The sequence below is a fragment of the Pinus tabuliformis genome, chromosome 9 (assembly GCF_031772625.1).
Source record: "Pinus tabuliformis cultivar Carrire ecotype Pingquan chromosome 9, CPIR1, whole genome shotgun sequence".
In the NCBI taxonomy this organism is placed as follows: domain Eukaryota; kingdom Viridiplantae; phylum Streptophyta; class Pinopsida; order Pinales; family Pinaceae; genus Pinus; species Pinus tabuliformis.
Genome location: NC_142307.1, coordinates 1841696045 through 1841768133, shown reverse-complemented (window position 1 = coordinate 1841768133; position 72089 = coordinate 1841696045). Strand labels below are relative to the sequence as shown.

At 38.3% G+C, this 72089-nt stretch overlaps 4 protein-coding genes and 1 pseudogene across 4 annotated transcripts; 3 read left to right on the top strand and 2 right to left on the bottom strand.

Annotated features, from left to right (window-relative positions):
• Window positions 1-9591: 9591 nt before the first annotated feature.
• Window positions 9592-11518, bottom strand: LOC149156181 (methyl jasmonate esterase 1-like). Its single transcript, XM_089442072.1, has 3 exons — window positions 10883-11518; window positions 10230-10364; window positions 9592-10103 (listed from the first exon to the last, which is right to left on the bottom strand). The coding sequence occupies exons 1-3, from the start codon at window positions 11282-11284 to the stop codon at window positions 9834-9836; spliced, it is 807 nt and encodes a 268-aa protein (XP_089298198.1). The 5' UTR covers window positions 11285-11518; the 3' UTR covers window positions 9592-9833.
• A 5423-nt stretch (window positions 11519-16941) lies between these two features.
• LOC149156180 (secreted RxLR effector protein 78-like) lies at window positions 16942-17652 on the top strand. The gene is made up of 2 exons (XM_089444668.1): window positions 16942-17168; window positions 17394-17652. The coding sequence occupies exons 1-2, from the start codon at window positions 16942-16944 to the stop codon at window positions 17650-17652; spliced, it is 486 nt and encodes a 161-aa protein (XP_089300794.1).
• Window positions 17653-38236: 20584 nt separating this feature from the next.
• LOC149156179 (uncharacterized) lies at window positions 38237-39934 on the bottom strand. The gene is made up of 2 exons (XM_089444667.1): window positions 39419-39934; window positions 38237-38983 (listed from the first exon to the last, which is right to left on the bottom strand). The coding sequence occupies exons 1-2, from the start codon at window positions 39932-39934 to the stop codon at window positions 38237-38239; spliced, it is 1263 nt and encodes a 420-aa protein (XP_089300793.1).
• Window positions 39935-51602: 11668 nt separating this feature from the next.
• Window positions 51603-60398, top strand: LOC149156178 (GTP-binding nuclear protein Ran1B-like; annotated as a pseudogene).
• A 784-nt stretch (window positions 60399-61182) lies between these two features.
• LOC149156177 (protein DMR6-LIKE OXYGENASE 1-like) lies at window positions 61183-70761 on the top strand. The gene is made up of 7 exons (XM_089444666.1): window positions 61183-61419; window positions 61682-61929; window positions 62013-62317; window positions 69598-69698; window positions 69810-69919; window positions 70034-70135; window positions 70740-70761. Exons 1-7 carry the CDS (start codon window positions 61183-61185, stop codon window positions 70759-70761), a joined length of 1125 nt encoding a protein of 374 aa, XP_089300792.1.
• The last annotated feature ends 1328 nt before the right edge of the window (window positions 70762-72089 follow it).

Here is a 72089-nt window from a genome sequence, read left to right as displayed (position 1 = left end):
CCCCCTGCCTGGAAGCCCCTGCTGCTGGGCTCTCAATCCTTCCCGGCATCCCCGCAATCGGGCTCTGCCTCCCTCCTCCGGCGAGTGTTGCTACTGGCACAGCGTCCGCGTTTGGGTTTTGCGATTGCAGAGGAGCGTAGCCATCGCCATAAGTGCGCCTGGGGGTGGGGAGCCTTCTCCCACCCCACCAATCTCTTCAGAAGAAGTATTCAGAAGATTTCTATCACAGAAAGGGAAGAAATAGCTGATTCCAAAAGTTCCGAAATTCATCAAAAAACTGGAGGAAATTCCTGAGATCACCCTGCCAGAATACCAACCGATAAAAATCGCCCTAGCCCTGGCTGACAGAGGGTTGGTAGGACAATTTATGGGATGTTGGCCCTCTACAAAAACAATAGATGACGTGATCCAACACAACTGGAGGCCCTAGCTGGAAAACAATGTGATTTGCTATGCTGTCGGAAGAGGGTATTTCATTTTCCAGTTCACCTCCAAAGAAGATCGAGATTTGGATTTCAGAAACGGTCCGTATTTTATGGGAAATCAGGGTCTGTATCTTAATAAGTGGACCCCCGACTTCGATCCCTCAATCGATACCCCTAGAGAGGTCCTAGTCTGGGTCTGGCTTCCCAATCTTCCGATCCATTGCTGGAGCTATCACACCTTGTAGAAGATTGGAAATGGCCTAGGTCGTTTCATTGACAAAGAAGATAACAAGGGCCAATATACCTGTGCAAGAATCTGTGTGGAAGTCGATCTGGAAGCTAGACTGCCCGAAGCGGTAAAACTTACAGTCGGAGAATGGCATCACTATCAAAAATTGGATTACAAGCAACTGCCTTTCAAATACAGAACCTGTCACAAACATGGACACTTCCAACGAAATTGCCCAAAAGCTCCAATCGGGGACAAAGTGGATGAAGAAGGATGGAAAGAAATAAAAAAGGGCAAGGCAGTCCCAAAACCAACTGAGAAGAAAAATTCAGGGCCATTGGTGAAGCCCCAGCCTAAACCAAAAGCCAAAGAAGTTCCAAAAGAGGGTTCTTCCTCTGGGGTAAAGACAGATGCCATTGGAACCGAAGAGGAACTAGAAGACTCGTCGAAGAAAGTGAAAGAAGTAGAGGCAAAGTCAACTCTTCCTCCATCAGAGGATGAACAAGGGGAGAAAGAAGAAAATGAGCAGCGCATCATTCTAGGCTCCGATTCTGAGGGAGATTCAAAATCTGGAGTCCCAGATTCAGACAGCTCGCAAATCACTCCTATCAAGTCGGTCAGGGGTCGAAAGTCCAAGAAGAAACAAAGAGAGGAACAAACTTATCTGGATGTTCTCCAAGGCTCTCAGAAAACTCTCAAAGGAATGATTAATACCAGATCTAGGCGCAAGCATGGTCAGGCTCCAAAAGGAGCCACAACCTTCCAAGCTAGTAAATAATGAAATACGTCTCCTGGAATTGCAGAGGGTTAGGCAGCAGGTTGAAAGAAGAAGCTCTGAAAGAGATTGTAAGGATGTACTCGCCTGAAATCATTCTCATCCAGGAGACAAAACTGGAGGAACTTCTACTCCTCCAAGCAAGCAAAGCATTCTGGCATAAAGGCCAAGGGGGAGCAGTCAGTGCCAGAGGCACCTCTGGAGGGATTGCCTCCTTTTGGGACAGCTCCAAATATGATCTGATTCACAAAGAATGTTGCCCCCATTGGCTACTCACTAAGCTCCTCCATAAAGAATCTAGCCACCAAGTAAGTATATTCAATCTTTACACTCCGATCTTACCATTTGAGAAAAAAATTTGTTGGGACTCGCTCCAGTCCTATCTTTTCTTGTACAACCCAGAAAATATTATTATTGCAGGTGATCTGAATGTTACGCTAGTTGTAGAAGAGAAAAAGGGGGGCTCGCTGGTCAGGGACCCAGTTAGAGAATTGGTTGAAGACCTCATTTTAGATTGGGAATTGGAGGATATCAAGCCCACATCTGGGAAATTCACCTGGTCAAACAAAAGGATAGGCCCTGGCCACATTGCTTCTCGTCTGGACAGATTTCTAGTCCAATCCTCCTTCTTGACTTGTGGTCTAATGGCCACCTCTAAAATTATGCCGAACTACACCTCTGACCATAAACCCATTCTGCTTGAGCTCTCCTTGGATGGAAATCTTGGCCCCATTCCCTTTAGATTCAGTTCTCTATGGATTCATCAAGAAGGATTCCAGGAGGTGGTCTCTGAGGCCTGGAACCGGCAAGTTCAAGGATCCCCTTTCTTTGTGTGGGAAGAAAAGATGAGGAGACTTAAAAGGGAGCTCAAGGAGTGGGCTAAAAGGTTGAAAACGCCCACTGCCAAAAGAAAGAGATGCATGACAGTTTAGCAAGCTATCAATTAACAATGGAGAATTCCGATGTAACTCAAATCCTTCTTCAAAAAGAAGTAGAGCTGCAAAAAGATCTCCATAGAGCAAGTAGGGATGAAGAAGAGTTCTGGAGACAGAAGTCCAGAAATCTTTGGTTATAGGCCGGAGACAAAAATACAAGCTACTTCCATAAGCAAGCTGAAGCACACAAGCACTTCAAAAAAGTAAATGAAATTCACTATCAAACCACTGTGGTTAAAGATTATGAAGGGATAAAGCGAGCATCCCACTCCTTCTTCAAAGATCTTTACTTTGCCTTGGAAGACCCTCCTATCGATTCTCAAGCCTATCCGATTGATATTATTCCTCACTGTGTTCAAGATTCTGACAATATTATGCTGACTGCTCCGATCAGTATGAATGAGATTAAAGAAGCTTTGGATTGCATGGATCTGGATAAAGCCTCGGGTCCTGATGGGTTCACTGCAAGGTTCTACCTGACTTGCTGGCCTACAATTAAAAAAGACCTTCTGAGAATGATCCGTAAATCTCAGACCTGCACCAAGATTGGAGGCAGTACCAACTCGGCCTTCCTTGCCTTGATTTTGAAAGACAAAGGCGCCACCGATTTCAGCATATTCAGGCCCATCTCTTTGTATAATACAAGTTATAAGCTGATTACAAAAATAATAGCCAACCGTATTAAGAAAATTCTGCCGGTCATCATACCTGGAAACCAAGGAGGATTCATAAAAGGGAGAAATATTCTTGACAATATTGTGCTAGTGCAAGAAGAAATTCATTCAAGCTGTCATCGAAAAGAGAAAGGCATGGTGATTAAGCTAGATTTGACAAATGCCTTTGACAGGGTGAGACATGATTTCCTGTTTTCTGTGATAAAGAAATTTGGCTTCTCAAAAGTTCTCATAACTTGGGTGAAGGCTTCCATTGCCTCCCCTTGGATAGTGTCTTTCGTTAATGGTCGTTCAACGAAATTTTTCCAGGCCTTGATGGGGCTAAGATAAGGATGCCCTTTGTCCCCGCTTCTTTACGCCATTCAAGCTTCAGTGCTCAGCTTCCAGCTAGATTACTGTCAGCAGATCCAAACTCTGCTAGGCTTAAGAATGGATCACAATGTTAAAGACATAAATCATGCCTAGTTTGCTGATGATACATTATTGCTTGGAGGAGCTAGCATAAATTCTGCTAGAACCTTCAAGAAGGAGTTGGACATTTATAGGGAGGTTTCGGGCATCAAGATTAACTATCTAAAAAGCATGATCTATGGCTGGAATTGCTCGATCAAAGATTTGACAGACATAGCAAGGCTATTAGAAATGGAAATAACCTTGACCTGGGAGTCATTTAAGTATCTTGGGATCCCAATCTTCAAATCAAATCCTAAGGTAGCTCACTGGATGCCCCTGCTAGACAAGCTAAAACTCAGAATACAAGCTTGGGGAGCCTCATGGTTGAATAATGCTGGGAAGGTAATCCTTATGAAATATGTTCTCATAAGTCTCCAAGTTTATCAGAACTCCATTCTACTAGCCCCTAAAATCTTTATTAGTAAAGTGGATGGTCTCCTGAGAAGATTTCTGTGGGAGGGAGGGAAAAATAATGAAAGAAGGCTCCATTTGGTTAATTGGGACACTATTAAGAAGCCATTCTTGGAAGGAGGTCTCCAAATGTGGGATTTGGCAACCCAAAATCTTGCTGTGGGCTCCAAGCTCCTTTGGAACATTGTTTCTGGGAATCCTAGTTGGAGCAAGATAGTTCTGTGGAAAAAATATTTTCATGGGCAGCGTTTGAGGGGCTTGGACCAGCCTCCTAGAATTTCCAAAGGATCACCAGTTTACAAACTCTGTCTCATAGCTTTGAAACTTTTCAGTCATTAGCTTTATTGGATCCCAGCTAATGGGAAAAAAATAAAAAATTAGGAAGATTCGATTCTTGGAGATCAGCCCTTGAATTAGATGGCAGAACTAGAAAATATCAGAGCTTGGCTTCAGGCCAGCAATCTGAAAACCCTTTGGGACATCTCCAATTAGACAAATGATGCAGAAAGTCTATGGGATGGTTGGAATTTGGAGGTGAGCATGTCCATACCTCTGTTATATACATTAAAATTGTAGATTTTTTTTACAAGCAGAAGTGCAATTTCTTACAGCGTATTGGCAGGAGAAGTATATTTAAAAAATAAAAATGCACTCATTAATATCTATTGTGGGAGTGGTCCTCAATGGGAAGGAAAATTATCCTGAGTGGTCTCAAAAAATCAAACACACTGTCATTTTTAATGAGCTACAGAAATGAGTGTGTTTTGGAAGCGGAGATAAAGAGCCATAACGGCCTACTTCAGAGAGGGAATTCGTCATTTGGAAGAATAAGAACAACAAGGCTTATGCATTGATTGCAGCATTAATAAATGAAGAGGTGAGTTGCCATATTTTTCCATTTTAAAATTCTTTCTAAGCCTTACAAAAACTGAAGGAACTCTATGACTCACACTATGAAATTGAAGTTGTTTAGCTCATGATTAAATTGTTCACCCTTTAATTACAAATGATGATCCTTTTGCTGTTGCATCAGAAGTAGAATCTATTATGCATGATATCAAAGTCACTAATGTCTAATTGGACATTCCTCTGATGGCTTTTCTCAAGGAACTTTATCCCACTTACTCAAATCATCTTGAGTCATTGCAAGCAAATGGAAACCTCAAAGATATTACCTTGGACTCCCTTGTCAAAAAAGTTGTTGAAAGAGATAAAGCTTTTGGAAAGAAAACAATTCCTCAGTCTTTTGATGAGGCTGTGTGTCTTTCACATAGAGAGAAGAATCTTGTTCAAGATTCTTCCAAAGGAAGAGGTGGTCGAAGAGGAAGAGGAAGAAATTTCGAAGGGAGGGGGGAAAGACACTCTCAAGGAGAAAATTCAAATTTGCATTGCATACGCTACAAAAGGGATGGATCACATGATGCATCCACATGCAATTTTCCTTGGGCAGAATTGAGTAGGAAAGAAACCAACCCAAAGGTAAAACTAATGAAAAAGAGAAAGGTAAAGCACATGAATCCACTCACTATGTTGTGGCACACTATAATATTGGAGTAAATGAAGACTTATTTAATGCTTCACTTGCTTCTTGGAAAAATGATTGGTTGCTTGATTCAGGAGCAACTTGCCACATGACTTTCAGAAGAGATTTTTTTGAAGAATTCACTGACAATGTTGATGGAGCAATATACTTTGCAGACAAATCAAAACTCAAGCCATCAGGGCTTGGTACAATCAAGCTTCAATTGCCTAGTCTTCCAAACTTTCTTCTGCATCATGTTTTATATCTCCCACAACTAAGAAGAAACTGGTTGTCCTTGGTCCACATCCGCCAGCAAGAACACTCCATTCATATGTTTGATGGCAAGATTGAGGTGAGAAAAGCATCGGACCACTCACTTGTCATGACGGGGATAGAAGAAGAAAGGCTTCTGAAGCTGCAGGGTACCTCTGCTCGTGCACAAAATTTCTCATACAATTCTCATTATGAAGAAGGTACATTTCCATCAAATTTATTAAGGCATGCTAGATTTGGAAACTTAAACTATGATAGCCTCCACTTGTTGAAGAAAAATGGTTTTACTGGTTTTCCTACAACTCCTAGGAAACTTAAGCAATGTGATGCTTGAATTCTAGGAAAACATATCAAACAATCTTTTCATGATTCACATTCCAGAGCACATAGAAAAATTGAACGCATTCATTCAGATTTATGTGGTCCAATACCTGTTCCTTCTGCAAATGGAAATAAATATATGATGACATTTATTGATGACTACACTAGAATGTGTTGGGTTTATTTATTGAAGAACAAATTTGATGCTTTTCAAACATTCGAAAAATTTCATACATGGATTGAAAATGATGCACAATCTCATATTGGCTATATTCACACTGATAATAGAAAATAATACACTTCAAATGAATTTGAAAACTATCTTCGCCAACATGGGATCAAACATCAAACAATTGTGCCTTATAGTCCCCAACAGAATGAAGTCGCTGAAAGAATGAATAGGACAATCTTAAATATGGTGTGCTCCATGATGCTTTTCAAAAATGTAAAATTTATGTTTTGGGCCGATGTAGTTCTATTTGTTGTATATGTAAAGAATAGATGTCCATCTAGTGCTATTAGAAAGAAGACTCCTTTTGATATGTGGTATGGGCACATTCCTTCGGTAAAGCATCTTAGGGTTTTTGGTTCCACATGTTATGCCTTGATACCAAAGGTACATAAAAACAAATTTGGTGCAAGAAGTTGTAAGTGTATCTTCGTGCGGTATTAAAACACCTCCAAAGCATACCGTCTCTACGATGAAGTCAATAAAAATTTTGTTGTATCTAGAGATGTAATCTTTCTTGAACCATCCAAAACTGACAATGTTGTTGAGTGAAAACTTGATCACTTGGATAGATCCGCAAATGCAAAATCATTTAAAGAATTTGATAATTAGATTCCACATCTTGAAATGGGGATTCCTATACTAGATTAACCTGTGAAATCTTCTTCTGAAGCACTCTCTCCCTTGCATAAAACTCCAACAATAGATGATACTTTGAGTGATGTGATTGATAGAATTGGGAGACTCAATCTTGATTTAGTCCCAACACAATCAACAGAGCAGCCTGGACCATCTCAGAAAGGTCCCCCAAAGTAGCTAACAAAGACACTTGAAAGTGTTCATCTTGATGAGGTTGGAAAGACAGGAACTAGAAATTCAACCCGGCAAAATGGCGCTGATGTAGATGACTCTGATTCACCTATTGATATGGATGCTTCTTATGATTGTGAATTGAATTAGTCTACAGATTTTGAACGAACTTCCTTCAAAGAATTTGCTTCTCATGATGAATGGAAAGAAGCAATGCAAAAGGAGTATGATGCCTTGATAAAGAATGGCACTTGAAAGCTGGTTGATCCTCCATTGGGAACCAAACCAATTCGCTGCAAGTGGGTCTACAAGAACAAGTATAAATTTGATGGCTCACTTGACAAGCACAAAGCCAGGCTTGTGGAAAAAAGGTTTTGCATAGAAGGAAGGGGTCCATTATGAGGAGACCTTTTCCCCAACAGAAAAATGGGCTACCATCCAGACACTCTTTGCCATGGCAGCTTAGAATGGTTGGAAAATCCATCGAATGGATGTAAAAACTGCTTTCTTGAATGAATATCTAAAAGAGAATGTTTTTATATCCCAGCTTGAAGGATTTGCTGTCAAAGGACATGAACATAAAGTATGAAAACTTGTGAAATCCTTGTATGGCCTCAAACAAGCACTGTGTGTCTGGTATGAAAAACTAATTGAGCATCTTCTCAAACTAAATTTCAAACATTATGATCTTAATGATGCAACTTTGTTTGTCAAGAAGGTTGGCAAAACAATTGTATATCATGTGGTATATGTAGATGATCTTTTGATGAAAGGGAACAATGAGAGCTACATTGCATCCATAAAAAAGGAATTAAGGAAAAGTTGTGAAATCACTGATTTGGGTATGTTCATTACTATCTTAGTATTGAAGTAACTCAACATCCGAAGTCCATATTCCTTTCTCAAAAGAAGCACATTGGAGATCTATTGAACAGGTTTGGTATAACTAAATGCAAACCTCTGACTACTCCAATGAAACAAAACTTAAAGCTCACATCCATTGAAGGAAAATAATTTGAAGATGCAATAAAGTATAGATAGCTTGTAGGAAGTCTCAACTACCTAACTATTATCAGACCAGACATTTTGTTTGTTGTTGGAATCCTCTCCAGGTTTATACAAAAGCCTTGTGAAAGACATTGATCTGCTGCAAAAAGAGTTCTAAAGTACTTGAAGCGAACTGAAGACTTCGGAATCAAGTATACACAGGTGGGAGACTTTAGCTTGATTGAATACTTTGATTCAGACTTCGATGGAGACAAAGAAACTAGGGTATCTACTTCGGGTTATGCTATGAGCCTTGGATCAGGAGTTGTCTCCCAGAGATCACACAAACAATCAATTCCAGCAGACTCCACAACAAAGGGAGAATATGTGGCAACAGCTAAAGCAACAAAAGAAATTGTGTGGCTCAGAAAATTTCCAGAAGATTTGCAGGTAAAACAAGTACAATCAACTTCACTCATGATTGACAATATCTTGACAATAAAGTTGGCCAAGAACCCAAAGTTCCATGATCAAACGAAGCACATAAATACAAAATATCATTTGATTCGACATCATGTTGAGGCCAAAACAATCCATCTTCTCCATTGTTCCACTAATGAGCAGATTGCAGACATCTTCACCAAAGCGCTTGGAAGAGAAAAGCTTGAAAGATTCAGAACGATACTTGGACTCACCAACATCCCTTTAGATTAGGGGGGAAATGTTGACACCGAATCTTAGGGATTAGGTGAACCATTGTAATTAGTGAAAATAAATAATAAAGGAAATGTAGAGTCATCACGAGATGAACTGAATAGTCTTTCTCTCATGTATATAATAATGAACAACCTGAATGAATAATACAATTACATTTGAAGAGTTTCCTCATGATCTCACATATTGTGAAAATGAAAATTTAATATTACAACTATTTATTTTAATTTTATTCATACTTTTACTAATTTTTTATTTTATTTTTAATATGAAAAAAATTAAAAAACGTTAGACAACCATATAAGAATTAATAACATGTCAAAGTTAAAGTAACTTTGATGGAAGTGGAATTAAAATTTTTTTAATCATTAATCACAGCTGTTCTGCAGAATAAACAGTCAATAATATCCTTGTCCCTTCTATTTTTAGTATTGTCTAACTGCATCCATCCAGGGAAATTTAAGTTTCAACGGTTCAATATTCTACAATTGCAGGTCGAAACTAATGCACAAAAAATGGAGGACGAGTTGTTGAAAAACATAAATCATTTTTTTTTTCTTAAATTAAATTTGGGAGATTGCGATGTGTCCGAATTTGAATCGCCGAATTTTCGAATTCTTCAGCCTGATTCGGCCGAATTTGGTAACTATGTGCCAATGTAAGTGCACAAAGGAGATAACATCGAGGGTTCAAATCTAAACACGAGCAAAAAATAAATTCCAACAACAGTATTGTAGCGGCCATCATTTTCCTAGGTCACTATTATCCATTATCACATTTCTCCATGCGGGTCTTGATTTCATTGAAGAGTAGCCAAAACACTCTGTACTCGCTTTTCCACTGAACAATACTTTATTAAATATATACTCTTACAAATACGGTTGCCAATCTGGCAGGCTCCTGGACTGTAGGACTTGAAAGGCGCAGCTGCCATGTAATACCATATTACTCTAAATTCCAAACAACTTCGCAATTATGACAGAAATCACGCTAATGCTATTTATGTCCACGGAAATATTAATGTCAATATGATCATTAATCGAAAGCATAGGAAATTTCTTGTAGAATATGATCATTAATCGAAAGCATAGGAAATTTCTTGTAGAATTTGGGCAAGCCGAACAGGGCAAGAGAAGAAAGGACTGTGGTCCGATTCTTCCAATTCATAGACTCCGACAGGTGGATTATCGGCTATCATTTTCCGCTGCAGTTCCTCTATTATTGCCTTATCCTGCTTGGCCACTATGTACACTCGAGGGACTCTGCCATAATTCTCACTACTGGATATTACCTCTTCGTCCAACGCGGGCATACTTCTTATAAGACAGTCCGCTAGCTTGATATCCTGCCATGGATCATTTTCAGTTCCTTGAATTAGCTCAAAATCATCAGTAGAAGAAGAGGAAAATACATTAGAAATGGCCCCAATACATAATTAGTTAACAGGACACCATTATTATCCGTTAATCACCTCAGAGGGGCTGTTTTGATAGAGATACTCTCGCGCGAAGTTCCTCCCGAATCTGAAAGACGTAGGCTTCTTCTGTTGTTCGCCAAGTCCATACTTGAATTCCGTGTCTCCCCACGTTTGAATTCTCTGATAAACCTGAAAACAGAAAAGCAGCACCAACATCAAGGCAATAATTATCCAGCTTGTTGGCCAGACAGTTAATGCTCGATGGTTATATACCCTGAGGTTAAGAGGATTGCGAATATTCGGCAATAGTCAATTTTTTTGACGGGAATCAGCAATCCACAAAAGGATGGCTGGTTATATATGTCTACCATTAGATTTAATCAACAGATTGGGCTCAGCAATTAATGCTCACTATATGTCTACCATAAATTATTTGAAAAATAAATATATACAATTTGTGAATTAATTACCACATAGCAAATTTTATAAATCTATAAATTAACTGCCACACAGCAAACTAAATAACTCTGGCCTAACATCACTACATGAATGTAACCTAACCCATATTAAATTTAGTAATGAAACCTTGACTATTTGAACAGTTCATGAATTAAAATGAAATTCAATGGTATATAGAATATAATAGTGATGCCGGATCTATAAGCTGAAGACTGGTTGTATCGTGTAACGGTATATAAATATAGTACCTCTTCAATAAGCTGAAGAGGGGTTGTACCGGGAACCGGCATAAAAGCAGTGACAAATACAGCCACCGCAACTCTGTGTGGAAATTGCTCCATCATACAAGTCAAATTCACGCCTCCCATACTGTGACCAACTAATATTACTTTCTCATCCTTCTCTGTTCCATCTTCCTTGGGAAGATCTTTCATGAATTTGGCGAGTGGTTCGTTGTACTCAGCCAAGCTACGAATTGCGTTGCCGTCCTTTGGGTTGATTCCACCACCCCCCAAATCGATGGCTGTGACGACATGGCCGGCCTTTTCCAGCAGGTCTGAGAGCTTGTACCAACACCAAGCGCCATGACATGCCCCGTGAACCAGAACAAAGTGGGACCTGTTTCCTTTTTCTCTCGATTTCACCTCCATTGGCTTAGATCCTAATTTGAGGATGCCGCAACTTCCCGGTCCTCAAATCGGGGCTAATAAACACTGGAATGAGAAAACCCTAAATTCCGATCCTTTGCTTTTGCAGACTCTGCAAAATACTAATTCTAGACCTTCCGTAGGGGCGTAACGATTATTTAGTCTTCCCAGACGAAATGGGAATCAGTAATTTGAGCATGTGCCAAAAATGGACAAGACAGGTGGAAATCATTTTACGTTAGTGTCAGAAAAGCATAATAGAGGTGGGCAAGTGCTATTTCGTAGACTATTGATACATTAATGTGGCCTGACATGGGGAGGTGAAGATCACGTCAGCTTAGTGTCAGAAAATTCTAGGTTCAAGGGCGCAATTTGCAAAATAACCCTGGTCGACACAATTTCACTTTTTATCGAGGTGACAAAATTTTCAGAAAATGTGATTGCTGGATTTTTAGATATATAGATTTAGCATTATTAAGAATTTGTGAGGTACTTAAAATCCTGAAACTTGATGGGTGTAATCTAGATTTCCAAAAACTTTAATTAGATTTTGTGAAAATATGGCCAGAATTTCCATAATTTTTGTGGCAAAATTGTGGCATTGTAAATTACCCAAATACACTTGGAACATTCACTAAGGGATTTGTCTAACTATTGCATTTTTTTTTTATAGAGAACTAGACAAACATTTTTTAATTAAACCATGATTTGATTTTTTGTTATTTAAAATGTGTTTTTGATAGTAATATGTATGATTCAATACCCTCTGAAATATGCAAAGCATTTAATTGATGGAGAGTGTATAATTCAAATTTGTGATTTTAACCATAATTAATTCTAAACATATTTGCCAATAAAATATAAGGAAAAAAATCCAAAACAAATAAACTAATACTATAAAACATACATAACTTTTTTTTATAAAATAAAATTTTACATGATGTTACCTGGACATTGAAGTGATAGGTGTGTGGTTCAAAATCGTTTGAATGGTAAAGTTCTTAATAAAAAAACATATAAATTAAAATATGAAGACTTTTTTCTGTAATTTATTATTTTACTAAATTTTGTATTTATTTATAAAATGTAAATTAATTAGTTTATAATAAATTTAGTAAATTACTTATCCAAATTTCATATTAAGAATTAAATATAGTTATAAAATGGAAACTAATTAATTAAATATTTTTTATTTATAAAATGTAAATTAATTTGTTTATATGAAATTTAATAAAATTAAATATCCAAATTTCATGGAAGGAAATAAAAATGAGATGGGTTAAAACTTTCTCACAAGATATCCATACTTCACCGTGTACAACTCTCATGATAACGTCTCTCACATGGCAAAATTATCTCTGCATCCAACATTAAATCTAAACCAACCTAAACTCGTCTTACGAGGATAAATAAATAGATATTTTCTTTAAGCACTTAATTTGAATGGATAACGATATTTTCACTGAATAATCAATTTCAAAGGCGACAATAATATTTCACTTTCAATTTCTCTTTACGGAACGTACTTGCTGGCATATGCGTTTAATTTGGATAACGATATTTTCACCATAATGTTCACATTCAAAGGCGAGAATAATATTTACAGAACAATATTTCACTTTCAATAGTATTTTACAGAACGTGCTTGCTGGCCGGCAATACAGTGGGTATGTACATATATTTGACTGCAACACAGCACAGCTACGAACATTTGAATTTGATTGAAAATAGAGTAGTTACATCATTGGTGATATAATGAACCCAGCTTTCCAGTATTTTCTGGTGAGTGGCAAGTACTATATGATAAGGTCAAATCTCTTTTACTCTTAATAGTTGGCAGAGCTTGGTTGTCACGATAAGTAATGCATCATGAAAACTTAAATTAAACTTTGAAGATGTTTCTAACAAGTTATTAAATAAAGAAATGCAGATCAAATTTACGGGAGAAGAAATATCAAATATCGAGGCATTAATTCTGGGTGATCATTGATGAAGGAAATCAAGGAGATCAATGTTTAGAAGGAGGTTAAGTTTAGACATGGAAGAATAACTTCTTATTATTGGGAAATTTAGAAAAAGAGCAAATTGTAGCTAACAATATTGCGGGAAATTTGGAAAAAGGAGCAAATTGTAGCTAGCAATAATAAGAATAATGTAAAAACTATTACTATGGAAATAGAAAAGTATTAATTATTGTTTATTATGATGATGCATGTCGCTATGCATTTAGTCAAAATAGTGATTAGATTTTAGATTATGGAGCCTCCTACCATACTACCATTACCACACCAAGGGCACTTTTGAGACATTTTTTTAACAAAAAAGAAATCTTTTGTCTCAAAAACTCATTTTTTATTTTAGTTATTTTACATTAAAAATTAATATCAATTGATTTGTCTTAAATATAAATTTTAAGACAAAAATAGGATGAGACAAAAATATTTTAAGACAAAACTTTATATTTAAGACAAAAATAGTTTAAGACAAAAATATTTTAAGACAAAAGTAGTTTGAGACAAAAATATTTTAAGACAAAACTTTATATTTAAGACAAAAATAATTTAAGACGAAAATATTTTGAGACAAAACTTTATATTTAAGACAAAAGTAGTTTGAGACAAAAATTTAAAGACAAAACTTTATATTTAAGACAAAAATAGTTTAAGACAAACAATTTAAGACAAAATTATTTTAAGACAAAACTTTATATTTAAGACAAAAGCATTTTGAGACAAAAATATTTTAAGACAAAACTTTATATTTAATACAATGACCACTTTAGATCAAACCTATGTTTAATACGATATTTCACTTCGAATGAAAATGGAGGGCAGCGCTGAGTTTCAGGGTGATCTGCGCGCGCGTTTGAACTGGAGCTCCCGTGCCCCTGCGGCCCTCCGCAGGCCCCCTGCCTGGCAGCCCCTGCTGCTGGGCTCTCAATCCTTCCCGGCATCCCCGCAATCGGGCTCTGCCTCCCTCCTCCGGCCAGTGTTGCTGCTGGCACAACATCCGCGTCTGGGTTTTGCGATTACAGAGGAGCGTAGCCACCGCCATGAGTGCGCCTGGGGATGGGGAGCCTTCTCCCACCCCACCAATCTCTTCAGAAGAAGCATTCAGAAGATTGCTATCATAGAAAGGGAAGAAACAGCTGATTCCAAAAGTCCCGAAATTCATCAAAAAACTGGAGGAAATTCCTGAGATCGCCCTGCCAGAAGACCAACCGATAAAAATCGCCCTAGCCCTGGCTGACAGAGGGTTGGTAGGACAATTTATGGGATGTTGGCCCTCTACAAAAACAACAGATGACTGGATCCAACACAACTGGAGGCCCCAGCTGGAAAACAATGTGATCTGCTATGCTGTCGGAAGAGGGTATTTCATTTTCCAGTTCACCTCCAAAGAAGATCGAGATTTGGTTTTCAGAAACGGTCCGTATTTTATGGGAAATTAGGGTCTGTATCTTAATAAGTGGACCCCCGACTTCGATCCCTCAATCGATACCCCTAAAGAGGTCCCAGTCTGGGTCTGGCTTCCCAATCTTCCGATCCATTGCTGGAGCTATCACACCTTGCAGAAGATTGGAAATGGCCTAGGTCATTTCATTGACAAAGCAGATAACAAGGGCCAATATACCTATGCAAGAATCTGTGTGGAAGTCGATCTGGAAGCTGGACTGCCCGAAGCGGTAAAACTTACAGTCGGAGAATGGCATCACTATCAAAAATTGGATTACGAGCAATTGCCTTTCAAATGCAGAACCTGTCACGAACATGGACACTTCCAATGAAATTTCCCAAAAGCTCCAATCGGGGACAAAGTGGACAAAGAAGGATGGAAAGAAATAAAAAAGGGCAAGGCAGTCCCAAAACCAACTGAGAAGAAAAATTCAGGGCCATTGGTGAAGCCCCAGCCTAAACCAAAAGCCAAAGAAGTTCCAAAAGAGGGTTCTTCCTCTGGGGTAAAGACAGATGCCATTGGAACCCAAGAGGAACCAGAAGACCCGTCGAAGAAAGTGAAAGAAGCAGAGGCAAAGTCAACTCTTCCTCCATCAGAGGATGAACAAGGGGAAAAAGAAGAAAATGAGGAGCGCATCAGTCTGGGCTCCGATTCTAAGGGAGATTCAGAAGATGGAGTCTCAGATTCAGACAGCTCGCAAGTCACTCCTATCAAGTCGGCCAGGGGTCGAAAGTCCAAGAAGAAACAGAGAGGAAAAAACTTATCTGGATGTTCTCCAAGGCTCTCAGAAAACTCTCAAAGGAATGATGAATACCAGATCTAGGCGCAAGCATGGTCAGGCTCCAAAAGGAGCCACAACCTTCCAAGCCAGTAAATAATGAAATACGTCTCCTGGAATTGCAGAGGGTTAGGCAGCAGGTTGAAAGAAGAAGCTCTGAAAGACATTGTAAGGATGTACTCACCTGAAATCCTTCTCATCCAGGAGACAAAACTGGAGGACCTTCTACTCCTCCAAGCAAGCAAAGCATTCTGGCATAAAGGCCAAGGGAGAGCAGTCAGTGCCAGAGGCGCCTCTGGAGGGATTGCCTCCTTTTGGGATAGCTCCAAATATGATCTGATTCACGAAGAATGTTGCCCCCATTGGCTACTCACTAAGCTCCTCCATAAAGAATCTGGCCACCAAGTAAGTATGTTCAATCTTTATGCTCCGGTCTTACCATCTGAGAAAAAAATTTGTTGGGACTCGCTCCAGTCCTATCTTTTCTTGCACAACCTAGAAAATATTATTATTGCAGGTGATCTGAATGTTATGCTAGTTGCAGAAGAGAAAAAGGGGGGCTCGCTGGTCAGGGACCCAGTTAGAGAATTGGTTGAAGACCTCATTTTAGATTGGGAATTGGAGGATATCAAGCCCACATCTGGGAAATTCACCTGGTCAAACAAAAGGATAGGCCCCGGCCACATTGCTGCTCATCTGGACAGATTTCTAGTCCAATCCTCCTTCTTGACTTGTGGTCTAATGGCCACCTCTAAAATTCTGCCGAACTACACCTCTGACCATAAACCCATTCTGCTTGAGCTCTCCTTGGATGGAAATCTTGGCCCCATTCCCTTTAGATTCAGTTCTCTATGGATTCATCAAGAAGGATTCCAGGAGGTGGTCTCCGAGGCTGGAACCGGAAAGTTAAAGGATCCCCTTTCTTTGTGTGGGAAGAAAAGATGAGGAGACTTAAAAGGGAGCTCAAGGAGTGGGCTAAAAGGTTGAAAACACCCACTGCCAAAAGAAAGGAGATGCATGACAGTTTAGTAGGCCATCAATTAACAATGGAGAATTCCGATGTAACTCAAATCCTTCTTCAAAAAGAAGTAGAGCTGCAAAAAGATCTCCATAGAGCAAGTAGGGATGAAGAAGAGTTCTGGAGACAGAAGTCCATAAATCTTTGGTTACAGGCCGGAGACAAAAATACAAGCTACTTCCATAAGCAAGCTGAAGCACACAAGCACTTCAAAACAGTAAATGAAATTCACTATCAAAACACTGTGGTTAAAGATTCTGAAGGGATAAAGCGAGCATCCCACTCCTTCTTCAAAGATCTTTACTCTGCCTGGAAGACCCTCCTATCGATTCTCAAACCTATCCGATTGATATTATTCCTCACTGTGTTCAAGATTCTGACAATATTATGCTGACTGCTCCGATCAGTATGAATGAGATTAAAGAAGCTTTGGATTGCATGGATCCGGATAAAGCCTCGGGCCCTGATGGGTTCACTGCAAGGTTCTACCTGACTTGCTGGCCTACAATTAAAAAAGACCTTCTGAGAATGATCCGTAAATCTCAGACCTGCACCAAGATTGGAGGCAGTACCAACTCGGCCTTCCTTGCCTTGATTTTGAAAGACAAAGGCGCCACCGATTTCAGCAGATTCAGGCCCATCTCTTTGTGTAATACAAGTTATAAGCTGATTACAAAAATAATAGCCAACCGTATTAAGAAAATTCTGTTGGTCATCATCCCTGAAAACCAAGGAGGATTCATAAAAGGGAGAAAGATTCTTGACAATATTGTGCTGGTGCAAGAAGCAATTCATTCAAGCTGTCATCGAAAAGAGAAAGGCATGGTGATTAAGCTAGATTTGACAAATGCCTTTGACAGGGTGAGACATGATTTCCTGTTTTTTGTGATAAAGAAATTTGGCTTCTCAAAAGTTCTCATAACTTGGGTGAAAGCCTACATTGCCTCCCCTTGGATAGCGCCTTTGGTTAATGGTCATTCAACGGAATTTTTCCAGGCCTCGATGGGGCTAAGACAAGGTTGCCCTTTGTCCCCGCTTCTTTATGCCATTCAGCTTCCAGCTAGATTACTGTCAGCAGATCCAAACTCTGCCAGGCTTGAGAATGGCTCACAATGTTAAAGACATAAATCATGCCCAGTTTGCTGATGATACATTATTGCTTGGAGGAGCTAGCATAAATTCTGCTAGAACCTTCAAGAAGGAGTTGGACATTTATAGGGAGGTTTCGGGCAGCAAGATTAACTATCTAAAAAGCACGATCTATGGCTGGAATTGCTCGATCAAAGATTTGACAGACATAGCAAGGCTATTAGAAATGGAAAGAACCCTGACCTGGGAGTCATTTAAGTATCTTGGGATCCCAATCTTCAAATCAAATCCTAAGGTAGCTCACTGGATGCCCCTGCTAGACAAGCTAAAACTCAGAATACAAGCTTGGGGAGCCTCATGGTTGAATAATGCTGGGAAGGTAATCCTTATGAAATATGTTCTCATAAGTCTCCCAGTTTATCAGAACTCCATTCTACTAGCCCCTAAAACCTTTATTAGTAAAGTGGATGGTCTCTTGAGAAGATTTCTGTGGGAGGGAGGGAAAAATAATGAAAGAAGGCTCCATTTAGTTAATTGGGACACTATTAAGAAGCCATTCTTGGAAGGAGGTCTCCAAATGCGGGATCTGGCAGCCCAAAATCTTGCTCTGGGCTCCAAGCTCCTTTGGAACATTGTTTCTGGGAATCCTAGTTGGAGCAAGAGAGTTCTGTGGAAAAAATATTTTCATGGGCAGCGTTTGAGGTGCTTGGACCAGCCTCCTAGAATTTCCAAAGGATCACCAGTTTTCAAACTCTGTCTCACAGCTTTGAAACTTTTCAGTCATAAGCTTTATTGGATCCCAGGTAATGGGAAAAAATAAAAAATTAGGAAGATTCGATTCTTGGAGATCAGCCCTTGAATCAGATGGCAGAACTGGAAAATATCAGAGCTTGGCTTTAGGCTAGCAATCTGAAAACCCTTTGGGACATCTCCAATTAGACAAATGATGCAGAAAGTCTATGGGATGGTTGGAATTTGGGGGAGGTCCCTCATTGGCTGGATGGTGAAGCCAATTTATTGTTGGATTTGCTCCAAGGAAAATCTCCCTTAAAGGCCTCTTGTAAGGACAAAAGAGGGTGGGGTTCTCCTTCAGGCTCTTACTCAATAGCAAAAGGTTACAAAAGCATGATGTTTGTCCCTAGCGTCCCCCCAGAGCCAACTCAATGGAAATTTATTTGGTCTTTTCCTGCTCTCCCCAAAATTGACTTCTTTTGTTGGACCTTGGCGCATAAAAGTATCCTCACTAGAGATAACCTGAGGAAGTGTGGAATGGAAGGTCCCTCCAGGTGCCCTCTTTGTGCATTGAATGAAGAAACAGCTAACCACCTGTTCTTATTGTGCCCCTTTGCTCAAGAAGTTTGGAAGGGTGTCCTGATCTTAGGACCTGACAAAATAGAGCTTCCTAGAAATATTCAGGACCTGCTAAGAAACTGGGCCAAGTTATCCCCATTCTGTCTCTCCAAAAAAATCCTTCTCAGGACTGGCTGGATGTGGATCCCCAAATTCACATGCTGGAAATTGTGGTTGGAGAGGAACAACAGAATATTTAGGGAGGAGAGTTGTAACCTGGTCAGAATTATCACTAAGATCAAAGCTTTGTTGGGGGAGGCCTTAGAAACCAAACCCACCATAAGAAATGGCATGATTTTGGACAGCGAGGAAGATCAATGGTTAAAAGAGCTTGTTCCAAATCATCAGAATAGATCCATTCCTCCTACTAAAGCCCCTTCTCATTGGGAAATTCATCTGGAAGAATAGGAATTCATCAAATGGAGATCTGCTTTGGATGATCACTACCTATTCTTTGATGGGGCCTCTAAAGGTAACCCAGGAAAGGCGGGTGGCGGGGGAGTTATCTTAAGCCCAGGTGGCTCAACTGAGCTGCGCTTTGCTTGGGGTCTGGGGCATGAAACAAACAATAGAGTAGAGGCTCTTGCTCTGTGGCAGGGTCTAAATCTGGCTATCAAGAGGAATCTCCTCTCCATCTCAGTCTTTGGAGACTCCAGACTAATTATACAGGCTATGAACTCTCAAAAGATCCCTTCTCAGGTGCAGTTAGCCCCCATCCTCAAAAAAATCAGACTACTGTTGCCCAAGTTCCACAAAATCTCCTTCTATCATGTTTTGAGGAAGTTAAACTCACAGGCGGACTTGGCAGCCAACCTAGGCTCTCTCAGGAGCAGGAGATCTCTATTAGTAAATGATGTTGAATCAAACTACAACATTCCTTAATTCTGGAGTTGTCTGGGCCTCTGTTCCTTTGAGCATTTCGCTGATTCATATTCTCCAGACTTCGGAGACCGAACCATTTTGAGCTGGCTGCTGTTAGAAAACGTGGACTCATCCACAAGGGAAAATTCAGAATGCAACCATGGCATTTTTTATCTCTTTTCGTCGTTGGAACTCACTGCTGCATTTGGGTAGGTGCTGGGGAGTTCACGAGGGCCTCTTCAAGGCCAATTTACCACTCTTGGCATTCTTGAACACTATATAACACTCTGCCAGACATTTCAAAAAGAAAACACAGTGATTCTTGGGATGATCCGGCACTCCGGTGCATTGGATCTCCTCTCTGCAAGCTAGGAAGCAGAGCTACGTCATGGAAAGCAAAAGCAGCGGAATTTCAAGGCACCATTCTGAAACCAAATCAAGTTCTTTTTCAAGCCTCTATCTGCATTCACAGTGTAACTCATTCAGCGGACTATTCAAAAGAAAAATCTTCTTTCCCCGCCGACTGTAACAAGGAAATACAGGGTTTCAGTGTTAAAGTCCTCGACAGCTGATTTGCCGAATTTTAAATAAAAACTAACTGTTTATGTCAAAAAAAGAAAATGGAGAGTGGAGCGCTTAGGTTTTGACGCTGCTCTGCAACTAGAAGACCTTCATAAACTGCTGTTCTGCCATAACCTTCAACCATAAGGCAACTACAGCATAATAAGGAATAGCTATCGCGCAATGAAACCCCCTCAGGGGGATGACATGATGCCTCCCCCCGCTGATACGGAAAACGGCCTGCGACAGACTGAAAATGTCAGGATGGACCATCTAGAAGATACAACAACAGAGAATGAAAATACGCCAATGAATAACAACACAAATGAAGAACCACGAGTGACGTCAAACACCTGCAAGCCGGTAGCAGTTGACAGACCCAAAATCGAGCTCCCAAGTCAGTGCATCAACACTCAGATCCAGTTTATGAGGGATCATGCTTTGATAGGAAAGTTCATAGGCCTTTGGCCAATATAGAAAGCTTTGCACGGCTGGATCGTAGCCAAAAGGGCACATAACACTGCAGTTAGGGCCTAAGGGCTTCTTTACTACCATTTTCAATTGTCTGGAGGACCAAAACAGGGTATTGGATGGAGGACCATATTTCTTCAACGCAGCAGGGCTATACCTAAGAGGATGGATCGAGTGCTTTAACCCGGACAAAGAAGATCTGAGCTGGGCCTCGGTGTGGTTGCGCCTTTATTCTCTCCCTCTGGAGTATTGGGATGAAGACTCTTTGCGAGACATTGGGAATGGTTTAGGCGAATTCATCAAAGTGGCAGAGGAGACAAAGCTGAAGCGATACACCTCCTATGCGCAGATCTGTGTATACATGCACCTCAGTAAAGCTCTCCCGGATGCGGTAAGCCTCTACCATGATGATTATGAATGGTTACAAATAATAGATTACGAGCATGTACCATTCTGCTGTCGAAAATGCCATGCCTTGGGCCATTTATTCCGAGACTGTCCCTCCAATATGAAATCCACGACCACCCCTTCAATGGACAAATTCAACTCGGATGGGTTCACAAAAGTTCCCAATCGCAAAAAGACCCATAGAAAGCCCTCTACCTCAGTCAAAAAACCTGTCACCAGCACCTCCTTTCCTTTAACAAGCAACAGCTTTGAAATCTTGCTCTAGGCGGAGGTTCATATTTTAGATAATCAGAAACAAGCTGAAGCCATTCCTAAGACTTCCGTCCATTCTGCTCCATCAAGCTCGAAGAAAGCCCTCACTTCTAAGCAACCCGCAGACACCAAAACACCCTCTCCCAGTAACATGCAGAAAAGGACTGCTCAAGATATGGAGGTAGATAACACTCAGATGCGGCTGACGATTGTAGATGATACAAAGGAAAAGAAAGAAACAATACAACACATGGAAGAGGAACCAGAGATCTTTGACATCGGAGATCTAGATATACTGGGACTTGAACAAGCTTGTAAGAAAAAGGAATATGACAAAATTCCTGAGTGACAGCTAGAGAACTTAGAAGTAATTCTGTCAAGAACACAGAAGCGAAGATCATTAGGCATCCAAACTGGTAGTCAGTGGGATGGAAGAAATATCTTTAAAGACAACAAGAAACGAGGATGGAAAACCGATCTTCAGAGAACCATCTGCATAGGGGAGATGCTGGTGAAATCTGGAAGATACTCCAAGATCACCAAAGACTATAATCCCCTTCCCAATCATGAATCATGAAGCTCATCTCATGGAACATCAAAGGGCTCAACAGCCTAGGGAAGGGACGATTAATAAAGAACATTCTACAACAGGAAAAGCCTCAAATTCTCTTCTTGCAGGAGACCAAGTGTAATTCCACAATGTTAGATCAAATCCTTGCCAAAGCGTGGCCAGGAAGCAAAGAAGTGGCAGTGGAAGCCATGGGAGCCTCAGGAGGGCTAGCCATCATTTGGGATGATAGAGCTATAACACTTACCAACATACATGCCAGTAAGCACTTTATTCAGGCCAAGTTTCATTTAACAGGGACAAATGTTCATGGACACTTAACTAATGTCTACTTCCCCCAGGAGGCAACAAACAAAGTAGACACACTGAACACCCTAACTCAGATCAACTTAGAAAGATCCCACCCACTTTGGATCACAGGAGGGGACTTCAACATGATTACAAGATTGGAGGAAAAAGAGGAGGACGGATCAAGCTGGACTGTGAAAGCACGCACTTCAAAAACTACATTCATAACAACAGGCTTATAGATATGGAATTCAACAATGGCGTTTATACTTGGAACAACAAGCGTGTAGATGCCCACCAAATTGCATCTCAGTTAGACATATTCCTGATCTCTGATAACGCAATACATCTTGGCAGAGATCTCTTGGCCTCTATATTGCCACTCTCTGGCTCGGACCATTGGCCTATTAGGTTTCACTGGCAAAGACAGGGAGACAATGTTCGCAGGCACTTTCGCTTTGAAGCCTTTTGGCTGAATCACCCTGATTTTCATAACCTGATAACAGAGACATGGAGAAATTTCACTCCACCAGAAGGCACAAAAATGTACAAGCTCCAAAAAAATTGAAAGACCTACTCACGCCCCACCAGCTTCAGGATTGGGTAGAGCAACCGATAATCAAAGTAAATCAACTTTGGGAGGAAGTTCACAACCAAGGTTATAGGCAATGGTTATGCTCAAACCTCATTCTTGGGCAAGCCATGCAATCCATCAAAGATAGCCTGGATACGGAACTCTCAAACAGGAAAATTTGCCAATTAGAAAAGAAAGACATCATCAGATGGGGTTATGAAACGAGAGGTACCTTCACTTCCCGGAAGCATATCATATAATACTAAGGGACCATACTGTCAAGGATAGCCTCTGGCACAAAGTTTGGGAACCACCAATTTGGCCAAAAATCTCCACCTTTCTCTGGTTGCTGTGCCAAAATAGAATCCTTACTTGGGATAATCTAAGGAAATGGAGTTTTCACGGACCTTCCATCTGCCCAAATTGTAAACAGGCAGAAGAAACTAAGGAACATCTCCTAAACTCATGTCTGTTAGCAACCCGACTTTGGGAGAAGGTTAGCTTCCGATGTCAAAGAGATGGACGAAATAAGGAGAATTCAACCAGCACTATTCGTTCTTGGGCACCTCACCCTTATAAAAGCAAAATCTTAAACGCCTTATGGAAGCTAATACTAGGTTTCCTCATGTGGACAATCTAGAAAGAGATAAATAGCTGCATCATCAAAGACCATTCCTCTCGCATAGAAGTTCTATGGATCAATATATGTCAAAACATACGAGAAACCTTGATGCTCCAAACATGGCTTGATGATGATTTCCCATCCACACCATAGGAACAAAATATATGGCTGAACTGGAACCTTCAGTGGAACCATGTGCAAGTACACCTAAGGAAAATCCCTCCCTCTGGAGATACACCTGACAAATGGACTCCACCCCTACCACACATGGTACTGCTCAACTTTGATGGAGCGTCAAAGGGAAATCTAGGTAAAGCAGGATTTGGGGGAATATTTAGAAATCACAAGGGCAATGTTCTCCAAAAATTCATGGGGTCAATAGGTTGGGATACAAACAACTCAGTAGAATTAGAAGGAATTTGGCAAGGACTTCTCCTGGCTCAGAACAATAGATTCTTCCCACTCATAATTGAAGGGGACTCTCAGATCTTAATTAACATGATCAACCAGATCTTACAGGGAACTCCAACACATAAAGTTGGTATCAGTTGGAGATTAGCGGAAAGGCTAGAATAGATTGAACAGTGGCTACTCATTCATAGAGCAGTTACCATCAGGCACACTCGTCGGAATGGTAAAAAAGTAGCAGACCTCCTAGCAAACATTGGTGTTGAAAGTGGTAAGACTCTTCATGTAGGATCTCTTAGCACTATAGCCAATACTCATCAATTGTAGGATTTCGAATGACTAGTGCAAAAGGAAAGGGAATATGCAGAGGAAACGCACCTGGATGTGGGTGTCAACAATGACATTTAAATGACAAGACGGATCACCGGCGGGTTGAGAACCCATCTGCCTAAGTGCTTCGTCCTGAGAGCTCACAATAGATGGATTAAAAACACCTTGCAGGTGACAGTTATTGACTCCGAAAGCTATGATGAGCTCACCTCCTTCAACACCATGGTCCCTGCAAACCGTTTTGTTACTCCTCCCCTTCTCCATGGAATTTGTCCTCCGCAAGCGGCTGAACCGTGTTTTAGAACTGCTACAGGCAGTCGCTGCCTAATTCTCCCTTGTCAGGATTTTTGTAATGATTTTCATTTTTCGCATTCCTGTCATTGTCTTCTTGATTATGGTTCGCCCACCCCTGCTCCAGCTCATCATCGCCTTCATTCCAATTCTTCTGCTGTCAATTTAGCCATGGCTCGCCTCAGGCATCGCATGCACAGTAGGCGTGGAGGTTTGTGTGGAGGTTTTAACCGCTCGCGAGCTTCTACCAGTTCCACCTCTGACTCCCCGGACTCAACTAGTGAATTTCCCAACTCACTCATTAACCCCACTCATAGCTACCCGAATACCAGAAGTGGGAAAGGTTGGAGGGACAATGTTGTCCACAATGTGGATCTCCCACTTCCTCCTCTTTTTGGCCCTCACAACACACAATTTCGTTTTTGCAGTTCACTAAACAGGCCTACAATCACCACTACCATCACAATTTATTTCAAGGAAGAGTCTACGACGCAAGCTATTTTGTCCATTCATGGGAACAAGCAGAACAGGGAAGGGACAGGTAGTTATGGGATCAACAACAAGCAGCAAGGTGAAAGCAGTAAGGCTTTGCATGACAAAGATAAAGCTGGGGACGCTGGTAAGCGACAGATGGATGTTGAAGGCACTGTAGATGCTCCAATTGTTCAAGGTCGCGGTGCGTCTGAAGAGGATGACGATTGGTATCAGTTTGCCTGCCAGATTGAGGAAGCGCCAGCTCTGGAGGAACCATCAGCCTAACACGTGGCCTCATGCAAAGGTCTCCGGCTCTTAGGTGGATTCGTCTCACCTTTTGTGGTTTTTGGTCTCTTGCAAAGGTGTCCAGCTTCCAGGTGGATATGTTTCTATGATTCATGGTTTTGTGGTCTGGATGTGTTCTGTCTTCACACCAAGTGTCTTGAAATCTCTGGTTAACTCTCTTCCAGGTGGAAATGGCATACTGTTACTTGGTTATGTCCCTGTCTTTTTGGTTTAGGATTACATTCCTCTTTGTTCATTTTGGAAAACCAAGGTCTACTTTGAAATAGTTATTTTGGTTCAATGGCTGGTTTCCCCCATAACAGGGGCTGTCTTCAGAGCTTCTTGGACTGGTTTCCCCTCTATTGGGGCAGTCCAATACCAACAGTGGCATTTTGTGATGATGACTGATGCTTAACATCTCTGAGATCAGGTTTCTCTGTAACTTTTTTTGTATTATATTAATAGATCAGTACTACTTAGAAAAAAAAAAACTATGTTTAATACAATTAACAATTAAGACACAAACATATCAATTTAAGATGATATTATCTAATTACAACTGAAAAATTGACTGTGACAGTGTGCCCTAAGTCGGCCAGCTTGTAGACAACTATTGTCTTACACCTATACTGAGGTTCTTATTTTACTTACCATTCACGTTATCTTGTATAAAGACAACAATTTGTTGGGTTCTTTGTTTTGTGGGGGTAGTTGACTAAGAAGAACGTGACAAGTTTCACTAACAAGATTTCTTGGACATCAATTCCTCTTCTGTCCCTTTCATATATGCTGATACAATTAGAGACAACTTGTTTATTGTTGCATTAGCATTACTACACGGAGGGGGACTTTAAGAAAATTTTTTAAGAGAAAAGAAATATTTTGTCTTCAAAATTTCAATATGAGGCGATAGTAAAAAAAGGTAAAGGATTAGGGGTTTGTCTACTGGCATTCACTGAGTGGTTGGTTTACCATGGTTGTGAAGTGATATTCAACAAAGGAAAAGCATTCCTGAGACACATAGCCATGGGGCAGGTGAAGCAGATCAGGTTTCTGTGAAGAACCTGTATAAGCTAGATGTGGAAGAATGTGCTACATTAAGCACTAAGGTGAAGAAAGTGAAGGTCGCAATGTCGATGAAATTTGGCACAAAATACTTGGTCATTTGTATCATGGTACCTTGAATATTATAGAACAAATAACCACTCGCCTCTCTAAGGAGCACTTAAGCAATAGGATATATGCAAAGGATGTACATTACAAAAGTACATAAAATCCACATTCCATGATCAGGACATCAAAGCACATGCAGTCCTAGAAAGGATCCACTATGATGTTTATGGACCTTTCTCGACAACCTACACTGTCAGACACAAATATTTTGTCACTTTTATTGATGACTTCTCATAGAAGTGTTGGATCTTCTTCACGTGGAATAAAGATGAGACATTCTCTGACTTCGTAGAATTCAAGACACTAGTTGAAAACGAAGCTAGCAAGAAGGTGAAGGCTCTGTTGTAGAGGCTACAACACCCTCCAAAATTTTGGCCTGCACTTAAATTTCAGAGCCTACTATGGATATTGTGATCAATCGTTCCTTAGTCACTTATTGGTAAGTTGATGATCTCAAGCTCCCCTTTTCGATCTTAAGAGTTGTTTATGCTTTTATCTTTACATAGAATATGTCATCTTTGGGCATGGGGGTAATCGCTTGTCATGCAAAGGGAGGTTTGTTTTGCTTCAAGGGGAAATATTTATGAGAATGAGACATGTTTAACACTCATTTCACACACTCTTACACAAGTGTCGCCTTTATCCTCCCAAAGTCTATAATCAAATCCGCACTTGCCGTAAGCTACCACAAAGGTTGTTGCATTAAGTGAAGTATTTGTTATATGTTCTGGATGGTCTATGTTGTATCGATAATTTTTCAAGTGTGTGATCGCAGTGAAGTTTTATCACTATTCACATAAGTTCCACTGATCCCACACTTAACTAAATTTCGGAGTTTCCTTAGCAACCTAGCCTCATCCAACTTTCCTAAACTACACACTTCACATATGTAACCCTCAAGCTTTTTTGTTGCTTGTTCGAACCGTGCAATGCGCAAAAATCCCAACCTCCCTTACCATTCAAAAATGCACAATGGTTTCCTCCAGTGTCTTTCCCTCAGTCGGAACCCACTATCTCCAAAAAATGTGCAGTTTTGTCCCTTGACTACCCAGTCTGCCTTGCATCCTGAAATTGCATAGATGTGCCCCCCCAGGGCCTCGTCCCAAGTAGTGCCTTACATCCTAAAACTGTGTAAATGTGTCCTCCCAAGGCCTCATCCCGCAACAGTCATTGCCCGTTGAAATTACACAATTATGTCTCTCACGGGCCACGAAGAAAGATGACATGATAGATGACTCTCAAGGAGCTAAGGAGAAAAATAAGCAGACCAAGAAACCCAAGGTATGATAGAATATTAGGACTGCATGAAGACTCCATCTGATGCATAACCCTTTGGAGGCTAGGTATGGAAAACAAAGCACGTCTTTTGAAATACACCTCTTAATGTCGCTTAAAAGTTTTCTTATCATTGTCGTATCATTCCGTCTTCAGTGACATTCATGGTTGCAAGAACTGAAAATCATTCCATGTGTTTGATCTACGTGTCTTGCTCCCTTTCACTTATTTATTACATAGCTTAAAAGATGAAGAGTATTACCACTTGTTTATTTAAGCTACTGAGGTTGTGACCAACATGATCTTATGACTAACCAGGCACGATGCAAGGCATCCTAAGTGGGATGAAAGATGTTTGATGATATGTATGTAGTTAGTACACTTCTCTGCATTACTCCTTTGCATTAATCCTTTGTGACCTTTATGACTTTATGACCTTAATTCCCATTCCATGTTGATCCATGTGGACGCACTTTATGATGTTCTACGACAACCTAATGCCCTTGTCAACTTCCTCTCATCTTCCTTGTCATGTTTTCAGGACTTGTGTATCCAACAAGACATTTGGAAGATGAATGCCATCAAGGTAGAAAATCAAGGGGGTTTCAAGTCATTTAATTAGGGTTCCCACTAGCATAGTCCCACCATATGATCCACCCAATCCCTACATTGGGGTTTATTGCTATTTCAATTAATTATTAGATGATCATGGTGGGTCATAATTCCAAGTTAAATATTATGACTCTTCATATGATATTATTGGAGATACTTGAGGACAAAATCTTTTTGGCTAAAGGTTTAAGGGAGGATTTTGACTTCAATATCGACCCATCAACCATATCCTCAACATTTGTCCATCAACCATATCCTCAACATATCTAACCAACAATCAAGAAGACAACTGAGGTGAAGCATGGGCATCCTCTCTCGACCACGTTGTTCAGCATATATATCAATCTATGAATGCCTCTACACTCCACCAACTGTGCATCAATAAAACTTTGGGTTTCCCCACTGTCCTCCAAGATGGATACATGTTGTCCCTGCATTGTGCATTTGATTGCAGAGTGGCTAATAATCATAGTTTATCGTCCATGATTGTGATCGTACGTAACATCCATGGTCCAATTCATTTGTTTGCTGCCCAATGTTGGTGAATCATTGTGTTGCATCATGGTATCATATATTGTCTTTTTTAAAGAAAAAATATAATGAAAATAAATTAAGTTATGTCTCATGCAAACGTTCAATATTATTGTGTTGTGAGAACTTTGCATATTATATGTATCATATATCTATAATCATTTATTTCAAGCCTAATTTAAGAAATAGAGGAAGAGGTGCAAGCCCTTGCCATAAGGACTCCCACCAACTCCTCTTCTCATAGAAAATTTTCAAACGTTAGCCCATAAATCAAACACATGCCCTTGTTTCTCTAGTTTGGAAACCCTTGGATGTTTTTGACAATGAACTCCTCCCAACCACTACTTTAACCATCTATTGAATGCCTTTGATTGGTATGTGTAAATTATTTTGATTGATTCCTGGAGAGGTGTGAAATCTAATTTTGCATGACATGATACAAACACCAAATTTAACCCGTGGTAGCCAAAATTTTAGCCTTACAACTCTCTCATCCAATATTAGATACTTCACTAATTATTCAATGGGTAATATACTTAACAATATATTAAATATTAGAAGCATTCATATTAATATAAAAAATAAGAATAGTATTTAATATTAAGTTATAATGCAGGTAACTGCCAAGTTGACATATTCTCTGCCTTGGAAAGTGAATAGTCAGCTTGACTTAATGTCCGATGTTAGTTTTAAAACAATTAAGATAAAATTGTTTAAGAGAACTCACATAGATCTATAAGTGCTGAGATGATAAATATGATGCAAAAATTTACTAAAAAGTTCACATTGTAAAAGAGCTTTTCACTTATAGTAATATGACCCCATTCCTCCCTTAGCTATCCATTGGGGAAGTCCTTAACAACTGGAAAAAAAACTACCCCTGGCAATCCATGAAAAACAACATTGTCAAGAGAGTGTGGGATGCCCTCCCATTGGCCCTCTTGTGGAGGATCTGGATTGCTAGGAACAACAAGATCTTTAAAGATAAAGAGACCTCAATCAGGCATCTTTGTAGCAAGGCTAAAAGCCTTGCGATAGAAACCATCGCATCTAAGAGCACAAAAAAAATTGACATAACAAGTCTTTGGGCTGAAGAAAAAGATTTCATAAGGAGCCTGATAGATAAGATTAGTCTCCCTCCAGCAGTGAAAATCTACAGCAACTTGGGTAGTGCTCACAGCCACAACTGGAAAATTCGACTGAAGCAGGATGACTTCAACAACTGGCTCCGCACAAGCAACACCCACTCCTTGTTCTTTGACGGTGCCTCCAAATCAAATCCGGGAGCAGCAGGAGCAGGGGGAGTTATCTACAATCCCAATGGTGAGCCCTTAGTCACCTTCGAGTGGGGATTAGGGATCCTCTCAAACAACAGAGCAGAGGCTCTGGCACTCTATCAAGGAATACTTCAACTACAGATTCAGGGAATCCAGAAAGCTATGATCTTCGGCGATTCTGCTATCATTATTAATTTAATGACTAGCAAGCGAAAAGCCTCCAATATCTTCTTATAGCAAACCATCAACAGATGCCAAGTCATGATCAATCAAACTTAGGATTTCCAATGTTACCATATCCTTCATACCATCAATCGGGAAGCTGATAAACATGCCAGTCAAGCTTGCATACGACCAAAAGGAAATATCCTCTGTAACAATGAGGACCTGTTTCAATTTCTTCCATGATTCCCATGATTTGTGAAAATTTATCATATCTAGTTACTTGCATTTTTCTCAGGGCGTACCCTGACCAAATCCAAAACAATCCCGAGGTTATCTGCTCTACGCCGCCGAAAATCCCCCCTTTTCTCATTGCAGACTCCTCTGCTTTTGTGAATTCATGTTGCCCCTGTGGAACCCGTGATTGCCTCAGCTCCCTCCACGTGATCCAGTCCTTCACGCCTCACTGCTCATTTGCTACTAATACCAGGATGCACCCTCTTCATTCCCAAACCTCCCTTCCCATCTTCGCTCGTTCCGCTGCACTCGCGATTATCTTGGATCGCAATTCTTTCAGTGACAGTTTCCCTTTTTCCCCCACTGCTCTCTTCCTTGCCCGATCCTATACTTCTGCTCTTCCCGGGAGTTGATGGCCTCTGTTCTCTCCTCCCTATTTTTCTATCTCTTCTCCACTCAAAGTACTTCCTTTCGAGCCTGTGTTGCCAAGGATCGCTTCTTCCCTACTTCATATTCTAATCTCCTATAATCATCATTAGACTTTATTTTTTCAGGAATTTCTTATCGCTCTGCTCTCGATTCTCTGAGCCCTCTTTCCTCCCTCTTCCCTGCTCTTCAGATCCCTTGTTTGGTTTTCACTGTCTCGTTTGTTACAGCTTGCTGGACTAATGTAAAGGAACAACAACAAAAAACGGAACAGCAGAAAAGGAACAGCAGGAAAAACGGAACAACAGAAAAGGAACAACATAAAAGAAAAACGCAGCTCCAACAAGGTCGTCAAGCTTGAAGCAAGTCGGCACCGACGACAAACCTGAAGAGTCCACTGCTCAGCACATCAGCCACAGTAATATAGATTGATGATATGTAAATGCTATTATTTATTACTGCAGTTTGTTAGGATTTACCTTTGGTCTTTGGTTTTTAGAAGCCCAAAAGGCAGGATTAAGGAGGAATTTTGTTTAAGCTGTAACTCCTTCTTCCCCAGCTCTTCTTGGCACCTCAGCATGTATTTCAGGAGCTCAATCTCCCTCTTTTTTTTTTTTTTTTCCAGATTTATAATAGCAACCGAATTTGTCAAAAAAAAAAAAAAAATGACCCCATTCCTCCGTTGATAGATCCAAGGTTAGTATATTTGTCCCAATATAATAAATGTGTTTCTCTTTTATATTATTAAATTAGGTTGCTTCAATAATCATGTCCTTATTGTTAAGGGGAGATTGTCTTAAAGTAAGTATTGTCATAAGTGTTGTCATAAGTAGTGTGATAGAAGTAACAACAGGAAACTATATCTATATATTTTTTTATACATGTGGAAAAGTAATCCCTAATTTACTTATGTCCATGGTAGTGAAAATCTATTTTTATAGTGGTAGCTCAATTATTTGTCATGTCAGTATGAGTAGTGGTACCTTGTGGTCATTGTATTATGTTTAGTAGATATAGTAATAAATGGTGTAATTTAAAATTTTTAATTTAGACTACATTTACATCACAATGTGATACTCTATAATTGTACCAAAACTTAGCAGTGAAGACATGACAAGTAACTAGATGTATTCAACAAAATTTTAATGCTTATCATTGTGTCTTTGAATAATATTTATAGTGCTAGCTAAATTGGGTAGTATTGACTTACTTTTACGATTCACATAGATATCATCATAACTCGTTGGTTTTGATACTTGATTATTTGAAAATAAATGCTAGTTAAATTAGGTAGTATTGACTTAGTTTTCCAATGCTAGTTAAATTATTAACTTGGTTAATGCTTGAATTGAGGCTTCTATGATCCATAACATTTATAAGAAGAAATTTCGGTGTAAATCACATGCAGAAAATATCTGTCGACGCGTTTCGAACCAGCTAGTGTGGTTCATCGTCAGGACAAGTTGAGGAGTTAGATCATGGCTGCAAATTAAATAGGGAGAGCAGATCTTTCAAATGGCTAGGTTGACTAGGTTGACCAATAACGCCTATAAAGAAAAACGGCTAGATGATATTATAATGTTAAGAAGTTAAAAGGTGATAAAAATGATATTATAAATATAGTAATTAATATATTATATATTCGAATGTAATATATTTATTGTAGTCAAAAGGTAATAAAAACTACTATTATGATTATAGTAAAAAAAATAAAAAATTTAATATATTATATATCCAAAAGTGATTCCATTCTATTTTATTCATATATAAATATATTTTGACAAATTCGGTTGCTATTATAAATCTAAAAAAAGGTGGGAGACTGAGCTCCAGAAATACATGCTGAGGTGCCAAGAAGAGCTAGGGAAGAAGGAGTTACAGCTTAAACAAAATTCCTCCGTAATCCTGCCTTTTGGGCTTCTAAAAACCAAAGACCAAAGGTAAATCCTAACAAACTGTAGTAATAAATAACAACATTTACAAAGCATCAGTCTATATTACTGTGGCTGATGTGTCGAGCAATGGACTCTTCAGGTTTGTCGTCGGCGCCGACTTGCTTCAAGCTTGACGAACTTGTTGGAGCTGCGTTTTTCTTTTCTATTGTTCCTTTTCTGCTGTTCCGTTGTTCCTTTTCTGTTGTTCCTTTTCCACTGTATTTTATGTTGTTCATTTTCTGCTGTTCCGTTTTTTCTGCTTTAAAAAGCGAAGGGGTATATAAATAGAGAGGGGAGAACAAAGGCCTTCGTTTCTCAGGAAAGTAGAGAAGTAAGAACAGGCAAGGAAGGAACTACGAAGGGAGGAGTATGCGATGGGGGAAAAATAGGGGCAGTCACTGAAAAAGAGCGCTGTGAAACAACAACGATCCGAAATGATTGAAAGAGCCGCAGAACAAGAGAAAATGGGAAGGGAGGCTTGGGGGTAAAGAGAATGCATCCTGGTATAAGTAGCAAGCAAATAGAGAGGCGTGAAGGACATGATCACGAGGTGAGCGTTGAGGTGGTCAAGGATTCTACACGGGCAACATAGATTCAAAAAATCTAAGGAGACTGCAAGGAGAAAAGGGAGGATTTCTGGCAGCGTGGAGCAGATAGCCTTGGGATTGTTTTTGATTTGGTCAGGGTACGCCCTGAGCAATATGTGAGTCTTTAGATATGAAAATTTTTTACAAGTCATGGGAATCATGGAAGAAATTGGAATTGTTCCTCGTTGTTACAGAGGATATTTCCTTTTGGTCTTATACAAGCTTGGTTGGCACGTTTATCAGCTTCCCGATTGATGGTCCGAAGGATATGGTAAAATTGGAAATCCTGAGTTTGATTGATCATGAATTGGCATCTACTGATGGTTTGCTGTAAGAAGATGTCGGAGGCTTTTCGTTTGCTAGTCATTAAACTGATAACGATAGCAGAATCATCGAAGATCACAACTTTCTTGATTTCATGAATTTTTAGTTGAAGAATTCCTTGATAGAGCGCCAGAGCCTCTGCTCTGTTGTTTGAAAGGATCCCTAATCCCCACTCAAAGGTGACTAAGGGCTCACCATTGGGTTTGTAGATAACTCCCCCTGCTCCCGCTACTCCTGGATTTGATTTGGAGGCACCGTCAAAGAACAAGGAGTGGGTGTTGCTAGTGTGGAGCCACTTATTGAAGTCATCCTGATTTAGTCAGATTTTCCAGCTGTGACTGTGATTGTTGTTGAAGTTGTTGTAGATTTTTTCTGCTGGCAGGATACTAATCTTATCTATCAGACTCCTTATGAAATCTTTTTCTTCAACCCAAAGACTTGTCATGTCCATTTTTTTGTGCTCTTAGAAGCGATGGTTTCTATCGCAAGGCTTTTAGCCTTGCTGCAAAGATGCCTGATTGTGGTCTCTTTATCTTTAAAGATCTTGTTTTTCCTAGCAATCCAGATCCTCCATAAGAGGGCAAATGGGAGGGCATCCCACACTCTCTTGGCAATGTTGTTTTTCATGGATTGCCAGGGGTAGTTTTTTTTCCAGTTGTTAAGGACTTCCTCAATGGATTGCTAAGAGTTCCAGGTAAAGGGAACAATTGGGGTAATACTATTCCAACAGGAAAAAGCAAAAGGACACGAAATGAAGAGGTGCTGGATGGACTCCTCCGCTTCTTGGCAATTAGGGCATCTGGAGGGTCCAGCAATGCCTTTTTTTTTTAAGATTTTCTACAGTGAGAGTTTTTTCTTTTAAGGGGGTCCACATAAAAAATTTCACCTTAGGGATGGCTTCTGATTTCCACACTGTTTTCCAATGTGTCCATGTTGGTGCCAGGTAGTCCCTGTTGCAAAGATAATTGTATCCTAGTTGTATTGAGTAGCTGGTGCCAGTGGGGTCCCATCGGAATCCATCCTTGCCATTTTTTCTTGTAGGAGCAATGTTTTGGAGGTGTATTTGAAATTTGTCAAGATTCTCTTTAAGTCGTTGAGGGATGGGAGGAAGGCTCCATCTCTTCCAAGCTTGGGTATTTGTGTCCCATTGCGAAATTTGATCTAAACTGTATATTCCTTTACTTTGAAGAAAGAGAATTATTGGAGCCATACCTAGAAGACTGCTAATTGGTTGATTCCCCATAATTTTATCAGTGCCAATGTTGATTTTGCTGCCGCCTTTGGGAACCTTGGAGACATTTTGAGCCATAAAGGAGATGGCTTTTTTACAGAGTTTCCAAATCCTTGTGCTGTTCCTGTTGGGTATTTCAGTTGTAAGCAGATGCTTCCTTGGGTGGCTGAGATATTTGGCCTCCAAAACTTTTTTCCACCAAGCTGATTGGTCTTCAATAAGCCTCCAGACTATCTTTCCGCCAAAGGCTGAATTGGTGAGAGATGGGGATCTAATTCCAAGACCTCCTTTTTCTTGGTTTTGAATTACTTGTTTCCATCCAACCAAGTTATATTTTCTCTTTTCATTTTTCCCTCCCTCCCAAAGGAAAAACCTGAGAATACTGTCCATTTTGCGGAGAAGAGGCTGGAGCTTGGGCAATGGAGAATTGGTAAAGAGGAAGAGAGGAAAGGTCCGATTTGAGCAGTACCTATTGTCCAGCTGGGTTGAGCCAAGTGGCTCCCCAGTTTTGAACTTTTCTTTTCATTTTATCTAAATTTGTTTCCCAAACATCAACTCTTGTGTTTCCTATATTCACTAGCATTCCAAAATAGTTGAAATGGTGCCAATTTAACTTGCAAGGCACACCGAAGATGTTGGCTATGTTTTGAAGCATTTGAACTGAGGTGTTCCATCCATAAATACAACTTTTGAAGTGATTAATCATTCCCCCTGAATATCTCATGAATTTGTCTAGTAAAGTTTTGAATCTTCGAGCTATGATTGTGGATGCCCCTCCAATCAGCAGGGTATCATCAGCAAATTGGGAGTGATTGATATTTTTCACTCCATCTTCAAATTTGATTCCAGTGATGAGGCCTGTCTGCCACTTATGGTCAAGGGTGCAACTGAAGGACTCAACCATTAAAAGGAAAAGGTAGGGGGACAGAGGATAACCTTGCCTTAATCCTCTTGAAGATTGAAAGGCAGGGCCGGTCTGCCATTGATAACGGGAGCTATCTAAGGGCCAGAGATACATGATCTTATGAGATCAATCAAGAAGGATGAGAAGCCCATTTTTTGAAGAACAAAAAATAGAAAGGAGTGTCTAACCCTATCAAAAGCGTTTGTGAAGTCCAATTTCAGGATGAAGCCCTTTTCATTCTAGAATGGCTTGAGTGAATGGCTTCCTGGACTAAGAGAATAGAATCTGAAATATGCCTATTTGTCATAAAGCCACCTTGGTTTTTAGAGATTAACATAGGAAATAGAGGTTTGAGACGGGAAGCAATAATTTTTGTGAAAATTTTGTAGGAAGAATTACATAAGGATATGGGCCAGAAACGGGAGAAATTTTAAGGCCGGTTCTCCTTTGGAATGAGGGCCAGATGTGTTGAATTTGTGTAGCCTACTAATTTATTTTTCCTCTGAATCCATTTAAAGTATTTGATGAGGTCCTTTTTGATCATTTCCCAGTAATCCCTATAAAAACAAATAGGAAAGCTATCTGGCCCTGGTGTCTTCTCTGGCTGGAGGCCCCAAATTGCTTCCTTGATTTCTTCTTCTTTTATTTCCTCTGTCAGCCTTTCATTTGCTTTTTCTGCAATCTTTTTTGGCAAATGCTGTAGGAAGTCAGTGTAGTTTTCGTCCTCCCCTGATTCAGTTAGCATCTCTTTAAAATGTTCTGAGGCAACATTTTTTATGGCAGTTTGATCATTGTGTTGAGTGCGTACATTTTTTTTTTTTTTTTTTTCTGGATAAAGACTATTCTATTAAAAAAGATAAAAATATTTACAGAAAGGATTAAACCTCTGAGGGGGCCGTAGCTTGCCCATCACCAAAGTGACTTATGCATATAGAAAACTTCAGTCCTTTTACATAATTGAGAGTTTTTGAAGCAAGAATTGAAGTAAGCTTGAGAGACAAAAAACTAGAGTGCGCTATAGTTGATCTATGCTTCAGAGGTAGCTGATCACTTACAGAAATACTATCCTTTAAAGCTGCTATTACAAAAAGATCCAAAACCAGGCTTTTGACCTAAAGACTGTAACAATTCATGCTGATATCAAAAAGAAGCCTGAGACATGCACAGATAGGACAAAAAAAGAACCATGGAAGCATAAATTGAGTACCAAATATCAGAAGAGGGACTGTTGTCATGGCATTTTAAGCCAGAAGTCTTTAATCCTGCGGAGGAGAGCTTGTCGCGTCCACGTTTGCCTGGTTGGGGGAGCCAATCCAGGTCACCATTTCATTATCTTCAGCTCCCATCATACTACCTTCTGGGGGAATAACAAGATTTAGAATGCTTCCAGAAAAGCGCACTGGTTCACAAGCAAGAATTTGCTCTTGTGGAGAAGCTGGCTGGGGTTGAGGGGCTTCCTGAAGTCCATCCTCATTCTGCTTGAAATTGTCATTAAGGACTACTCCAGCCATCTCACCCTGAAATTCACTCGTATTCTGAGACTAAGACTGAGCCCTGGAGATGTCATCTGAGCTCGTAAGCTTATCTTCCTCCTCCGAGAAAATTACAGTGATAGTGGCAGAGATTAAAGGCTTATTGAGCCTACTCCTGAACCTGAACCAGGTAGTTTGAAAGGAACTATTCAGAGAGGGCCGAGAATGATCAGAAGGTGGAGAGGATGGAGAGGCAGAGGCTAAAGGAGTGATGCTCTGGGGGGTAGAGCCACCATGTCGCCAAGAAACGCCACGAGTACCAGAATTGCTTCCATGACGGGGGACGCCGCGACGTCGAGCCATAGCAGGGTGCGCAGGGAGCTTAGGTAAATAGGATGACCGGAACTGGAGGGAAGGCGACTAGACCCAGGCGGAATAAACCAAGTTAAGAGACCAGAGGGGCTTCCATATACCCTGAACAAAGCATGGGTGCAGAAAGCATAGCGAGCAGAGGAGGACAGGATTGCAAATGTCAGCTGCAAACACCAGAGAGCACGCCATGGTTAAATCGCTTGGCTGACGATCTCGAACCGGATGAAAATTAAATGCTATAACCAGAGCCTTAATTCCACATTCTTCTCCTTTCATATCAACGGATGACGAAGTGTGTGGACTGCCGGATCCGTCCAAGTGTTTGGACAGCTGCCGCGGTTGCATGCAATGTGATTAATAGGCAGTAATTGCACCCGCATCCGGGGGTGTAGCCTCCTTCTGATACATGTCATTTTTTACAATGGTATGAAAATCTGAGAGTTGGTTCTCTGAGGCTATGCTGGAGACAGGGCATTCAAAGAAATCCATTTCGGTGTCCACTCCTAGATTAGCAAGAAAGTCCGCCAACTTGTTCCCTTCTCGTCTGATGTGTTTGAAGGAAATTGCTTGGTGATGAGAAAGCCATTGGTTTAGAAGCTCAAGTCTTGGAGCCATTCTCCAGCTACTGCTGACTTTATGAATGGGGGATCCTTGCATAATTTTTGAGGCCATATCTATGATAATTTGTGAGTCCCCTTCAATAATCAGAGGAAAAAAACCTCTGTCTTGAGAAAGATTAAGCCCTCTCCATAATCCTTCCAATTCCGCTGCATTATTGGTGTTCCAGCCTTTCGAGCCAAAAAATGTTAGAAGGGGAGTGCCCTGATGATTTCTGAAGGCTCTGCCAAATCCTGCTTTCCCAGGATTACCCCTCGAGGCTCTATCAGAGTTAAGTTGAAACATGTTTATTGGCGGTGGAGTCCAACTTGTTGGAGGATTGTGATACCTTGTGGAATTGTCAATAGAAGCGAGCGGATGATCTAAGTGAATCTTCCAGTTGTCCCAGATAGTTTGTTCCTGCGGGATTGATGGGAAATCTTCTTGGGACCAGGCTTTGATAGACAGGGTTTCTTTAATATTTTGGTGTAATCCGGTCCATATCTGCTCAATAGACAGTGATTGATTTTTGAAGATTCTTCTATTTCTCTCTTTCCAGATATTCCACATTAATAAACCAGGGATAAGCTACCAAAGTGTATTTAAGAGTTTTCTTTGATATGGCTCTTGGCTCCAAGTGTGAAGAGTGCCTTTAATGTCCCCATGCACTCTGCCTTCTTTTTGACACCGGAATGTAACCTTTTCCCACAATTTCCTTCCTAGCTGACAGGTTTGCATTAGATGTAATGCTGATTCCTCTGCCTGTTTGCAGTTAGGACACATGGAGGGCCCAGAGAAATTCCTTTTTCTGAGGTTGTCCCATGTGAGAATCTTGTTATGAGACAAAAGCCACAGAAAAGTAGACACCTTCGGCCAGTTAGATGAATTCCAGATCTTATCCCATAAATTATCTCTGATTATCCTGTCCTTGATAATTACTTTGTATGCTTCCCTGGTGGTGAAAATGCCTTTCTCCTCGTATCCCCATCTGAGAATATCCATTCCTGCCGAGGAGAGGATTTGTCGTTTTTGAAGTTCCGAGGAAAGAGAGAGTTGAATTTGCTCCGTGCTGTGCAGTATAATTTGACTAGCTGTTTTCCATTTTCTGTATTCTTGTGTGGAGGTTGAGTCCCACAATTGGCTCACCTTGTCGAACTGATTTATATCTTGATCTGGAAAGTTGGAAAGAGTGTCTCTAAGTTTTGGAAGCTGCTGCCATGAGTCTTCCCAAAACCGTGCTGTGTTGCCATTCTTCACATCCCAGAAGCTATGCTTTTGTATTAGATTTCGGTGTTGAATGGCTGAGTTCCAGATGACCGAACCTCTACTTACTTCTGACATTCTGATTCTATCCTCTATGGGTGTATTGTTCGCATATTTCGCCGTCCATAGAGAGGCCCAAGGAGTGTTGGGATTTGAGAGCCACCTCCACCAAATTTTGGTGCCCATTACCATATTACTGTGCTCTATGTCTCTTATCCCAATACCTCCAGCTTTCTTTGGGAGACAGACATTCTCCCACTTGACCAGAGCTCACTTTCGATTGGGACCTGAATTACCCCATAAGAAGTTGCGCTGAAGCTGCTTTATTTCTTTAAGAACCCACTTAGGAGAAGCTAGAATAGAGAAAAGGTAAAGAGACATGGAATGAAGAACAACTTTAATGAGCACCAGCTTGCTGGCCATGTTAAGAACTTTGTGGGTCCATAGTAACAGTCTTGCTTCAAGCTTTTCTAAAAGGTCTTTCCATGAGGAATGCTTGAGAGCGGAGGCAATTAAAGGAGCTCCCATATACTTAGAAGGAAGAGATGTGATGGTAAAGCCTAGAATGCGGGCAATGGCTCTTTGGGTGGGAGGGGTATTAAAGAAGAAAATCTGAGACTTGATTTTGTTAATGAGGGCTCCGGAAGCATCAGAGAAATTTGAAAGGATGGATTTGAAGGTACAAGCTTCTTGAACAGAAGGATGACCAAAAAGCATATTGTCATCCACGAATTGCTGATGAGAATAGGAGGGAGCATGGTGAAAAGAAAGACCTTTGAGGCTTTGAGAGAGGAGAGCCGATTTGATGCTGCATTCTAGTCCTTCAGCTAAGATGACAAACAGAAAAGGCGAGAGCGGGTCTCCCTGTCTGATACCCCTAGAGGGACGGAACGTGGGTGACGGGATGCCACTGATTAGAATAGAGAAGAACGAGGAGGATAAAAGACTAATGACCCATCTAACCCAGGAAGGGGCAAAACCAAAGGCATTTAGGATTTTTTGTATATATGTCCAACTTAGACTATCAAAAGCCTTAGATAAGTCAATTTTGAGCAACATACCTGGTTTTTTTGAATGCTTTAGGGAGTGGATTATTTCATGAGTTAAAATAATTCCATCCGTGATCTGCCGGCCTTCTACATATCCAGATTGTTCTGGAGAGATGATAAGGGGGAGCAAAGGTTTCAATCTGGAAGCTATAACCTTGGAGACAATTTTGTATATGATGTTACATAGAGCAATCGATCTATATTTATCCGGAGTATTGGATTCCTCTGCTTTGGGGATTAATGCAATGAATGTTGCATTCAGACCTGGGTACATCCATCTCAAAGTGTGTGATTCTTCAACAACTTGCCAGACTTCCCATTTGATTAAATCCCAGAAATTGTGAAAAAAGTTGGAGGTGAATCCATCCGGTCCCGGCGCTTTCCCTGCTTTTAGCTGATGCACAACAATCTCAACCTCCTGAAGGCCTGTGGGCTTGAGTAGGAGAAGATTATGATCTTCAGTGATTAATTTGGGAATGTGTCTGATGACTTTATCAATGGCCTCTGTTCGATCTATGTTAGATTCTTGATGCACCTGTTTGAAATATTTGAGGAACTCCTTTTCAATGCCTTCATGGGTTTCAATTCTGCTTCCTTGATCATTTTTGATGTGGGAAATATGATTGTTCATTCGTCTTTGCACCATAGTTTTGTGAAAGAATTTCGTATTCTTTTCACCATACTTCAGCCACTTAACTCTTGATTTTTGCCTCCAAAGAGTTTCCTCCTGTAAAGCCCTTTCAAGGATTTGATTTTCTATGTATTGCTCCTTCTTGTCTAGCTCTTCAGAGTGCCCTTCTGTGATGATCCTTTGCTGAATGATTTTTATTTCTTGATTGAGGGTTTTGTGAGCTTTAAAGATGTTGCCAAAAGTGGAGTGGTTCCAGCGTTTAATTTCCCCTTTGAGATATTTCAGCTTCCGTTGGAATATAGACATTTTGGTGCCATCTGAAGGATTGAACTTTAGCCAAGATGTGCTGACGAATTCATTAAATTCAGGATGAGATAACCAAAAAGCCTCAAATAGGAAGGGGCGCCTAATACTATTGCCGGGTCGATTCCAATGGAGGGCTATTGGTCAATGATCAGAGCCTGAAACAGGAAGGATAGAGGCGACGAATTCTCCTCCTAAGTGAGTTACATTGTTTGATATGAGAAATCTATCGAGACGAGAGGCTATTTGGTTTGGTTATGCCCTCTTGTTGTTCCAAGTGAATAGGCCATTATTTGAATGGAGATCAATCAGCCAGTTGTTATGAATGAAGTCTTTTAATATGGATCCATCTCTATTGATTTTGCATCTGCCTCCCTTTTTTTCCTCCATTGTTGCTATCATATTAAAGTCACCTCCAGATATCCATAACGGGTGCATCCTCTCTGAGTTCAACTACATTAAGGTGTCCAGAATTTCAACTTTTTGCAGGGTTTCCTGAGGGAAATATACATTTTTCATATGGTCGTAGATATTGGTGCCAATTATGTGAAATATAGATTGAATGAAATTTTTATTTGCATGTATGTTGTCCAGTTGAATCACTCGTGCATCCCAGAGCACTGCGAGTCCTCCTGACGCACCTTGAGCATCAATAGTTGTTACTAACCCTCCCGGCCAGGCCTTTGCTGCTATTTTTTCCAAGACTGTCGAGTTACATTTTGTTTCTTGCAGAAAGAGAATGGTAGGTTTTTCCTGCATGAGCATGTTTTTTAGAAGTCTTCCTTTTCTTGGGCTGTTGAGCCCCCTAATATTCCATGAGATCAAATTCATTGAGAAGGTTTGGGGTTGGCATTGAAGTACTTGGTTAACTTGGCATATCGGCCTGATTCTACCAACACTTCTCCTATCTTGATGGTTCTTTCCAGAGTGGTTTTCCTTCCCCTCTTTTTACTGTCTTTGGTGATGAATTTCCCATCCCATTGGCTGCCAATTTGAACTCCTAGCGAGTATTTTTTTTGGGCTCTATTGAGGACTTCCACTAGATTATCCACTTGTCTATCAGGTATTTTGTCGAAGTTTCCCATTTTACAGGCTTGTTCTAGGCCTAGAATATCCAGCTCGCCAATATCTATAGATTCCGTGTCCTCCTCCATGATCTGAGGTTCTTGAAAGTTTCCATCACTTTCCTTCTCGGCTTCTACATTGGGATTTGTATCATCTATTTCCATTCCAAGGAAGCTCCAGGTTTTGGAAGCAGTTTTAAGGAGATTATCCGATTTTTCTACTGCCTTTTCCCCTGTCTTCGATTGAGATCCTTTAATCTTTTCCTGACTGGTTTCTTTTTCATTTGAGGGTGTGTTATCTGGATCTTGCATGTCTTCATTGGCTAAGGCTGCAAAGCTATTGCTTGTCGAGGGTTTTGATGGGTCAACCGGAGTAATCTTGGTAGTGGCTGCTGTTTTTTTATTTCCCCTTCTGCGATTCAGCACTTTAGTAAAACCATCCGGCGTTGGATTTTCCGAATCCATTTGAGAGGAGGGCTTACTATTCAGCGGACAGTCTCTATAGAGGTGTCCTAAATCATGACATTTCCTGCACCTAAAGGGTACATGCTCATAATCAATCAACTGTATCCATTCAACATCTTCATGAAAAAGACTTACCGTGTCAGGCAGAGCTTGTTTGAGGTCCATGTAAACACAGATCCGGGCATATGAGGTGTATCTGCACAACTTCGTTTCCTCTGCTACCTTGACGAACTCGCCCAGAACATTACCAATCGCCTTGAGGGATTCCTCTTCCCAGTATTCCCATGGCAGAGAGTACAGCCTGATCCACACAGGCACACAGCTTAAGTCTTCCTTATCTGGATTGAAACGTTCAATCCATCCTTTGAGAAACAGTCCCGCAGAGTTAAAGAAGTAAGGCCCTCCGTCTAAAACTCTGTTTCTGTCTTCCAGGCAGTTGAAGACTGCAGTAAAAAACCCCTTTGGCCCTAGATGCAAAGTTATGTGTCCTTTTGGATGCCATTTGACATTAATCCAGCTTCTTAACGCTTTCTCATTTGGCCATATTCCAATGAATTTGCCAATCAGAGCGTGATCCCTCATATACTGTATTCTGGCATTGATGCGATGGCTGGGTAGCTCCACTTTTGGCCTGTGCGTGGCGACTGGCTTGCATGTGGAAGAACTGACTTTAGGCTTGTCTTTCTGTGCTTGTTCAGTATTTACCTGCTGGCTGCTTTCAGCATTTCTGTCATTGTGCCTGTTTTCGCTGTCTAAGTCCTCGATCTGGCTCTTTTGGTTTTCGTTTTTTGGGGGAGGCGCACCTCCCTTCCCCTGAGGGGGGTTCATGTTTTACTTCAATCAAAACCCACGGATATGAACCTAAGATTCTTCCATGTTCTGCAGAGGATGATTGTTGTTAGGAGGGCCTGCCGTAGCAAGTATTGCTGAAACCCTAAATCGAGTTGCAGAGCGCCCCAACCCTAGCTCCAGAAATCTTCCTATTCAACAATAGTGTCAGTTATTATCTCTTCATTTAGAAATCTGTTGAGTGCCTACATTATCTGTGATGGTTGTTATATTATTTCTGATTTTCCGAACAGTGGCTTGCTTATGGAAAAAAGATGTGTTCTTGTCTCCGCTCCTCAACCAAGTCTACCTTGATTTAATTCGCCATTTTTCTTCCTCTTCTCTTTTGATACTGCATAGTTGATTGTAATGATTTTCTTCTTGATTTTTTCAGCCTGATAATATTCTTGCTTTTCTAGTGCATAGTGAAGTTCTTCAATTTTGGCTTTCACTTCTCTTTTCTTTGCTTCTGGCTCTTTATATTGGGTTTTTGCCCAATTCTTGAGAGCATTCTTTACATTTCTAAGTTTGCTTTCCCAAATAAAACTTGGAGATCCTTCAACATGTTGGCACCAAGTTTGCTAGACCAACACTTTGGCTGCTTCAATGTCATTCCATAAAGGACTGTATTTAAAAGGGAGAGGGCCCAGGGTGTAGCGAGATTCAGGGGTTAAAGCAATGGGATAATGGTCTGAAGCAGGAAAAGGAAGGATGGAGGAGTTGACAGCTGAAAAGGTGGAGAGAAGGGATACATTTACCAGGATTCGGTCGATCTTTTCCATAATATTATTTCTCCCCAATCTGCGATTACTCCAGGTGTATTTGCGATTCTTTGGAATGATATCGACAAGATCACCATGTTGCATAACATTTTCCAATTGATTTCTAAAAGGATCTAGGTTGAAGCTACCTCCACGTTTTTCATTAGCATGTAAAATGAGGTTTAAGTCACCTCCTAAAATGATGTTGCTGCTGTTTTCTTCTGCTATATTATTGCTGAGAGATTCCCAGCAAACTTCTTTATCCCTGTAATGATTCGAGACATAAACATTGTAAATTACTATCTGTTGACTACTGATAATATTTTGCAATACAATCTTGACCCAATGTTGTTCTACTATTTCTGTTGTGTTGTTCCATTCATCTTGAAGCCAAAGTGTAGCAATTCCTCCTGAGGCTCCTCTGGAATCACATATACATCCTTTGTAGCGCTTATGTTGTTCAATAATCTTGTTCATCTCTGGCTGTCTCTGCTTTGTTTCTTGGAGTAAAACAATGGTTGGTTTCTCTTGGTTAATAAGATCCTTTAAGGCATTTGATTTGGAGGGGTGCCCTAGTCCCCTGTTGTTCCATGAGAGGATTTTAATCATTTCAGGTGAGAGGTGCGAGGAGTTGCTCTCCCTCCCTTGTCTTTGTTTGCTATGTCTTTGTCTATTGGTCCTTGAATATATGATTCAATGGGGTTCTGGAGCCCCAATGCTATGTATTTTTGCGCATTTTCATCCCTGTGCTGTTTGGCAGACTTTCTTCTAGGCTTCTTTTGATTGTCTAGAATGGATCCATGCTCCTTGGAATTGCTTCTGGTGATTCTGAGAGGGGGAGGATCAGACGGGAGGGAAGAGGAAATGACCTGGGGAAGGGGAGAAGAGGTAGGATCAGATTGAATCAAGGGAGGGGATTCCTCGGGAAGAGAGAGGATGTGAAAGGGATTGGAAGAGGGAGAAGAGGTAAGGGGATCCGACTGGCGATCAGAAGATAGGGGAGGTTGTGGGGAAGAAGGGGGAGGAAATGAAGGCGGGGGAGAAGAGGGAGGGGAAATTGGGGGAGGTCGAGAGGAAGGACCTGCTTCATGGGATGGTTTAGGATTAGGGGCTGTCTTTTTCCTTTTAACGGTTTCCCATTGCTCTTCTTGTGGATTATTTTCTACATTAGAAAGTTTAGTGCAACGATTAGAAAAGTGACCATACTCATGACATACCTTGCACTTGAAGGGGATCTGTTCATAGTCAAGCTGCTGAATGTGTGTCCAGTCGTCAACCTTGAGCTTGATGGCTTCTGGCAGGCCTTTACCCAAATCAACTTCTACACAGATGCGGGCACATGCCTGCATGTTATCTTTCGGTTCACTCCGATCAATGTATTTCCCAACAGCATTCCCAATAGCACGCACAGATTCGTCTCCCCAGCAATGCAAGGGGAGGTGAGGAAGCCGGACCCAAACAGGGACCGCATTAGGAATATCAAGCTCCGGGTCAAAATCTGGAGTCCATTTGTTTAAATATAAACCTCTGGAATCCATGAAATAAGGCCCATTACGGAAGATTAAATCCTTGTCTTCCTTTGTCTCAAAATGAAATGTAAAATATCCCTTTCCACAAAATCTGATAGAGATTTTCCCTTGTATTTTGTCTGTCCAATTCCTTTCCACCCACCTCTGGACTGTTTTTGGAGAGGGCCAAAGTCCTGTAAATTGCCCAATAAGTCCTTTTTCTGCCAAGGCAAGAGCAGCCATTCTGGGCAAAGTTGGAGGGAGAGAAACTTCCTGTAACCCATCAAGTTTTTTCACGAACTTTGAGACTGAAGGGCGAGCTCGCTAAGGAGGCATGGACTTGATCAAGGCAGAGAAGGTGTGTTGGTGAGCTGCCTCCTTCGGCGAAGCCTCCGGAGGGGCCATCCCGAGCGGCCAAAGATTGGTTCAGACCTAATGTTTGCAGGCGGCGGTGGGAGCAGAGCGCGCGTTTTAGAACCCTCTCGACTCCAAAATAAAAATATGTTAAATTAAAGAAAAAATTTATTCATATATTATTCTATGGTTATTAATATATTTAATTCTTTATTGATTTATATACTAGGGATAAGTAAAGAAAGATTTACTTCAGTTATTAAATTAATTTATTTAATACTAAGAATGTTATTCTATTTTATTTTTATTACATATTATTCTATGGTTGATAAATTAACTTAATAAATCATTAGGGAAAGGTAAAGGGGTTTTATTATAATATTGGTTAAATTTTTATTTATTTATTCCTATTTATTTATTTATAAACATAAATATTTATTTATTTATTTATTTAATTTATTTATTTACTATTCTATAGTTGTTAAATAAACTTATTTAATTAAGTGTTTATCAGCTAATGCTATCTTAGAGAACATGTGTACACAACCAAATTGTAGGATTTCAGTGGCTCGCAACGATGGACAAATTTGTTTGAGTGAAAATGGAAGTTGAAGCACAAGTACACGAGAACTCTGTTGCTTTGTGTGAGGCCTTATGCCTTGAACCATCTCTCGGTGTGTGGCTTTGAATGTGGAATATATCTCTGCATTTGATTTATGGCTACGACCCATGTCTTTGCGCGTGGAATTCCCTATGTCCAGCTACCCTACACGTGTCTTTTGTTTTTCAGGTAAGATGTCTTCATGATTCATAACATCATTTTGGTCTTAGTATACCATTAATGTTTCCTGTCTAGATGAGTGGATCTCAGTTTTTATCCTTGTAGCTGCGCGTGGCCATCTTTAGTCTGGCGTATGGCCTTTCCCTTTCTGTTTTACCCAGTGCATGGTATGATTCTAAATTGGTTAGATCTTTTTTGGTGCCTCGCATACTAGTTATGGCCTGACAATTGCAGGAACATAGAGGGTTTCAAGGAATAGAGAGGGTTTTTGCAAGGAACAGAGGAACGAAAAAGATAGAGGGTTTCAAGGAACAGAGAGGGTTTCTACAAGGAATAGAGGAACAAAAAAGATAGAGGGTTTCAAGGAACAGAGAGGGTTTCTGCAAGGAACAAAGAGGGTTTCTGCAAGGAACAGAGGAACGAAAAAGATTGAGAAATGTTTGCAGATTCACGAAGATGGTGACAGTGCCACACCAATGTCACTTTGTTTTTGTTGTGCTAAGAGATGGCTAGAGAATCACCTCAATTTGTTCCAGAGGGATTCTCTAGATGGCACGAGAAATTGGGCTTTTGGGAGGAATTGATGGAATGGAATCCAGCGGTGGGCCTGGCGGAACTACTCCATTCCCTGCCTAATTCCTGCCACGACTTTCCATTACGAATCCACTGGAAAATGGTGCTGCATCTTCATCAACCAAACCTTCCTCCACACTGCAATGAACCAACACCTTTGCTTCTACAACCAAACCTTCCTCCTCGTTTTCCCCATTGCAATGGAGGGTTTGTCGAGAAAATGGAGAGACAAACAAACACCAATGTTTGAGAGCCACGAGACTAGGGTTTCTGTGATGGGCATTAAGGGCATGAGGCCCAACGGCAGCAGAGTACATACTCATTTATTCGTGGGTGGCGGGAGATAGATATTAAGACCCTCATTCTTATGAAAAGTGGGAGACATGGGCGGGAAACAGTAGGAAACAGCGGGCTAGGCCATCTTAAAATGGAAACAAGACAGCTGAAACGACCAATTTTTTTTTGGTGTAGAGGCCGAAAATATTTTTGGCGCTAAATTGTTTTAGTTTTTATATGTTGGGGCTTTCACTGTTATTTTGCAAAGGAACTCGAAGCTGAGCTAGAAGTTTCAAGGAAGACAACAAAGGGTTTATTTTCCACAGGTATTTTCCTTTCAATTTGATGTATTTCCCTTGCAAAGATGTTGGCATTGGTATTATTTTCCTTGCGTAGCTGTATTCATTGGTATAGCTATAGGAATTGGGATTATTTTCATGGTATAGATGTAGGCATTGGGGATTATTATCAACAATTTCCTGAGCCGTGTCTGGTTCTGTTTCTTTATAATTACATGAACAACTTAATTTCTGCTTTGAAGTATCACTCTCTATTTGTGTGTAGACATGAATCCAATCAACCTTGTAATGAGATGACTCACCTGCATGCTGGGAAACACTAGGCATTGGCTCATACATACTAGAGACACTGTCCACTTTCGAACCATACAATTCATCAAGGCCATAAAACTGTTTGTCATTGTCTGGACTCTGAATAATGAAATTTGTCTTCATGAACTTCATCCTCAATAGCTGAGTTATGAGGTTGCAGACCAACATCTGAAACTCAAATATTCTCATAAGCTTCTTGAGGTTCATCGTATGATGAATGAATCAGTTGATGATCTCCAAATTTCAAAGAAACTGCATTAGACAACATGGGACAACCATAATTTTAGCTACTGTTATAATTCTTATGTGATTTTCGTTCTTCATCATCGTGAGTTTCACTTTTTTCAACATGTTCAATTTTCTCTTCTTTTTCAACTACATGATCTTGATATCTTTCAATTGCATCTGAATTCTTAAACCCATACTCGTGAGTTTCATTATTAACAAGTGAGATGGGATTTTCCTGAACAGAAGTAGCTGAAATGTACTGTATGGTGCATTCTTCACCATCTCGAACTTCATTGGATGATGCCTCCTTTCTAAATAACAATTCTTTCTTGTCAATGAAAAACTATCTCCTTTCTAATTAAGACAAGAAAAGGAATTTTCTTTATGTATCCCATGGAGTATAACCTTTTATATGCAATTGTGTCTTATAACATGATAGTGTTGCACCCTAACCCAACATACAACATTGTAACAATCCTAGTTCCTTTGGGTGTGTTTTGAGAAATGAGGTCATCCTTTTATGAAAATGCATGCCCCATTGGCTCATTGTTATATATTTCAACTTCTGTGCAATAAATGGCCACATTGAGTCACTTGATATCCACCATTCTAGGAGATGCATTGGGATGATCTTTTGCTTGGATATGTGATAACATGTTTGGCACTAGACTCTAATTCATTAGCATGAAATAGGTTCTAGAGGGGTGTTATGGAAATATGATTGATTCTCCTTTGAACATCTCAAATATCCACAAATCTGTGCATAGGTATAATTGCAAGCCATGATATTTGTAGCTTGGGTCTTTGAGAAGTATGAGGCATGAAATTTGCATTATTTGGTTTAATCCCACACAAACATTTACTCATGAATTGATGAAACCAGAGCTCATGGGCATTCACTGCATTGTCATTCATTTGAATTCACTTATTCCATGTGTGGTTAACTATATTGGAGGGTTAAACATAATTCTGAGTTTTTATACCCTCTCTGCCACCAGTTTTCTACATTATTTTATGTCTTTTCATTTTCCAAGCATATTTTAGGGTTCTTTATTGCATATTGGTGCTCTTCTAAGGCAGCACACCATCTCGCTTCATCTACCATAATAATTCTTTGGACTCCGATTAGTAGTTTCCATGCATGCTTAATATGCTTCATATGCATTGCTTTTCAAATGTTGATTTCACAGTTTAATATAAACTGGTGATAATTTTTTTAAATATTTTATATACAAAATGATGCATGTTTGTTAGGAACACTGTTTATTTTTTGAGCACCATATATGGAACCTTGTTGGTTTCAATCCATAATTGCATAGAGTCAACCAACTAGACTTTCATTTAATTTTCTAAAATCTCTCACTTTAATCCAACTTCTGAATGTTGTTATATAAATGATTGAACAAACACTAACTGTGGTAGCAAACTATCTTGAGGCATTATCTGGGCAGCGAATCATCCCTGAGACATTATCTGAGGCATTGGCCTATCTCTAAGGCATTATCTATAACAACACATTAAATCTGAGGCTTCATTGTGGCAACAATATGTCTATGAAACAATTCTGAGATAGAAACATACCTCTGAGGCACTGTTGATGAAAACAGATCATCCCTGAGGTATCAATTATGGCAGCGAACCACCTATAAGGGATTTTTTGTGGCAACGAATCACCCCAAAGGTTTTTATGTGACAGCAAAATCATCTTGAGGTATGGTCTGGGGTTTTGAGGCAAGAAAGGTCTAGTTTGGAGTTGGTTGTGGCTGCAATGAGATAGTGAAGTAATGTTTATAGGTAGCAAGGAGATATTCTACATAGATTACTTGGCATTATGCTAAGACAGTGCATTACCCTTTGTAATATAATCCAAAGAACTCCTCAATGAAATTAGGCTTACATGCATATAAGTTTAAACAAACATTTTTTAGAATAATTTTACGGTTTTACACGTTGTCATATATTTCAACATTTATTTATGTAATGATCCTAACTAGTGTCCACAAACTTTTCTTCGTAGATTTCTATTACATTATTCTATACAAAATGGCAGACCAGGTATTTATGTTGCTTTTGGTATTTGTATTATTTATGTTGTTGATTTAGTTAGAGGTTGGATTTGTTTTTAGAAATAAATTTAAAATGATACTTCAAAAGTTTGTTTGTGACTAGTTAAATGCTTGTTGGAACACTCTGATAAGCTTGCCTCAAAGTGTTGGATAGATATTCAATGCTCACTCAACACATATTTTGTGTTACCGATTCTATTTTCTTATCGGTTTTTTGATCAAGGTTTTCTTATTTTTATGTTATTATGTGTTTTTTTAAGAATGTACCCATGGGTGTTACCGATGCTACTATGGGGGATTCAATGATATTCACTACTTTTATGGAAATGTTAACAAATTCACGAGGGCAAGACACTGCTATGATGACGCATGAGGTAAGCTTGAATATTGTCTTTTATATGTTCAATTATCTTATATTCCTTATTATATTATGCTAATTTATGTTTGTGGAATGCAGGAAATCGCTAAATTCATTCCAACCCCTATAACACCTTATAAAACATCTAAGGTAATGATAGTGGTAAAACTTGATCAATATTTTTGTGCATTTAGTTAACTTATTTCACTATATATATTTATTAATATTTGTGTTTTTACTAAGCGTGCATTTTGTTGGCATGCAGGATTCATTTATGCCCCTCAATACAACCAATGTTGGCATGCAGGGATCATTAATGCCCCATATACATCTAATGTTATGCAAGATGTAAGTTTCAACCATTTATTTATGTGAGTTTGATTATGTTATTTGTTGAGAAATCTAGGGCATATATTTAATAAAGTTTTTGCACAACGACTCCATGATTTATGAGGTGTTACGAAGAGCTACATCATGCCTTCAAATGGATCATCCCATCCATTTTTTTCTTCTTGTACATACAATACTATTTTAACAAGTAACCCAAGCAATATATTATTCCAAAACATGATGTCAAGTTAATTTTTTAGGGTTTTTATGTAATCAAGAGGCCTTTTTAGGGTTTCTTAAATTCAAACCTTAGATCATACTCTTTTCCTTTTATGTCGTTCTAGAGTTTATCCCATGCCCTAGAAATCAAATCATAGGGAAAAAATACCTTAAGATTAAGGTTTCTAAATACTAGGGCATTTCTTAAAATATAAACCCATAAATTCAACCCTACTACATCTTATGATGGACCCTTTAAAAGAAAATTATTATACATACCTCATGGACACCTATCTGTACTGATTAGTATTTTGGTTGCCATGATTATTTGCAACTTTACTATACATTTCAGTGATGATTTGCCACCTTCATGACCTTCTTTTAATGAGTCTTCCGAGATATTGTCATTCTATAATGGGACTTGCTTCTTCACGTGTTCATGAAACCCATGCCTCAGTCATAACAAAAATAATCTTCTTTTTCCCTTTTTTACATAAATTACATAGAATTGTGATTAGATATGTCATTATGAAGACCGAACCTAGTTACATATTTCAACATTATTCATCTGTTATTCCATCTTATTATTTATATTTGTGCCTTGCAGGATGTTTCTAGGGTGACTCCAACAAGTATACAATCTGTTGGTATAGAGGGTCATGTTATGCCATCTACACCTAGACCAGAACCCCATAACATGCCCTTTACACAATCTGTTGGGATAGAGGGTCATGTTATGCCATCTACACCTAGACCAAAACCCCATAACATGCCCTCTACATCAAATGTGGGTCTAGTTAGCATTCTCCCACCAGGACTAGAACAAGTTTCTTTGAGGAGACTTATAGACTCACAAACAAGAATGTTAAGGCTCTTACCAGATATTCCTACAAATGTTCAAATCAGACAAGAAATAATTGAACAAATTCAGTTATGGGAAATGTCATTGTTGGAGAGTGTAACTCCTACAAGAGATCAACAGGTAAAATTATTTTATTTTTTTATAATTTCATTTGTTATGTTTAGGATCATTATTTTAGGAATGAAAAATAGTTTCATATTTTGGTTGGGTTCTTAATAGTTCCACAATTTCATTGTAAATGCAGGAAGTAAGTGACACAGTGCCTAATGTATCTATAAGGGAACCTTCCTCAATCCCCAAGACTACAACAATATCATTGGTGACCACAAAAGGAATCCAAGAAGTTACAATCTTTCTCACTTTAGAAGGAAATGTCTTGAAGGATGAAATAGGGCTGAAATTTTATCACTTTATTTTTCGTCGTGCAGAACAATTATTTGGAAATACCATCCCAATGGATTGGAGGAAACAAGCCAATGCGAAAAAAGAGGAACTATGTAAAGATGTAGTAATAGCATTTGGTAATCCATGATTTGATAAGGAACTTATTTTACAGATTGCAAGTAAATACATGCACTCAAAGGGGTCCAATTTAAGGACAAAGTTGACAAAAAACTTGATGTATCCACGTCCAGCTTGGATCACAGACCAAGTGACGTGGGATGAACTTATGAAAGATGCCAAGTTTAAGAGGAAAGTCCTCAGAAATCCAAACTATACGCCATCTGCACAAGGAGGAGCTAAGAGACGCCTACGAGATACAAGAAAAGCAACCCAAGCTAGGGTGTCAAAAATTGGATCTCACAAATTAGGCTCTGGTGGATATAATAGTATTCGTGGTGGTATGGTAAGTGATATTTCCATCTATTATATTTTCTATTTTGGGAAAAGTAACCATGGTCACGTTGAGTTAATTGTATCTTCTTATTTATTTTACCTTATAGATGTGATTATCTTTGTTAATGTAGGTTCACCAGTTTCAAAAGGAAGCTTCAGAGGAAGACCTAAAATATTCTTTATTACATGGTTCCCAAGGTCTTCGCCAACACATCATAAATCGAGGGGAAAAATTAATTACTGGTTATGGATCCGAGGTTAGTTGTTTATAATATCATATGAATAATGCAATAAATCAATTGGAGGTTTTAATGTTATTATAACAAGTTAAAGTGTGTTGTGTATAGGAATCAGGTGAAACATCTAGTAGTGAGCATGGGGAGGAGATACAAGCACATGCTGATTTGCTTGTTGCACAAAATCATCCAATAGTCATTCTTGAACTTTGGCAGGAAACCATTGTTGAATTTCAGCGAATGGGATACAGAAATAACGAGGAGGGTGTTCAATGTGATGAGCATTCCACACCCACAATTAATGTAGCGCCTCCCAAAAAAAGGACAAAAAGGATTGATATGTGTTAAATTTTAATAACTTGAACGTGTATCGCTCTAGCTTCTAAGGAGCGCACTAGGTTGTGAGGGTCCAAACATAAACTAATTATGTGTGCAACAAAACAAATTTTGAAGATACTTTGTTTTTTTGATGAGTACTTACATATTATGGGCATCACTAAGACTGTTGTAGGTCCTAACTTGTATTATTTGTTTGATTATGATCAATTTGATATGCTTATATTTGTGTTGTATGTAGATGACCTGGTCCTAAAAGTTAGTTTAAAAAACTCTATCCCATGGTGCAAGAAGAAACTGGCAAGTGAAGTTGACATGAAGGACATACACCTCATGTTTTATTTCTTGGTCTTGGAGGTTTGGCAGAGTTGAGGTGAGGTGGTCCTCGAATAGGGGTAAGTAAGCAACTGATATTTTGAAGAAGTTTCACATAATGGACAATAAACCATAGGCTACTTTTATGATATATATTTTGAAGTTATCAGTAGATTAAGATTCAAATTTGGTTGATTCGTCAGCATACAAAAAGTATATATGTTCCCTAACATATCTGGTAGAATTTAGCAGTCAAATTGCTGTGTGCATGAGATCCCTTGTCTCACAAACAAGGGGGGCTCAGACACCAATTTTGTGTCCATCTTGGCTACTAATATATGGTTGAGCTGAGGTTGCTGCAAGTATGCTCCATGGTCTGAGGTATGCAAGGTACTTAAAGGGCACACTGTCACAGTGCTTTGAGCTGCTGCATGCTTTAGTGGATTTTGACAGGGCCAGAGATGCAGGTGACAGGAAGAGTGATTCATGGTTTTATTTCAGCTTGGGTTCAAATACAATATCTTTGTTAGGATGGGATACCCATGTGTGCAAGTTGAAGAAGTCCCTTTCTGGGCTAAAGTAGCCTCCTGTGCTTGGTACTCATGGAGTTATGAGTACTTACAGATTATGGGCATCACTAAGACCGTTGCAGGTCCTAAATTTTATTATTTGTTTGATTATGATAAATTTGATATGCTTATATTTGTGTTGTATGTAGATTACCTAGTCCTAACAGTTAGTTTAAAAAACTCTATCCCATGGTGCAATAAGAAACTGGCAAGATGACATGTATTATTTCTTGGTCTTGGAGGTTTGGCTGAGTTGAGGTGAGCTGGTCCTCGAACACGGGTAAGTAAGAAATTGAGATTCTAAAGAAGTTTTGGATAATGGACAATAAACCCTAGGCTACTTTTATGATACATATTTTGAAGTTTTCAGTAGACTCAGATTCAGATTTGGTTGATTCGTTAATGTACAAAAAGTAGATGGGTTCCCTAACATGTATGGTAGACTTTAGCAGTCAAATTGCTATGTGGATGAGATCCCTTGTCTCACAAACAAGGGGGGATTAGACAAAAATTTATTGTCCAACTTGGCTGTTAATATATGGTTGAGCTAAGGTTGCTGCAAATCTGCTGAAAAATGCATGTGCCATCCTCAAATGTGTTTTTCTATCCAATTCAGTTCAAAAATTATTTTCTGTCATAACAGTTTTGCAAATGGTTTTTATTATTCTGGATTGAAATGAAAAAGTAAACCTCTGGCTCATGTACCTGCTTTTTATTTGGCTTTTCTTTTACAGATCAATGTCTTACAACGTTTCCAGTTAGCCTGCGCTGTTTTCATTTATCAATTTCTTATGCTTTGTCTGGTAGTTCTTTAAATTTGGTATCTCAGTGAACTTTGCACCCAGCTTAAAAATAGATTGATAAAGATGGATATAATACTGGTTGGTATTGGTAATGGGAGTTTATTCATAGTTTTTATTATAATTTGGTATCTCTTTGAGGTTTGCAGCTGGTTGATGGATAGATCGTAGTTCAATTGGATCTACTCTAATTTTCATCTGGCTTTAATACATCATGGATGGCCTTAATACATCATGGATTTTTGTGGACTGTAATGGTTAAGAAAATTCTATCATAGTGTATTAGGTTAAGATGGTTTATTTATTTATTTTCTCCTGTCTTTTGCTTAAGTTGATATATTCTTTGAGATTAATATGCTTTTTTAATAGGTTTGATGAAGATTAATGTATTCTAGTTTACTAGGTTAATATTTTTTGTTTTAGTAATTTTTCTGTTCTCATCATCTTAAAGATAACATGAAGTTAAGATGAATCATTTTAGGTCTAAACTTTTTTGGTTTTAGATTTAGTTTAGATTAGTCTCTTCTAGCTTGTGAGGTTAATTTGTTTTGTTTTACTTTTTTTAATTGTTTTAATTTTTTAGATTTACCTAAGGTGATAAACTCTTGAACCGAGATTTTTTTGTTAGTTTTTTTAAATACTGACTTTTAAGCATTGAGGTGTGATATTTTCAAGGTTTAGATAGATTTATACTATCTTTAGGTTAGATTAAATGGAACTGATATTCTTACAGATTAGATAGATTTGTACATTCTTATGTTAGATTAAATGGAACTATGTTGGATTCTACTAGGTTATTTACAGTTGTTTTAAGATAATGGTCAATAAGTTGAATAAATAATAATTTTTGTTTTTGTATTGGTGATCTCGCTCAGGATAGTGACTGATATTCTTGGAGCCACAGATGTAGCTCAAGGCTAGCTAGCCTTCTCACTTGGTGGACTGTGTGGATTACATAGTACTTGGCCTTCGTTCCTTCTATTTTTAACAGTTCAAAATGCTGTTTAATTTCATTATTTTATCTCAATGGTTGAGTTTATAAGTTTTTGCAGGGCATGAAATAGATATGTTGTGATTTGTGAGCTGCTTTGCACATCAATATATTATTTCCAGATGACCAGGTATGTGTAGATTGATACCTTACATCTAAATTAATTAGAGAAATTGGTCTTGATTCGTTTCACAGAGTTCTAACCAACCATATTCATTAATTAGAAGTGTTGAGAGTGGGGTATGTATGTCAGAAGGAATCATAGTAGTTGATAAACATCATGGGATCATGAGCATATCCATGAATGGCTCTTGGTATGCTATGAGAAAGAAGAATGTTTCATGGAATTTGTTTGCAGATATTTCTATTCATAGTATTCTCATTTCATCTACTCTACCAGATGTTAAATTGTTATTCTAAAGCACCTTATGATTGGACTGTACAAGAAACGTGACATTGTTGTATCTATTTTGTGATGCTATATGTTAATCATTAACAATATTTGATTTCATACATCTGATTCCAATGGTTTTCTATTTTTTCAGGTGTTTATTTATTTATTTATTTTTCCGGCAGAAAAAAATGGATAGGGCATGGGCATGTCGAGATCATGGAATCGAATAGATGGATGGGACTTATAGTGTTTTCAGTAGTAATTATCATCTGCTTCACCTACCCACCAGCCAGGTAGATTGTTCAATATTTTACTTTTTTGTCCGTGGGTCTATGTTTTCATCCTTCGGGCGACCGATAAATGATTGTTGTTTGGGTTTTCTGAAGGGAGGGAGGGAACTTAAACATTCGATGAATTCCACCTCAGTTTGAATGTGCAGATATCTTAAATATTCTCATAAGTAATTCTCTCATCTCAGAAATTGAAACAGAGTATCAATTCACATCTTGTGTCAGTAGGAGGACATGTTATATTTATTTTGTTATTTATGTTATCGAGTACTCACATGTCTGTTTAAGGTTAAAAAATTAGTAAACTGCATTCAAATGCATGCTAGTCACATTATTTTCTGCTAGAAAATTATATTGAAAATAAGTAGGCACTGTGCTGCTGGACAATTGTTCAACTTATGAATAATTATAGGTAACCAAAAAATTTGGTTTCTCTGGTAGAGAACTATTTAGCAGAAAATGAAAATAGATTGCTAGTCTTTGCTTTCAGCTAGGACTAACATCCTTTGAGTTTTCTTCGATCTTCAAGACAAACTATTTCCACTGTTAAAAGTTAAATAGATATAAGGTAGAGGGTAGGAAATATTTAGCTGGCCAGAGGCCAAGACTACTTTATGTAACCCAAAGTATAATTGTGAAAAACTATAGCTTGTATTGAAACACTTGCATATAGGCAATGAAGCACATAAAGTTCCATCGTAAGTTGCACATGTACATAATCAAAATGTTTGCTATTAAATAATTTAAGAATCAATACACATTTTAGCCTAGGAGACCATGACCATATACAACGATGATAATAGAAAAATTATTTCCCAACTTAATATTCAACCTCAGTTTGATTTTCTTGTTTATAATCCAGGAAACCATGGTAAGAAGGTCTGTAGATCCGGAGGAGGAGCTCAGAATGATGGCTCAAGAAGTCCATGGTTATGTGGAAGCTGTTCTGAATAGTCTTGCTGCAAATGTTCCCAAAGTAAGACATCCATGTGGATGAGCACACAATACAACCATACAGAATCTCAGTGTTTATTCAGTCCATGATACTTGAATTGATGATCTGCAGGATGTGGTGCTTTTTCAAGTTGAGAAAGCCAAGGATGAAATGCTAACCCAACTTTATAGCTCAGTCAGGTAAGGTTTAATGACAAAATGTGGTTAAGGTACGTCAATAATTAGTTTGATTATTTTCCCATTTCTGTATTTTTCCAGAATGATTTTGATTTTCACTTGAAATCAAGTCTCTTGGGACTTTACGAAAGTAGTGTTTTTTGTCATCCTCTGCAGGTGTAGTAGACACCTGTTGATTGGAGCACTGTACATTTGAGCTTTTGGGGTTCCTTTTCAAATTTTTGTTTAAAAAGGTCCTACATGGATTTAAACTTGGATTGATCCCAAGAGAACTTTTGACTTATCAATTCTATTTTCCCGTGTTGATATGTATGTAGTGTGGGCTCAGTAGAAACACCTTTTAACCTCAATATCAATGACAATGGAGCAACTATGAACCCTTTTTTGGTTCCTTTTTATCAACACTCTGTTCTACTCGTTTATGTCTCTTTAGTTTGAATTTTAATTTAATTTAATTTTTAATTTATAGACAGACTGTGTTATTGGTTGTTTTGATCAATACCGGTTTGCTTTTCCTGCTTCTGTTGGCATTTTCCTCATTGAATTGGCGAGGGTTCTCTATTTTTCCACTTATATTTATTTGAATTTTAATTTAGTTTAATTTCGAATTTATAGAAAGACTATGTTATTGATTGTTTTGATCAATACTGGTTTGCTTTTCTTGTTTCTGTCGACATTTTCCTGATTGAATTGGCGAGGGTTCTGCATTTTTCCCTTCTATTTATTTGTTTCCTTCTTATTTACTGATTGGGATTTTGTTTGTTGAAGTATTCATGGGCAATGTGAAGTTATCATGTTTGATGTTACTGCACGATTGACTTACAAGAATGTCCAAACGTGGCACAGAGATCTTTGCATGTATCTCTTTTGCAGAGGGGTTGGATCTCTAAGTACAAATGAAGGTTCCTTAATTGTGTGGTGGCACAACTGCCTGAACCGATTAGCTAAATATCTTTGTGAATTTCAGTGTGTTTGGGAACATTCCTATTGTTCTTTGTGTAAACAAGGTTGATGTGAAGAATAGGCAAGTGAAAGCTAAGCAAGTTACTTTTCATAGAAAGAAGAACCTTCAGTACTATGAGATATCGTCAAAAAGTAACTACAACTTTGAGAAGACATTCCTGTACTTGGCACGGAAGCTCTCAGGGTGAGCCTTTAATCTAGTTTCTGATGCTCCCTAATATGAATGTTATATTAAAAGTTTGCATTGATTCTATAATGGGTTATTTTTATAGGGATCCAAATCTTCATTTTGTGGAGTCACCTGCTTTTGCTCCTCCTAAGGTTCAGATAGACCTTGCAACCCAGCAGCAGTAAGTAGAATGCTATTTTCTTATTATTTTTTGTTAACTTTTATTGAAATAATTTGTTCCATTTCTAAAAGATTGAAACTTTGGCTTACAATCTTTTATGTTGTCAAGTATGAGGCAAAACTTGTAGCAGCTACAACCCAAACCCTTCTAGATGACGATGATGATGCTTTTGAATAGCTTTGTTAAGATGCTTTTGCATATTTAGGGATTGGTGGATGCAATTAGTTTTGTATCATTGGAGTTTTCTCTTGAGTTCCGAAATTTAATTTTGATTTGTATTTGGGGCTTAGAATAACATTATCGCATCTCTCTATATGTGATTTGGGTATTGTGCAGATGTTTTCATTGGTGGAGTTGGCTAAGCTATCTTAGTTCAACTCCATTACAGAGCTATTTTTATATGCTAAGGCAGTTTTTTCCGTTATATACTCTTGCACATTTTGCACAAGAACCTTTTGTACTCTTCAAATATTTCAAGAATGCTCAAGTGCCTTTCATTGTGTACTGTTGGGGGAAATGCTAGTTGCGATGATTGTTGCTTCTAATATATTATGGCTTGTTAAAACTTTCTGTGAAAATTCTAGCTATGTATGAGGATTTATTTTAACTCTGAAATTGGTTTACATAAAGCTTGTACAATGAACAATTTACCTGCTAGACTATCAGAATAAATGATATTATAAAGTAAGCACTAATACCTTGTATACGGGCCAATTCCTCCCTTTGCAATATTGTTTTCATTCGGGACACTTTTTGTTGCAACTGTCAATGTTTCTGTGGTAAAAACTATTGGTTGACCCTACGTATAGCCTCTGTTTCCATTCGGGGCTCTACAGATTGCAATTTCTGAAATGCGAACTTGTAATTTCTAGCTTTGATTAGAAGTCGTGCAACATCCGTATGGAAAAAATATTGTATTCGCAATAACATCAAGAGGAAAGAAAGATGCATGTCCTCTAGAATGGATCTTCACACTGAGACCAATGCTAATGGTGTTGAGAAACTACTGTGCAATGGAATAAACAATGTTGAGGTGCAGAACAAATATATTTTGCCTCCCCAGGAGCAACCCAACATGTCTCAGGTATCTTTCTGCGAGAGCATTCCAGTGGTGGATCTGAAACACTTGGATGGCCCTAGCAGAACCACTGTCATACAACAAATCCAATGTGCATGTCAGGAGGATGGCTTTTTCCAGGTACAACCTTCAATCTCCAATGTCCCAAGTTATGATTTTTTTTGCGGAAGGGATTGGATTCATGAGGCTTTGAATTTTGAATCTCATGATATTGCGATATAAACTGTTTTGAAGATTTGAATTTTGAATTTTAAGATTTGAATTTTGAATCTCATAATATCTCTCAATAAACTTCCAAAATCTCAATTATGAACATTAATTCTTAAAAAAATTTCTGTTCAAATTCAGTATTAATATGGTTGAAGCTGCATGATATGATCAGATAGTGAACCATGGGGTACTAGAGAGGGTGATGAAAAACATGATGGGAATCGCCAAAGAATTCTTCGAAATGCCGATGGAAGATCGTGCATGCCTCTATTCAGAGGATCCAAAGCAACTGGCTCAGCTTGCTACAAGCTTCAATATTCACAAAGATGAAGTCCTTAACTGGAGGGACTATCTAAGACACCCTTGTTTTCCATTACACGAAGTCATCGACTCTTGGCCTAAAAAACCTGCAACCTATAGGTAGCCATTAAACCTTATGTCAACCATTAAAGCAACAATCATAACTCGTTTGGCTTAATATAATATTGAAGCTTTTGTTACAGGGAAATTGCAGGCAAGTACGTTGTGGAGGTGAGGGCACTGTGTTTAAGGCTGCTGGCTGCAATTTCTGAAGCTCTAGGACTCCATTCTGATTACTTGAATAATATTTTTGGGGAACACAGACAGTTGTTACTTGTAAATTACTATCCACCATGCCCAAACCCAGATGTTACCCTTGCTTTAAGAAGCCATTCAGACGCAGGTGGCATCACTGTTCTAATGCAAGGCGATGTCAGTGGTTTGCAAGTACTTAGAAAAGGGAAGTGGGTTGCTGTAGAACCCATTGCTAATGCCTTTGTTATCAAACGTAATAAGTGAGTCTTCCTCGGTTAAAATCAAAATAATTCACGGGCTACATAAGAAACCTCACAAGCTTTTGATAAGTGATCAATTAAAGAATATTTGTGATGATTCTGTTTAGAGTATTAATTTTCAACAATGATCAAAAATATTTTGAAAAAGAAGTTAAAATAACTGGGCAAGCATAAAAATGTTCCATTACAGACTGTTCAAGCGAAAGAATACTCACTCTATAATACTGTGTAATCCAGTTCTAGATATCATACTCACTCTATAATACTGTGTAATCCAGTTGAGCAATGAAGCTATATTTTTGATAACATGATTGAAGCATAAAACTAACCCATACCTACCACCAACGAAATTCATACAATCTTGTACAGTTGATAACTGTGGCTGTCAAGCCTGCCTGGGTATTCTTGTGGGTATGTTTTCTGTCAACACATAAAGGTATTGCCATTTCATTAATTGGGCTCTCGAGCGATTTCTGCATAAAGATTCGCATTGTCGAAATCTAAAGTCATTTCCATTCAATAGTCTACAGATTCTTCTTTAACTATAGTAAAACTGGGAGATGGAACACTTATCAAAGCTAAGGTAGCATCTTAAATCCAAACTTCTGACTCCCATTTGAAGTAGTAAAACTTGGGCGTAAATTTAGTTATGAATTGAATCCCCTCTTGCTAAACAAAGGTAATATTAATAATCCATATGCGCTGGTTTCTATCAGACAAGAATTTCTGTGGTGGTTTCTCTCATACACGAGTACTATTTGTGAACTTTGAATGTGAAACTACATTGAAATAACATTCAAAAGGATTTTTATTTTTATTTTTTTTATATATAATTTTTTATATTGTCTCTAGAGAGACAAATCAAATTGTCTCTTAATAGAAAATAATTCTTGTCTTTATAGAGACAATAATAATTTGTGTTCTATATTGTCTTTATAGAGACAAATTTTTGAGACATTATATTTTGAGACACCCGCTTAGAGACAATATTTAAGACAATACACAAGTTTCTTTTTGTCTTAAGTTAAGACAATTGACTCAAATATTGTCTTAAATATTGTATTAAAACCCCCCTACATGTAGTAGTGTACATCAAGCAAAGAATTTTTTAGTTCTTATACATCTAGCAATATGGATAAGGTTTTTTTTTAGGCAATAAAAGCCTTTATAATATTGAAACAATAGGATATTATCTAATACAGGCACTAGATGGTTATAGTTTATTGCTTAAGTAGGTCAGACATGTACCAAAACTTGGAATGAATTTGATTTCAGCTAGAAAGCTAGATGATGAAGGCTACCATACAATGCTTCGCAAGGGAGGATGATAAATTGTAAAATGTTCAATGGTCATTGCAAAAGGGTAGAAAATAGGCATTCTCTACACCTTAAATTCAAGGTTTCAAAAGTAAATTATTCTATTGTTACAAAGGAGGCATTTGCAACATGTTTATGGCATAAAATAATTGGTCGCATGGCTTTTGCCAAAAAATTCTTGTTGTGTAAAGGATTTTTCCTAATTTAAAAGGTAAAAAAATTAAATTTTGCGAACATTGTATTATGGGTAGATAGAAAAGGGTATCATTTGTAAGAGATATTTTTAATAGGGATACAAAAATATTACATTTGATATACTTTGATATTTGTGGTACTATTAATATAAAATAATTAGGAGGATCTACTTATTGTATCACTTTTCTTGATGATGCATCAAAGAATGTGCGAGTTTTCCCTCTTAAGAGCAAACATTGTGCAATACGTACTTTTCAAATATTTCATGTTGCTATTGAAAGTGAATATAATCAATTATTGAGATGCATTAGAACATATAATGGTGGGAAACATTCTCGAAGGACTATGAATAATATTGAATTGAACAAGGAATAAAGAATGAAAAATTGGTTCCTCACTTGAAATGGTGTGATGTACACTTGCAAATTCTAGTTTCGCCAAATATTTTTGGGCAGAAGTTATTTTCGCAACATAATACTTAATAAATATATGCGCCGGTAAGGATTTTTGCTACACTTGACAATTTTTGGTTGTGAAGAATATGTGCATATTTAAAAAAAAAAAAAAGTCCAAGCTGGATGAAGTCCAAGCTAGAAAAGTTTTATATAGCTAAACCAAAATATCTAAATACACCAGTTGTATTTCATTCCAAATTAGCGACTAATTAGTGCCCCTCTAACATTCAAGAAAAAGAAGAAATATCCAAGATTCCATATTATTAAACTATAGGAAGATTAATGTATGCAATGGTATGCATTTACCCTCACATTGCACATTTAGTGGAGTGGTAAGTAGGTTGCCTGCAAATCTATGGAAGGAACATTTTGTTGTAGTTAAATGGTTTTTGAGACACATTAAAGGATCAATTTATTATTTTTTGTCCTTTTGAGGTATTGAGTCCTTATTGGAAGGGTTTACAAATGATTATATGGTAGGTAACATGGATTCTAGAGGATCCACAATAGGGTACATCTATACATTTGTGAGAACTGTAGTTTCATGGGTATCTAGATTACAAAAGCTGGCAGCTCTTTCTAATACAAAGGATGAGTATATTGCAACTAATGATGGAGGTAAGGAATTGATTTGGATTAGGACGTTCTTGGAAGAGTTGAACATGCCACAAGAATATATACTAAATTGAGATAGCCAAAGTGCAATCCATCTTGCTAAAAACACCACCTTTCACTACAACATAAAACATATTGATTGTAAACATAATTTTTGTATTTATGATCAATATTGTATTAATGAGATCAATATTTATTGATATCATATCTATTGTTATTAATATATTGATGGTTGTTTAAAATATAATTATTGTTATGAGAACAAATTTTCTATTGGAGATTCTATGTGTAGGGTTTATTTAGAGGTGGCTCAATGGAACCAATGAGAAGCATTGAAAATCTTATTGAGGTAGATTTTACCCTATAAAAATATGAGATAGAAAATATACTCACACTCGAAGATATGGATTTGTGGATTAAGGGAAAACCTAAGGAGCCTTCATGAGTGACTAATGAATATTTGGAAAAGTTGGATTGAAAAGCAATGACTACTATTAGGCAATATTTAGTAGAAAAAGTATATTTTCATATTTCACAAGCAAAATAAAATGAAATACTTATGTAAAAAACTTAACGATTTATAAGAATGGGGCACAACAATCAATAAATTGTTTTTGATGAAGAGATTATTTAATCTCAAAATGAAGGAAGGGAGTTCATTAATTGAGCATCTAAATGAGTTGCACATTATGGTGAACTAGCTCACTCCCTTGAAGATTACATTTGATGATAATATCAAAGCTGTTTTGCTCCTTATAGTTGGAAGAACTTGGTTGTCACCATAAGTAATGCATCATGAAAATTTAAATTAAACTTTGAAGATGTTTCTAACAAGCTACTAAATAAAGAAATGTAGATCAAATCTATGGGAGAAGAAATACCAAATATGGAGGCATTAACTCTCAGTGATCATGAGAGACAATATGATGGAAGGAAATCTAGGAGATCATTGGCTAGAATGACATCAAAGTTTAGGCATGGAATAATAACCTCTTATCATTGTGGGAAACTTGGCCATATTAAAAGGGATCGATGGATATTAAATAAGGAGAAAAATGAGTAAATTGTAGCTAGCAATAACAAGAATAATGAAGAAACTAGTACTATGGAAAGAGAAGGTGATGTATTAGTTATTGTTTCTTATGATGATGCATGCCTCTATGCATTTAGTACAAATAGTGATTATATTCTAGATTATGGAGCCTCCTACCATAATACATGGAGCAAAGAAATTTTTAGTTCTTATACATGTAGTAATATGGGCAAGGTTTTCTTGGGCAATAACATCCTTTATAATATTGAAACAATAGGATATTTTCTAATAAAGGCACTAGATGGTTATTTTTTCTTATACATGTAGTAATATGGGTAAGGTTTTCATTGGCAATAAAAGCCTTTATAATATTGAAACAACAAGATATTTTCTAATAAAGGCACTAGATGGTTATAGTTTATTTCTTACGTAGGTCAAACATGTAGCAAAGCTTGGAGTGAATTTGATTTCAGCAAGAAAGCTAGATGATGAACGCTACCATACAATGCTTGGAAAGGGAGGATGGAAAATTGTTAAAGGTTCACCGGTCATTGCAAAAGGGTAGAAAAATAGGCACTCTCTACACCTTAAATTTAAGGTTGCAAAAGTAAAATACTATATTGTTATAAAGGAGGAGTTTGGAACATGTTTGTGGCACAATAGACTTGGGCACATGGCTAAAAGAAGCCTAAAAATTCTTGTTGAGCAAAAGATTTTTCCTAATTTAAAAGGTAAAATTTAAATTTTGTCAACAATGTATTATGGATAGATAGAAACCGGTATCATTTGTAAGAGATAGTTCTAATAGAGATAAACAAATATTACATTTGATATACTTTCATATTTGTGGTATAATTAATATAAAGTAATTAGGAGGATCTGCTTATTTGATCACTTTTATTGATGATGCATCAAAGAAGGTGCAATAGTTCCCTATTAAGAGCAAATATGAAGCAATAGATGCTTTTCAAAAATTTCATGTGGCTATTGAAAGTTACTCTGGTAAATTATTGAGATTCATTAGAACATATAATGATGGGGTGTACTACTCCAAGTACTATGAGGAATATTGAATTGAATAAGGCATAAAGAATGAAAAATTAGTTCCCCGTTTGAAAAGGTGTGATGTGCACTTGTAATTTCTAGTTTCACTAAATATTTTTGGGTAGCCACTATTTGTGCAACATACTACTTAATAAATCACTCTCCCAAAGCTTCACTTGATGGTTTAGCTCTTTGAAATAATAAGGGGGTGCATCGAATAAAACATGAAGGGAAGGAAAGTAGACAAAGGTTCCAAGCAGGACTAGTGGTCAAATGATTTGGGAAAGAACAAGGTATTGACTTTAAATAAAAAAATTCCCCATTCGTTAAAATGTCATCAAAACATGTAATAATTGGTCTTGTAGCTACTTTTGATTTAGAATTAGAGAAACTATATGTCATGACCACCTTCCTGCATGGAAACTTGGAAGAGGATATATTCATGGAACAAGTATAAGGTTTAATCTGGTCTTTAGCTCAAAGAAGAGTCTATATGGTCTGAAACAAACTCCATGTCAATGGTATAAAAGGTTTGAACCTTTTATGCTCGATCATGGTTTTAAAAGATTAAATGTAGACCATTGTGTATACAATAAAAGAGATGAAAATGGAAATTTCACTATCCTATTATTATATGTTTATGACAGGTCGATTGCTGGAAAAGATAAATTGATGATTAATAGATTGAAAAAAGAGCTAAACCATGCAATTGCAATGAAAAATTTAGTATTAGCAAGATAAATTCTGGAGATGCAAATTATACATGATAGAGAAAGAAATAAACTATGGCTCTAACAAATGAAATACCTTGGAATTGTATTGGAAATGTTTGATATAGCTAAACCAAAATTTGTAAGTACACCACTTGTATCTCATTTCAAATTAGTGAATAATTAGTGTCCCTCTAGCATTGAAGAAAAGGAAAAGATATCCAAGATTCCATATTATTCAAATATAGGAAGCTTAATGTATGCAATGGTATGCACTCACCCTAACATTGCACATTCGGTGGATCGGTAAGTAGGTTTCCTACAAACCTATGGAAGGAACATTTTGTTGTAAAATGGATTTTGAGTTACATTAAAGGCTCAATTGCTTATTTTTTTTGCTTTTGAAGTACTAATTCCATAAGTAGGTTTCCTACAAACCTATGGAAGGAACATTTTGTTGTAAAATGGATTTTGTGTTACATTAAAAGCTCAATTGATTATTTTTTGTTCTTTCGAGGTACTAATTCCTTATTGTAAGGATTTACAAATGATGATATGGTAGGTGACGTAGATTCTAGAGGATCCATAATAGGGTACATCTAGACATTTGTGAGAACTAGAGTTTCATTGGTATCAAGATTACAAAAGGTGACGGCTCTTTCTAATACGGAGGATGAGTATATTGAAACTAATGAAGGATGCAAGGAATTGATTTGGATTAGGAGGTTATTGGAAGAACTGAACTTGCCACAAGAAAAATATGTACTAACTTGAAATAGCCAAAGTGCAATCAATCTTGCTAAAAACACCACCTTTCACTACAACAGAAAACACATTGATGCTAGATATCATTGGATTCTACAAGCGTTGGATGATGGGTTGCGATAATTGAAGAACATACATACAAAAGAAAATCCATCTGAAATGTTATCAAAGATATTGCAAAGGGATAATGAGGAGCTTTGTAGAACCTTGGGTGGTGTCATACAAAGGTGATGATATATGTTTCGGACTAGATCATTAGCAATAATATTCACATAAAATTATGTTTGGCCTCAAGTCAAAGATTGTTATGTGTGAGTCCAAATATATAAAATAATATATTTTTATTATGTAACAAATATTTCTCCTTGAATGTAACTAAGGTTTTTCCTCAAATGTAATGAAGGATTCTTCTTGAATATAATAGAGTCTTCTTCTCGAATGTAATGAAGTCCTCTCCTCAATTGCAATGAAGGATTCTCCTCTAATGTACTCGAGATTTTTTCTATCAATAAGGTTGAATTCATTCATTGTGACTAAAGTGATTGAGAATTGGGCTTAGAAGCTAAAGCTTACATAAATTCTACTAATAACAAAAGAGTTGTTGATCTTTCCATGCGGTTTTTCCAATACGTTGCTAAATTTTCCACTGAAATTTATGTTTATTTTTTCTTAATTATATACCTCATTTTACTTATAATGAATATGGTATTAATAACATATGCGTTAGTTATTATTCATCTGAAATCTATTATTATTAATCTATTAATTATTATTTAAAATATATGTTAGATTTCAACACAAACCTACTTTTAACATAATAATGTGTAATAATATCCATGGTATCGAGGTTTTCAACACAAACCTACTTTTAACATTCGATTTCACTTACATGCACAGGGGATTGGGATATTAGATTCAATGTAGGAGTTCTTATGAGCATCCGTGCAATCGAGGATATGTAGCTTCCATACACTAACAATTGGGTTATCTATGTGACAATGTGAGATTATTTTAGTTAGAAAATAATACAGTGATGGATTTTTTTCTGTGATAATTATTTTAAATTAAGGTCAAAAATATTAGTTGATTTAAGAATGTGCTGTTTTAAGAAAATGATTAATTTTTTGAATTAATTACAGCGAAGGTGTTCATAAGGGGAAATTTGTCTGGAGATTTCCTAAGGAGAAATTTGTCTGAAGATTTTCGTCGTCTGTCCATTGCCTATCTGAGAAAGACACATGTTTGCTCAAGTTGTGTGGCGAGAGTTCTCTTTATAGACTTCATCTTCTTTCAGCTGCCAATAAGAAAGTGTCACTATAATTATTAACCCTACCACCTATCGACGTCGCAGGTGACGATATCTAGGAAGGCTCGTGGGGAAATTCCTAACACAAGTTTCAGGGCGAGTATTGAGAAAGAGACATCAACGGGTAGCCACTTTGACACTAAGAGATCAGCCAGGCAAGGAAGAAAATCTTGAGCTTACATCGTTGTTTCTACTCTGTATTCTGTCGTATCCATCTCATACGGAAATGATAACAACAACTATGTCTTTGATATCTTCATTAACTACAGGGGTCCTGGCTGCAAGAAAACCCTAGCTAAATATCTCTACGATCGCCTTGACGAAAATGGATTCCAAGTATTTATGGACGTTAATGAATTGCAAGATGGAGAGTATATAACTCGTCAAATCTAGAGTGCCATTCAAACAACATCTGTGCATATCGCCATTTTCTCTCCAAGATATGTAGAGTCAAATTGAGCTCCTACTCATGTCGGGGTCAGCTATTATTCCACTGTTCTTTGATGGGGACTGCACGACGAAAAAGGAGTGTATGGTCAATCCCTGAAACGCTCAAGAAGAGAACATTCACTTCTCTACCACGATACTACTCCAACACCATCCAAAACTAGATGAAGGCTCTCTCTGATGTTGCAGAAATAAAAGGTTTCGATATGGAGACATACAATGGGAAAGTTCTCCAACTCTCCGTGATACTCTTACCTTTTAATTTGTTGGATTGATATATAATTTATAGTAGGAATTTCTGACTCGTTATTTTACTTCAGCGATGCACCACTCCTCCAACAGGTCATGGAAGAATTGTAGAAAAAAAGTTAGAAAACCACTACATGTGTTTAGATATTGGATGAGAAAGTTAAAGTATTTGCGGGGATAATGTTACTCGAGGAACAAAGCACGGTGCTGGAAGAAAAATGCCAAGTATCTGGATTGCTGACTACTGGATTGCTGATTCACTGAATATTTGGTAATCAGATTGACAGGGCACGTCTGGTAATCAGACTGACATGGTATGTCATGGCATGTCCATGTTCACCTGATTACCTAATATTTGGCAAATTAACAATCAAGATAAAAATTCCCGGAAAAATGATCCCAGAAAACAAATCTTTACTAGTCAGAGATCAATTTACAAGAAAACTTTCTTTGAATTTGATGTCAGAGAAAGCGCAGCGAGAAACTCTTTATATTATTTGCAAAGTATGATTCTTAGTGGCTTGGCTCAAGTGAATGTGCAAATAGCCAGCAATGATGATGGTGGAGAAAAAAAATGTGGGCTTAGATCTCTCTCTATATTTTTTCAGGTAACAGATACATAAGTTTCTGCCTATTTTGGTTTTCACAGATGGTCTCTTCAGTGAATTAAGAACATTTTCAAAAGATAATTTCAAAAAAAAGAATGAGTCGGATGAGTGTTAACAGAAGTAACGTCTAGCATATGAATCAAAATGTAAATCCAAAAGAGGTTATCATGCTTTTCTTAAACCCTAGAATTATTAGTCTTGGACAACAACCCTTACAGAGAACCAACAACGTCCTCCATTGAAGGAGGGAAAATCCCAAATCCACCGAAAATAAATAGGAAAAAGAAGAGTTAAAGAATCACAATAACAAAGATATGGCAAGCAGTGCCACGGTCTTGAGGTTCCTCATGACAAATGAATAACACAAAATAAAGCATGCAACCTGCAAATAAAAATATCAGCCTGGACCCTTTAAGGAAAAATTGAGTGCAGTGGAATTTGACCCTTGGACCTTAGGGCCGAAAGATTTCTACATACTGGTGGTCCTTTCCTTGATCTGGAGCAGACAATAATTAATAGAGTGCCAAGCCCATCAATCAGTCGACATGGAAATGATTTTGTATTTGAATTTAATGGAGTGACTTCTTAATATATAAATTTCAATCTTTAAAATTTTTCTGAAGGATTTATTTTCGAAAAATGTTAATAAAAAAAATTAATAACTATTATGAAAATTATCAGTTATTATTAAAATTTTCCAAGGCAATAGTTCACGAGTGTTTGAATTTTTCACGGGATGTTAAAGACTTTCATTTAGGAATATTCGTCAATAGTTTTTCATGAAGGGAGTAATGTCTCGCCATGGTATTTTTTCAAATAATTACACCAAAGGTGTTTTTTTTTAATTGGTTCACCACGTACTATTCTCTATTTTTTGTTTTCCACCGTTGATTCCAAAATACATATGTAACATTTTCCACCGTTCGATTGGTCAAGGCACGTTACCGCACCGCGCTGACCATACTTCGTCTTCATAAATTTCGCTCTTGGGTTGTGCGCTCGGTGCAAGACTTGTTAAGGT

Bases quoted from the DNA above. Each gene is read 5' to 3' on its own strand.
- LOC149156181 (XM_089442072.1), bottom strand. From the start codon at position 11,284: ATGGAGGTGAAATCGAGAGAAAAAGGAAACAGGTCCCACTTTGTTCTG. The intron at 10,365-10,882 runs GTACTATATTTA...TTCTGTTTTCAG, and splicing joins CTCTTCAGCTTATTGAAGAG to GTTTATCAGAGAATTCAAAC. The intron at 10,104-10,229 runs GTGATTAACGGA...GATCCATGGCAG, and splicing joins ATCAAAACAGCCCCTCTGAG to GATATCAAGCTAGCGGACTG.
- LOC149156180 (XM_089444668.1), top strand. From the start codon at position 16,942: ATGAATGAGATTAAAGAAGCTTTGGATTGCATGGATCCGGATAAAGCC. The intron at 17,169-17,393 runs GCCCATCTCTTT...TGCCTTTGACAG, and splicing joins ACCGATTTCAGCAGATTCAG to GGTGAGACATGATTTCCTGT.
- LOC149156179 (XM_089444667.1), bottom strand. From the start codon at position 39,934: ATGGTAATGGGCACCAAAATTTGGTGGAGGTGGCTCTCAAATCCCAAC. The intron at 38,984-39,418 runs GTAATTATCAAG...TCTATTGAGCAG, and splicing joins CCACCAGGGAAGCATACAAA to ATATGGACCGGATTACACCA.
- LOC149156177 (XM_089444666.1), top strand. From the start codon at position 61,183: ATGGATCTTCACACTGAGACCAATGCTAATGGTGTTGAGAAACTACTG. The intron at 62,318-69,597 runs GTAATAAGTGAG...AATTAATTACAG, and splicing joins TAATGCCTTTGTTATCAAAC to CGAAGGTGTTCATAAGGGGA. The intron at 69,920-70,033 runs GCAAGGAAGAAA...CATTAACTACAG, and splicing joins GACACTAAGAGATCAGCCAG to GGGTCCTGGCTGCAAGAAAA.